General features: G+C 43.8%; 1 long non-coding RNA gene across 2 annotated transcripts; it reads right to left on the reverse strand.

The window, feature by feature from the left end:
- Positions 1-6,341: 6,341 nt before the first annotated feature.
- On the reverse strand, positions 6,342-44,203 carry LOC135981678 (uncharacterized). Of its 2 annotated transcripts, XR_010598816.1 has the most exons (4): positions 43,753-44,203; positions 43,448-43,584; positions 30,354-30,623; positions 6,342-7,206 (listed from the first exon to the last, which is right to left on the reverse strand). It is a non-coding gene; the product is annotated as an uncharacterized LOC135981678 (long non-coding RNA). The 2 variants fall into 2 exon arrangements; XR_010598817.1 differs by lacking the exon at positions 30,354-30,623.
- Between the last annotated feature and the right edge of the window lie 27,886 nt (positions 44,204-72,089).

The raw sequence follows: 72,089 nt of genomic DNA on the forward strand, positions 1-72,089 counted from the left end.
GTTATTGGAAAAAAATGTTCTTCAGTCGGTAAATCCCTAGAGTCTATTAAATTGTTATCTGAGACAGAAAATCTTGCAAGCTGCCTTATGTCCTGAAAAGTTAAATAGTGCAGAAGCCAGTTACACAGGAGATTGCTTAAAGTATGTTAACTATAGTAGTACACTGAGAGTAGAAATAATAACTTGGGACCAGATTCTGATTCCCGTACTCATGTTGAATATATCTAAGTCCAGATAAAGCCCTATTAAAGTCACTGAGACTACTTGTGAAGTAAGGTGGTACTCAAAGTGTGTGACAATTTCAGAATCTGGCCCTACATGAAAATTTGTATTATTTTATATCAGGGGTAGGCAACCTATGGCACGCGTGCCGAAGGCAGCACGCGAGCTGATTTTCAGTGGCACTCACACTGCCCGGGTCCTGGCCACCGGTCTGGGGGACTCTGTATTTTAATTTAATTTTAAATGAAGCTTCTTAAACATTTTAAAAACCTTATTTACTTTACATACAACAATAGTTTAGTTATATATTATAGACTTATGGAAAGAGACCTTCTAAAAACGTTAAAATGTATTTCTGGCACACAAAACTTTAAATTAAAGTGAATAAATGAAGACTTGGCACATCACTTCTGAAAGGTTGCCGACCCCTGTTTTATACAGTATACGTGTACAAGTTCTTATCTATTTATTTCCACAAGGGGGCATCAGTGAACTGTAAATATATGTGCTTTTGCCTGAGCATTTAACACAAAGATATTGATTTTCTCATCTGAGCAAACAAATGCAGAACTGCTGTAACTCCTGATTATTCAGTGAAATTAACAAAATTTGCTAAAAGAAGAGTGGCTGATCAGTAAAGTGTTGTATGTGCAAAGAAAAGATTTCCAGTCCTAATGAACTGAAAATGAAAATTTTTCAGTTTTAGTGTTAGGGACCCAGATGTGGTCAGAGCAGGAGTCCAGGTCAGGGAATAAGAGTCAACTAGCAGTTACGAAAGGCAGGGCTCGAGTCAGCATCAGAGTTATGAATCGAAGCTAAGGGTCGGAGCCAGAGTCAGATACAAAATGTCAGAGCTATGGATCAAGCCAGAATTGGAATCAGAGGTAGGGGGCCAGGGTCAGATCCAGGACTGGTAATCAGTGGTTGGAAGCAAGGTGTAAGGGCAGGAACAGGAGGAGAGGCAAGGATCCGGAGCACAGTGGGAACTAGTGGTGAAGTCAGTGGCAAGGCATGAGCCAGGAGCAGGTCAGGAGTGGAGCAAGAATCAAGAACAGGATTAGGTAAGGAATGCAGGGAGCAGGGTCCGATGCAGCAGCAACAGGGAATCACCTAGTTGCTCAGACAATTTCCTGTGCCTCCTTCTGACTTAAATAGCATGGCTGGATCTAATGGCAGAGCCAGGCAATCCTCCAGTCAGGGCTCCGGCGAGCCTCATCTTGACAAAGGCTGCAGTCCTGCTAGCTCCTTGGCCCCAGGGCCGGTGCAACCAGTAGGCGAACTAGGCAGTCGCCTAGGGTGGCAAGTGGTTGGGGGCACCCAGGGCTGTCCTCAGGCATAGGCAGCTGCATAGGGCACCTGAAAATTTGGGGCACCACTGGGTCTTAATGTCCACCCTACTGGTTTTCCTATCCCTGTTCTGACCCTTCCTGCAGGCTTTGAGTCTTCCTGGAAGGGGATCTAGTAGTTAAGAGAAAAAGTCTCCAGCCTGCCAGACCTATTAGCCCAACACTGAAACTGTTAAATGTCTTCATTACCCCTTGAATGGCTCTTTAACAGGCATTTGCCAACCCCCAGGTATCTACTGTCAGTTTCTGAATGTACTGACAAAAACAGTTGTGCATGACTGTAATATTTACTCAGAACATGTCAGTCTACAGGACCTTAGTTTAAAATTTGCTTTAAAAATATTTCATTAGTGAGTTGGTGAAGATTATAAAATCACATCTCCAAAAAAATTCTTGCATAGATTTTTAGATGCACAGTCATCTTTAGCCTTAAATGCTTGGATCTTCAGACATATGTTTTTTTAAATAAATTCTTCAAAAGACCACCCTTATCTAATATGCACATTTTAATTACTATAGTAAAAAAACTTACTTCCAAAGTCTTCCTGTCCTTTCTGTCCATCCATTTCTCCCTTACCCCTCCTCACCCCCTCCCCCCGCCCACTGAAGGAAGCAACAGCCCTTTGCTTCTAGATAGCGGGACAAAGAGTTTCCTTTTCTTTACTTCTGACTATCTGATGAACTAGTTTTAAGCAAAATCAGTACCTTAGTAAGATATAAAATCCTTTGTTATGCCTAAAATCTTTGGAAACATATTTTTTAAAGTTGGTGAAATTTCATAAACATGTGTATTGTTATGGAGATCACACACAGTCAATTAGTGTTCCCTTTTTCTAAAAGCAATGAGCGTTGTTATGAACACCTCTGTGACTGATTAATTTAAAATAATGTCTATTTCAGTGAGTTAAATAGGTAGTAATCTGGAATGATTACTTATGAAGGCTTAAGAGTACATTTAAAATATAAAAACAGCTTAGAAATACTGATTAAGAAAATGTAAAACAGAGAAGAGCTGCATCATGTATTCCATAATATTTAATGTTTTATTCAGCAAGACAGTTGACTCTCCTTTACTACAAAGTTTTTACAAATAAATGTCTGACAAACTTCAGGGCATATCAAAAAACCTGTGACTGACATTTTTTATTCCCAAGTTTAGTGTTTTTAATTAGGTACCTTCTGCATGTCCCTTCGGCGTGAGGGTGAGGGTACAGGGGTCTCCGCGGGGAACTGTGACTCTCCACCACCGTGAGGGGGGCCGGGCGTCTTGTTATTCTTTCTGCCTTGTCCCTCTGCCCCTGCCCCCGCCGGGCTGCAAGCTCAGGCTGCCGTCGGGCATAGGGGCACCAGTTTAATAATATTGCATAGGGCCCCATAAATCCTAAGGACGGCCCTGAGGGTGCCAAAAAGCGGTACCCTGGCTCGCCAGGGAGGAACCGCCTTCCGGAGGCACTGGAGAGCCAGAGCATCGGCGGCGAGCCCCAGCCATGGAGGAACCAGCACAGCGCAGGGGGGCAGGAGCCCTGCAAAGGCGGCGGCGCCGCTAACGAGGAGCAGCCACGCCCCACGCCCATCCTGCCCAGGCTGTGGCCTGGCGCCCCCCCCCCCTCCAGGGGCTCCTGCAGGCTGCAGCGGATGCATGCGGGCAGAGGCACCCAGTGTACCCCTCAGCTCCCCCCTTGCCACACTCAGGCTCTGCGGCTCCCAGGCATGTGAGCCGCCGCCGGGGCACGGGGCCCTGAGCCTGCTCCGGGACGTGGTGCAGCAGCGGCAGCAGCTCATACTCCCAGGAGCCGTAGAGCCCGGGCGCAGCGAGGGGGAAGCCGGGGAGGCGCACGGGGGCCTCTGCCCACATGCATCTGCTGCAGGAGTGCCCAGGAGCCCCCAGAAGGCAGCTCCTCCCTGCCGAGCTGCTGCAGCGGCCCACGCCTGGCAAAGCCAGTGAGTGGACTCGGGGCGGGGGCCGCCGGGGTGGGGTGGGGAGGTTCTCCTGGAGGGGCTGTGCACCCTCCAGGGGAGTTCAGGGGGCAGGGAAGGGGGAACCTGGTCTGGGGAGCAGCCCCTGGGCACAGCTGGCCCCTGGGGTCTATAAAGGCTTGTTGGGATTTGCCCCTCAATGAACCGATGTTACGGGGGGGGCGCAAGGTGGAAGTTTCGCCTAGGGTGCAAAATATCGGCCCACCACGTTTCAGCAGACATTGGGTGTTGGCCAGGATGCAAGGGCTTTCTGGGAACTCACAGACCTGGAATCAAGACCTGGGGACATCAATGTTTAGTGAAATTGGGCCAGAATCTGGCCCAAATTGACATTTCTCCATTGAGTTCTGTAGAACTAACCCAATTTATATTACTCGAGGATCTAGCCATCATTTTATTTTTCCTGTGTTAGTCCACAATGGGGTTTTGTAGTTTCATATTCTCCATGTGATTTTCATTTTAATATTTTCATTTATCAGTTATTTTTATTTGATTTGTGTTTACAGTCTCAGTTTCTACTCTTTGTATAATTGCCTGCCTCAAAATGGGTGAGAGGTTAACCATCCTTGTTTCTATATTCTAGATCTTATGGCTTTCTTGACACAATTGACTCTTACATTGCAACATGCGTCACAAATATAGCTGAGTGAAATTTTTTAGCTGAAACTTTTTTTTAGCAGAAAATACAGTCGAGTCAACTGAAACATTTTGTGAATGTGTCAATTTTGGCAAATTGATTTGGTAAAATACCCCGTAAAAAAAACAATTCCAAAAGAGTCAAAATATTTCATTTTGAAATGTTTCAAATTTTCAATTTCAAACAGCTTTTTATGTTGGAATTTCCTTCAGTTTTATCTTTGTAAAATGCAAAAACAGGTCAGGTGGGGGGAAAGTGCTCAAAATCAAAATGAAAGTTTAATTTCAGGTCAAAAACCTATTTCTTTCAACCTGAAATGAATTTGTTTTTACTTCTCAGTTCACGAAAAAAAAATTAAAAAAGTATCAAGTCAATCCAAAATGAATTTTTTATTTTATTTTTCAGAACTGCCAGTAAGCCGGAATAATCTGTTATTCACATAGCCCTAGTCACAAACACAGGGGAAGGAGACTACATAACTGCTTACAGTTAACTGCAATATTTATTCTCGTTATATGCAATGCCATTTTGATTTTTTATCCCTCTTAGTCTTATAAAGCTAAAATTCGAAGTCATTGTTTCCCCTTAGCAGCTATGTAATGAGAAGGGCATTTCAGTATCTCTTTTGTGCCACTGCCCTATAGCTCAACATTTCTGTGGAAAAGTGAGTGACCTAATAAAACAAATGACAGCACTCTCCCTTCCATTAGATCCAAAGACCTGTGTGTTTAGCAGGTGCCCATGTATCTCATTCATATCCTATAATGAGGGGTTCCACTCCTACTTTAAATTAGCAGATGAAAGGGTATGAATCAGCAAATGAATGCTTTATTGTTTACAACCTTCCTTTTCAGGCAAGAGTGGCCTCAAAACAGTGGAAAATTATCCGTAAAGTAGTTTTAGATATTCAGCTTTGGATTTTCAAAGCTGCCCAAGAATTTTAAACACCCAATTCCCTTAGGCAGATTTAAAAACCTCAGCTTCTGGACATGTGTCCATAGGATCTGCATTTTATGAATACATGAAGAGCGAGAGTCCTGTACCTCTGCACTGAAACCACACCGTCTAGACCAGGGGTTTCAAACTCAAATGACCACAAGGGCCACATGAGGGTTAGTTCATTGGCTCGAGGGCCGCATCACTGACACCCACCCTCGCTGCCCCCGGCCCTGCCCCCACTGCACCCCTTCCATGAGGCCCTGCCTCTTCCCACCCCTTCCCTGCCCCCATTCCAACCCCTTCCCTGAAGTCCCCACCCCAACTCTGCTCCCTCCCTGTCCCCAGAAGGTGCATGAGGGGTGTGGTGGGGGCTCAGGGCAGGGAGTGGAGGTGCAGCAGGGGGTTGGGGTGCAGGCAGGGGGCTCAGGGTGCAGAAGGGGTGTGGAATGCAGCAGGGGGCTCAGGGCCAGGGGATTGGGGTACAGGAGGGATGTGGGATGCAGCAGGGGCTCAGGGCAGGGGATTGGGGTACAGGAGGGGTGTGGGATGCAGCAGGGGCTCAGGGCAAGGGGCTCAGGGCAGGGGATTGGGGGGCAGAAGGGGTGTGGGATGCAGCAGGGGGCTCAGGGCAGGGGGTTGGGGTTCAGGCAGGGGGCTCAGGGCAGGGGATTGGGGTACAGGAGGGGTGTGGGATGCAGCAGGGGCTCAGGGCAGGGGATTGGGGTGCAGAAGGGGTGTGGGATGCAGCAGGGGGCTCAGGGCACGGGGTTGGTGTGTGAGGTGCAGCAGGGGGCTCAGGGCCAGGGGCAGCTCTAGCTTTTTTGCCGCCCCAAGCATGGCAGGCAGGCTGCCTTTGGCGGCATGCCTGCGGGAGGTCCCCAGTCCCGCGGATTCGGCGTACCCGCCACCAAATCCGCGGAACCGGCGGATCTCCCACAGGCATGCTGCCTTTGGCAGCCTGCCTGCCACCCTCGCAGGGACTGGCAGGGCGCCCCCCGCAGCTTGGCGCCCCAGGCTTGCGCTTGGAGCGCTGGTGCCTGGAGCCGCTGCTGCTCAGAGCAGGGAGTTGGGGGCGGGGTGCAGGAGGGCTTCAGGCTCCGGGGTGGCCGCGACACACACTGGGGCCAGGGCAGGCTGCCGGCCCCAGCCCCACTCTGCTCCGGCTCCAGGGTTTTTGCCGCCCCAAGCGGCACAAAAAAAAAAAAAAAAAAAAAAGCCGCGATCGCGATCTGCGGCGGTAATTTGGCGGGAGGTCCTTCGCTCCGAGCAGGAGTGAGGGAACATCCGCCAAATTGCCACCGAATAGCTGGACGTGCCGCCCCTCTCCGGAGTGGCCACCCCAAGCACCTGCTTGGCAAGCTGGTGCCTGGAGCCAGCCCTGCCTGGGGGAGGGGGAATGCAGGGTTCCGCACGCTGCTTGCCGCGCCTGCAGGTACCTCCCCCGAAGCTCCCATTGGCCGCGGTTCCCTGTTCCTGGCCAATGGGAGCTGCGGTGGGGCGGTGCCTGGAAACCAGGGCAACACACGGAGCCCTCTGCTCTCTCCCCCCCGGCCACAGGGACGTGATGCCAGCTGCTTCAGGGAGCAGCGCAGGGCTCGAGGGGGGCAATCCCGTGGGTGTAGTTTGCCCACCCCTGGCCTGTAGGTAGGCTGGGGGGGCACACAGGCCGCAGGAAATAGCCCCACGGGCCGTGTGTTTGAAACCCCTGGTCTAGACTGCCTGTATGTGTAAATGATTCATCGTAGTCTACCGTGCTTTCCCCATGTACCAGACTACCCAAGACTTCAATGAGTGTGTAACTGGAAAAGGACAAGGTACTTAAGGATACACCTTGTAATTAATTTATTACCAAGTTGTTGAGTTTGGTTCTCTGCTGTATGGATGATCTCACCAAATTGGCATAGGTGTGCTGCAACTGCTGCTTATTACATTCAGTCATAATCATTTTTTGTTACTTTGCGCTCCTCCATTTCTTTGCTGCATCCGCCAGCTATCTCTTGTCTTATAGACTGGAAAGTCTTCAGTGCAGGGACTGTCCTTTTGCGGTATATATGTGTATAAAGGAACTCCAATATCAAAACATGGCTACAAAATGCAATAATAATAATAATAGTTAATAATAGTTAATAAATAACTAATAATGTAAATAAGCTCAACCCAGTGTACACATTCAAGGTTTTAGTTTGCATCCATCTGCTAAAAGCCTTAGATACCCACCGAGCAACAGGTCACTGTTTGGTGGAAACTGTTAGTAGGAAAGAAAGAGTGTTGTAGCTTATGTAGCTTCATAGGTCTTAAGCCCAGAAGGAACCATTATGATACTGTAGTTTGACCTCCTGCATAACACAAATCATAGAATTTCATCAAATGATTCCTGCATCAAGCCCATAATTTCCGGCTGAACTAGATCATATCTTTAAAACGACACCCAATTTTGATTTAGAGACTCCACCAGAGCCCTAGGTAAGTTGTTCCATTGGTTAAGTACTTCACTGTTAAAAATGTATACCTTATTTCTAGTCTATATTTACCTAGCTTCAGCTTCCAATTTTCTACACCTCACATCATTCTTATAGCTCTTTTTTGAACCTTTTCATTTGTCAATGTCCTTTTAAAATATGGACAGAAGTGGACCTAGTATTCTAGTACTAGTCTCACTAATGCTGCACAGAGTAATATTGCCTCCCTACATCTCCTTGATATTCCCCCACTTATGGAACCGAGAATTGTGTTTGCTCCCTTAGCCGCTGCATTGCACTGCAAGCTTATGTTCAGTTGATACACTGTGATCCCAAGTCCCTTTCAGAGTCACTTTCCAGAACACTATCTGTCAGACTGTAAGTGTGACCTGCAATCTTTGTGCTTAGAAATATAACTTTGCATTTGGCTATATAAAAATGCTTGTTATGCAATTGAGCCCATCATGCCATGTGAGCCAGATCACTCTATAGAACTGAACTGTCCTTATCATTATTTACCACTTTACCAATTGATGTGTTAGCTGCAGACTTTACCATCAATAAGTATATATTTTCTTCCAGATTACTGATAAAAATATTGAATAACAATCACCAAAAACAGATTTCTGAGGGACCTCACTACACATATTTCCATTGGATGCTGATTCCCCATTTACAACTGACTTGAAATCTTTCAGCCAGTTTTTAAGTCATTTAATATGTGCTAACTTGACTTTGTGTGGTCCATTTTCTTGCACATTAGTGAAAAGACCATTAGGTGTGAAGGTATCCATTTGTTTGCTGTATGCTTTTTGGAAATATATCGATAGAGAGAAGAGGAAAAAAAATACTAAACCAAACTTATTCAAATGGTCCCAAAAAATTATCAAGGCTGAACCAACATATTAACCTCACTAGGTGGCTCTTTTAAAAAACAAATGTTTTTTTACATAGAATCTGTTAACAGTATTCAATTAAGAAGCACTGAAATATAGAATAAGAAAGTACAAATAGCTCGCAGTTTAGAAATGTTTACAAAGCACCAGAAAAGCCCACTCTGTGTGAGCAAAAGTAAAATCACATGAACAAAGATGAGCATTTGTTTTTGTGCATAGACTAGGGTTTATGAAAATGAAAATACTTAATGCTCTGTTGTAGCAGCAAAGAGAAGGAGATTAAGAAATTCCACTTAGGCAATCAATGAGTCATTATGGTTGAGTTTGAAATGCTCCTTTGGACTTTGGTTTTAGTTACCATACTTAAAGCCTTAGTATTATGCTGTACCCTACAAAGAAATCCCTGAAAATTCATCTTTGATCATGCTTCCACAATATAAAACCCTAATTAAAAATAGATCAAAAACAAGTTTAAAAGCTGACACCCTTTTTTCTTTCTCCCTTCCCTTTCACATCAAGCACATCACTTCATTGCATACAGAGCCTGTTCCTTTTGGACATTTTTCTTGATAATGAGAACTGGAGAATGATAATTTTCCATCCAAAAACCATTAGCAACTTTGGGCAGCCACCCCAGTCCAACTTTGTAGCCCTACTTTCTCAGGATGATTTTTTTGCCTGCAATTAGGATAACTGAGAGGAAGATTGTGATCCCAAAAGATCAAAAATGTAATGCTTGGTTGAGCAGAATAAGGAACAGGATTGCAAGAGCAATATTTTGTCATATATTGTTCCAGAATGTTTTAACCTTCGAACATGGGTGTACTAAAGTGAGACGGGTTTATAGAATATCAGTTGGACTGGCATTTTCATCCTTTTTTTTTAATCCATAGTAAGACCACCTTTGTACATTATCTGAGGCATATCTTATCATACCAGGAGTGTCATATCAACCTCGTCATCGGAAGGTCTATTACTGCCTACAATAAACTGTGCATAACTCTGGTCTGCTATTATGCAGTAGCAGAAGCAGTGGAAGAGGATGGATTTTATCCATAGCTGGATAACACTGTAGATGAGATTCCTTATCAGGATATAATTTTGATAATGGGAGACATGAATGCAAAGGTATGGTAAGCAAATGAATAGTACTAGACCACATGGCATTGGGATGGCAAACAGTAATGGGGAAAGGTTAAGAACTTGCTATGAGATACACAATCTGATTATCAGTGGTATTTGTTTTCCTCACAAAGAAATGCACTGGGTTACATGGAATTCACCAGATGGTCAAATCAATAACCAGATTGACCACATTATTACAGAAAAAGCCATAGAAGGTCATGGTTGGCACTTGGATGCTAAAGTCTATAGAAGTGTGGCAGTGATCACGAACTACTAATTGGCAGGATTAAGATTAATTTAAAGTCCAAGAAAAAGATGGGTGCAACTGGAGCCAAATTTTATCCTGATAAATTAAAGGATAACTCTGTGAGGGAAGCATAAAAGGTGACTCTTGGAGGGCATTTCAGGCTATTTATTTGCAATTATGAACAAATCTCACTATAGACTGTATGGCAAATATTCAAGGAAGCGATACAAAATGCAGAGAAGGAAGTTATTGGAAGGCATAAGCAAATAGGGAAAAGCTAGACAAGCAACAAAACAAGAACATTACTGGAAAAGTGTAAAGAAGCCAACACTGCTGGGAAAGTGGAAGCGGTAAAGACTTTGTGCAAAGCTGTGAAGAAATCACAAGGACTGGATGAGCAAAAGCTCTGGAAAGAAGAGGCTCAACAACTAAAGGGGAAGCATCACGAAACAATATATGAAAATGATATACAGAAAGGTTAAGTTGTATGGAAACACAATCAGGCCAACAATGCAAACAGTAAGAGATGCTATCAGTGAACTGACAATAAATGTCAAAGAGGTGTTGGAAGTATGGAAAGAGCAGTTCAAAGAGCAGGACCCTGTAGTTCATCCAGATGGAAGCATTCTAGATGAACAGGGCAGCTTGCAAGGTAGAATGGATATCAGCACTGGACTACCATCACAAGAAGAAATAGAGCAGTTCAAAAATAGGAAAGCTGCAGGAATAGACAAAATAGCAGCTCATCTGCTAAAAGGAGGGGGGACAAGTACTATCAAACCATTAAGAAAAATATATGAGATGGTATGTGAGCAAGAGGAGGTACCAGATGACAGGCCAAATCCTGAAGAAAGGAGATCCTGATGATCCAAATAATTACAGAGGAATGAGATTATTATTAGTACTGGGAAAAACTGTGGTGAAAGTAATTTTCAACAGATTAAAGCCAGTTTTAGAGGAAGTAATAGTCAAGGAACAGTGTGCCGTCAAACTAGGCAAAAGTTGCATTAATCAGATATTCACATTCTGACAGTTGATGGGAGAATAAGCTAAAATGGGAATTAAAGGTGTTTGCTGCTTTCATTGACTTCACAAAGGCATTTGATTCGGTTCGGAGGGAAAAATTATGTAAAGAAGCAAAATCATATGGAGTACCAGATAAGATCATTGTACGTAACTTTTATAATCACAAAGAGTCCAATAGTGCCATAAGAATTGGTGGAAAATTAAGCAACTGGTTCAAGTCAAAGTTTGGTGTAAGACAAGGGGGCATGGAATCACCATAGCTTTTCATTATGTTATTAAACAGAATATTAAGACTGTTAGATGAGTCAGAGGATGTGACACTGGGTGATCTAGAGTTAAGATGTTTAGGTTATGTAGACCTATTTGAATTAATGGTGACACTCTTCACTAATTTGGAAAATTGTTTTAGTTGACTTGGATTTACAGTAAATGCCAAGAAGATGAAGTGAATCATAGTGGTTGTATCTTGGAAAAGGGACAATAAATAAAATGTTGAAAGTGGCAGCAGTGAAGTTGTAGAACAAGTAAAATCTTATGTATAACCAGGAAGCTTGATTAGTACCAGTGGTTCCACCAAGGATGAGGTTGAAAGGAGATGTGCTTTAGTTACAAGCACTGCACAGAAGTTGATGAAATTATGGACTGATTAAAAACATTATCCTTGGAACCAAGCTGAAAATATATCAAACCAGTGTAGTAACAGCATTACTTTATTGTCTGGAATCAGCTCCATTAAATGAATCCAGAGGTCAGAAGGCTGGAGGCAGTAGAGGAGAGATTTTTTTTTTCAGAAGATGGCAAATGTAAAGTGGAATGACTTTAAGACAAATGATGAAGTTAGGAGAGTAGGATGTGAAGTCAGGGATTGGCTACCATCGAAAAGATTACAGTGGTGGAGACACTATAGAAGATGAACAGATGATAGGATGCCAAAGAAAATAATGCAAACACAACCGTCAGTCATACCTAGAAACTGACCAAGTAGATTGTGGGACATCATATGCAGGAACATGAGTAGGCTAGGCTTAATGGAGGAACAAATCATGGACAGGAATGGATGGCAATATACTGCTCTCATGTTTGTAAACATTATTTGGGATGAGAAGAATAATCTTATCTTATGACAAAAATATTTTGCTAAAAACATTAAAAGCATGGAGCTATTTTCTTCACTAATAAATGGTCAGGTCTTTTCCCGGTTCTGTTCAGACAGATAAAATGAAGTGAATTCTCCCATTTGATCCTAATTTCAGTAATTAATGAAAATACAGGAGTATTTAGCATTTTTCTGCTATGTTTTTTCAAAGTTAATTTAAATACAGCATCTTTTATAGTTTTTAGGCAAATCTGGCCTTCATTGAAGTGTCAGGATTAACAGCACCTGAAGTCATGCAGGCAGGTGATGTTTACGTTTCCCCATAAATATCTGACATGCACTTCAGTTCCAGCATTTCTCAGTTTAACCTTAGGCTTTCCTAAGCAAAACTGGCAACTGTCTTGAATTTTGGAATGTTAAAGATGTCCACCAAACTTGTTTTCATTTGGAACCAAATATTACATTTGAACCACTTCTTCACTTGTGAAAAACAACGGCATTATCCACTGATCCCATATAGGTTCCATAAATTATCTTCCATCTCCTTGGTTTAACTTTCTTTTACTTTCTTCCAGACATTGACCATAGAGTAGATGTATCAAATTTTAATTGAATTCCAACTTGGGTGAAGCCCCAGAAAGAGTGTGAGAGACGCACTGACAGGGAGCACCAGGAATGTACAACTAAAGAAAAGTCCATCTGAACCTTTTAAAGTTAATTTCAGGAGTCTAATTTTAGGATTTAAACTTTAAAACAGATTTTTTTAAAAAACTGTTAGCTAATTGTAATGGCTGTAACTGCAGGAAGAGTAGCTATTAAAACTAAACTCTTGAATGTAGTCTCTTTGGAAGGAAAAAACTAAACTCTTTGAACTATGTTTTTGAAAAATATAAAACTGTCTTTTGAACTTGTATCTGAGTTTCCAGTATCTCTTTCAATTCCAGACTGGGCTTCTCACTACCTAGCACTAGAAGTTTACCCCTGCTGCTCGCTCAAATGCAATCAATCATGTGGATTTACCCATGACTCATGCATTTCAAACAGAGTATAAGAGAGCACTGACACAGTGATAAGCACAGGGAAGTCTGGACTGAGTGGGAGTTTGGCACTGAGGGGGTGCAGGCTTTTAATTAGTTGTCAGTTGATTGATGTAAATAAAATTGTTCAAACTAAAAAAACTTTAACTTGTAACTTTAAAACAAAATGTAGTTCTACCTAGTACCCAGTCACAGAGGAAAAGCCCCCATTTGATTTATTCCTGTAGAAAACTGTCCACAATATACGTAGGCCTGCCTCAGAAGTGGCTGTCTGGTGTTCCAGTTGAGGAAACCAGTCTCATGATGAGAGAGAAGCAAGGAGGATTGGAGGGACATTCTCCCTAGAGGGGACCCAGGGGTGGAAGAAGCTGATCATTCCTCATGCACCAAAGAGGTCACTCCAGGATGAGGCTAGAGTTGTGAGATGTAGTCAGCCAGTGTTGATAGGACAATTCATTTGATTATGAGTAGTATTAGCTGGTGGCCATAAAAACTGTTCAGTGATTTGCTTGAGGCAAAAAAGAGGTAAAGATGACAAGTCTCATGAGATTTCTAAACAAATTTCTAGGGAGTGCTGGGGAGGAATGCCATCCTTTTGGTACATAGTGGTATTAATGACAAAAGGAGGTGCAGAAGAGCAGGATAGCTGCAAATATCCAATAAGCAGACCAACTGATGGCATCTCTCAGCAGGGTGTGCAGGATAGCTGATGCCACATAGGACCTATGATGATGACATCAAAGCATCAAATAAAGACTGCCTTGAAATAACTCATGTCAGAGCAGGTGGGGTTTGGTAGGCAGCTCACCTAAGAGAAGGGGAAAGGGGGGGTGGAAAGAAAATTAGAAGGACAGGATATGTCATAATTGTCAACTATTGGGTTTCTTGCATATTCCTCTGAAGCATCTGTACTGATCACCGTCAGAGTGAGGATATTGGACTAGATGGATCATCAGTGTGGTCTGGTATGATAATTCCTGTTTCCAATCATTACAAATTAGAGATAGGTCAGCTAATCCATCCTTGTGCCAGTGCAGGATAAGTGCTAATACTATCCTGATCTTAAATTCAAACTGGAGATACAGACATTTGTTATAGTATTGTAGGTTGTATATTTCTGCATTCCAGAACATTTTTCTGTGGTGTGGTTGAAGCTATGTAAAAAACATAGCACATGCAGTGATGAGTAGGCTAATAAAGATTCTAAATGTATATGGAAATATTGACAAAGTTTAATATGTGAATCTGTATTTCATTCACCCTAATCATGGTGTTTTAAAATTGATTATCAACCAGAATCCTAACAGACAATGATTTAATAACTTAATTATCCTAATCAAAAATATTATCATGTGGCTGCAATCTCATTTGATTTTGAATCAGTGTTTGCCAAAGAAGATATCGCTATTCTTTTTATTAACATTGAGACAACCAGTAATTGGATTGATAGTTACAGAACAATTCAAGAGACACTATTAATACGGGACCAGACTCAATGAAAAATCATAATAAACTGCTGGGCACATTGCAGACAGCTATATAACTTGGCATTTCTATAATGAAACACCACCACACAATTATTATAATTAAATGATTTGTCCAAATTAAGTTTATAGATTTTTTTTTCTAGGTAGGGCTAGAAGCACTCCTATTATTAAAGTTGCCTTACACTTCCCATTATAAGGCCCTGTTTTTAGTTGCTTATAACTATACCAAACTTTAACTCTTTGCAATTAAATTTCTCATGCTGGATATCTATTTCAGGCTAAATATGTTTCAAAAATATCATTCAAAACAGTCTGGCCATTTCTGAGAAAGAGGCTAAGAAAAAATATGTTGGTTTGCCCATGTAAAAAAATTCTTGTGACCGTTTCTTTGAAGTGCTCTAGCACCCATGCTTTAGAGAAGGGAGTTGAAATTTCATGGAGGATGACCTTTGTGTTGGGTTGTGTATTTGCCATCCCTATGAAAATCTGCCCAATTTGACCAAGTTATAAGCCTTTGAAAACTTGCAATTCACGTGCTCAGTAGAGACTTCGTAGATTTAAGCAGCTAAATTCCCAGAAGATTTCCTTCACACTTTGTGCACTCCAGCCCAGGGCTGAGCAGAACTTTCTCTGCAATTGCAGCTCTGGGCTTCTGTGGACTGTGCTATGTCCAGGTCCCTGAAATGAAAGCAGGGAGCCTGTCTCTCCTGTGACCTCAACGATCCCAGGCAGTATGGAGGTGGAAGCTGCCTCATCAAATGCAGAGAAGGCAAGAGTCAGACTGGAGGGTGGAGAGCTGGGGGAATTGGGACAAGGAGCGAAGGAGGGAGTGGAACCTGGGACTGGATTCTGGTAGGTGGGACAGGGAAACTTAGACTGGGAGTTGGGATGGAGCTCTGTGACAGGTTGGTCAAGGAGACTGGGCCTGCGGGCTGGGGGACTAAGACCAAATGTGGAGCCAGTGGAGGAGACTGGCTGGGCAAGGGGACCCGGACTGAGAACCAGTGGGGCAGGGGGAAGGAAATGAGTGGGGAGGGGAGTCAGATCTGATGAGGACCCATGATGCAAAGGAGAACTGGGATTTGTTGGGCAAAGAGACTGGGCCTAGGAGATGGGGCGGGGCAGGAGGGGAGCTAAGATTGGACAAGGAGCTCATAGAGTGAGATTGGGACTGGGAGCCAGTAAAGATGGGCAGTGTCGGCGTGGGTGGGAAGCGACTGGAGGCCCGAGTGGGGGAGTGAAATAGGATGAGGAGCTGGGAGGGGGAGAACTGGGACTGACTAGGCAAGAAGATTGGGGACAAGGAGCTGGGGATGTGGAGAATTTGGAATGACTGGGCTATTAGACTGGGAGTGTGCAGAAGAGACTGGGATGGAGAGTCCAGGTTTCCTAGATTAGGTCTCAGAACAGCAGATTCTCCCAAAAGATTGAGAAGTATGGTAGTGTGGACCATCTAAAGCTAGATGAAATATTCATTGTAAAACAAAGTTGTAATTGAAATTTGCCTTTTGTCTAGCTTATGAAACTTCTGTGAAATTCCATCTAATGTTTGTCAATGAAGTCACACATCGAAGGGTTTCACTATTAGGTTCCCTGAGAAAATTTCATTACAAATTTACTCTGAATTTACTTAGAAAATATTATATTTTCAAATTGGTTTTGTTGGTTGTTGTTGTTTATTGGCTCTAGAGGGTTAGCAGAAGTCATCTTGACTGTTTCTTTGAATGTAAGGATGGTTGTTGGCCCTGTCTTGCAAGCATTTAAACACAGGTGTAACTTCACCCATGTGCTTAGTTCTGTTGAAGCCAATGAGGCCTAGTTGGAAGTCCTCATGCACTATAAATAGTGGGAATTCATTCACAATCCTATTCTCTTGTGCTGCACTTGTATTGAAGTCAATAGGACTACTCGCGAGTACACTTATGCATGTGCTTAAGGGTTTGCGGAATCAGGGTCCTTGTCTACAGTGTTTGTAAAAATAAAACAGTGGATAATGTTATAACTTGTGAAACAGATCAGTTGTTTCTTCATTTCATTTGCATAATACACCTGCTGTGTGTCATCCTTCCTGGGCCATTATCATAGGCTTGCTTATTTTACTGAACAAAAAAATGTTATTTTGAGAGGCAGATGGATTATAGTAACTGTTGCTTTCATGCTTCAAAATTACAATACTTGCTGCCAATTTCCATTTTAGCCAGCAAAATATAGTTGTGTGATCTGTACCTAAGACCAATTCGTATTAATGGCAGCTGCACTTTCACTGAAGGGAAGACCTTGCATTTGGAAAGGCATTTCAAGAGAGGGACAGAATGAAAGAAGTGGAATGGAAATGGAAACTGCATGCTGTTCTGGTCACCCCATCACAAAAAAGATATATTAGAATTGGAAAAGGTACAGAGAAGAGCAACAAAAATTATTATTAACAAACAGCTTCCATATGAGGTGAGATTAAAAAGACGGGGACTCTTCAGCTTGGAAAGGAGATGAATAAGAGTGCATATGATAGAGGTCTATAAAATCATGACTCGTGTGGAGAAAGTGAATAGGAAGTGTTATTTACTCCTTCTTATAACACAAGAACTGGGGGTTATCCAATAAAATTAATAGGCAGCAGGTTTAAAAACAAAAGGAAGTATTTCTTCATACAACGCACAGTCAACCTGTGGAATTCATTGCCAGAGGATGTTGTGAAGGCCAAAACTATACAGGGTTCAAAAAAGATCTAGATAAATTCATGGTGTATGGGCCCATCAATGGTTATTAGCCAAGATGGTCAGGGATGTAACCCCCTTCCCCTGGTGTCCCTAGCCTTGGATTGTCAGAAGCTGGGAGTGGACGTCGGGGTGGATCACTTGATGATTGCCTGTTCTGTTCATTCCCTCTGAAGCACCTAGCATTGGCCATTGTCAGAAGACAGGATACTGGGCTAGCTAGACCATTGATCTGACCCAGTATGGCCATTCTTATTAATAACAGGGTATGTCTACAATACCTGCCAGATCGGTGGGCAGCAATCGATATAGCGGGGGTCGATTTATCGCATCTAATCTAGATGCGATAAATCGACCCCCGAGCACTCTCCCGTCTGTACTCTACCGCTGCAAGCAGCACAGGCGGAGTCAATGGTGGAGCGGCAGCAGTTGGCTCACCGCAGTGAAGACACCGCAGTGAGTAGGTCTAAGTACATTGACTTCAGCTACGTTATTCATGTAGCTAAAGTTGTGTAACTTAAATCGATGCCCCCTCCACCTCCCCCCAGTGTAGACCAGGCCACAGAAAGGGAACTTTGGTACATTTTTTGGATCTCTGAATATCTTTCATTTTTCTAAGGAAGAAATGTCTTCTTTCATCATGCCATACATCAAAGAACAAAGTATATACGTAGAAGTGTTGAAGAAGCCCAAGAGACCTGTATAGTACTCAAGAGGAAGTAGATACAAGGATTCTTCTACGTGCTGTATGTGCCAATATGGATTTTGTGTTGTCTGGTGTCAAAGGAACCATAGTAATTAGGAAACTTGATATAGTTGCTTTGGTCCTGCTGTTCATTACTGTCCAAAAATGGAGCACATAGATAATACACGTACTGAAACAGGCACTATTATAAGCACAACTGGTGGACATCACTTCATATCTGTACATGCAATTTATGACACACTCACTTCTGAGTTCTGCAACATACTTCCTCCTATACACTCATTAAGAGGATGAAATCTGTGTTTAATTTTGTTAGACAAAGGGAGCTTACTGCTTCAAAGATGTTGTCAAATTGGGAAAGAGTGGGGGCAAACCACAATTTCTGCAGCAAGGAAGTTGGTAGCAGGGAATGTGACCATAGGGAGAAAAAAAAGGAGACCCACAAAGAACTGAATTGCTTGCACTTCAATCTAGCCATCAAAAAGGACAAGTCACTGGCCAAACTCCCACCATGTGAGGACAGTTTTGAAGAGCATGTTGCAGGAGCATCTTGGCAAACAAAGATTTGGATGTCTTAACACATAGGTAAGCCATATATTAGATCCATCATTGCAACATGGATGGAAAGATGTGGATGATGAATTATTTCCTGTATTCTTCAAGGGCCCAATGGCATCTGAGATTCTACAATACCTTATTTGTGCCTGTACCAGTAGTTGTTGCTGCACAACCAACTGTCTGTAGTCAGAACAATCTTCCCTGAGACATGCCAAGGCAATGAAGACTGTAGTAACTCTGGACTGAGATCATAATGATGAACCAGATGATGATATGGATGTTGACTAGAAATGTCACCAGCATTATTACATTTCAATGATACCGGTACAAATGTATTATTAGAATTTGTTTCACCTTTTAGATTTTGTGATGCTTTGAGGTCACAAAGAAATCCAGTGTTATGTCTTGAAATAATACATAGTTATTAAACTAACAGAAATTAATGCAAATATTTCAAAGTGATCATTTTAACATGATGATGATGTTATTGTCTATTCCTGTTTCTATGTAAGAGCACCATTAGACAGCTCCACATCATATCTCAACTTGAAGTAGACCTAAGCTGTCACATGATGTGTGTGTGCATAGAGAGAGGGTATATTAAGTTGACCAGATCAGTGGTGTCTGCCATTTGCCCCTAGTTCCATCCCAAGCAGAAGAAGAAAACCTTGAAAGCCAACAGTTTTGCTTTAAAAGGCATCAAGACTCAGTGGTGCTTATCAGAATCAAACTTCTACACCTCCACATTTACCTGTTGCTACTCCAAACACAGAGACCCAGACTCTGCTCTTCTTTTCCCTCTTCTCTCCTCCAACCCACAGTGTATGTCAGGAGTAAATTCATTGAAATCAGTGTAAAAACTGATGTGAAAGCAAAATCAGCTCCAATGTGTCATTCCACTAACTCCAATGGAGTTACACCAGGGAAGAATTTGGGCCATACGGTACAATTCTAGATAAAATTTTCTCAATGCCAATCTATGATTGCAACATTCTTACTGTCTATAAACAGGCATCAGACAGAGGCTAATACAAACTATGCACATGCCTGCTAGGTAAAAAGACAAATACAGAGGGGAAAAAAGGGAACCATTGAGTCCGAACAATCTTTATGTGGTAACTTCTTAATTCTCCCTGTTGCTGGTATGTTACTACTCAAGATTTTATGTACATTACAGGTCTGTCTGTCTCTATTGGTTTTTTTTCCCTCCTGAGTGTTAAGTCCTCTGGAGGGTGTGTATTTGTCAATGGATTGCTGAAACCTTTCGTTTCTTTCTTTTCCCTATCTCCACTGTGTGATGTTGTTACAAGGAGGAGGGAGAAAAATTGTTCTTCTTAACCTCTGAGGATAGGACAAGAAGCAATGGGCTTAAATTGAAGCAAGGGAGGTTTAGGTTGGACATTAGGAAAAACTTCTTAACTGTCAGGGTGGTTAAGCACTGGAATAAATTGCCTAGGAAGGTTGTGGAATCTCCATCATTGGAGATTTTTAAGAGCAGGTTAGATAAGCACCTGTCAGGATAAGCACCTGTCAGGAATGGTCTAGATAATACTTAGTCCTGCCATGAGTGCAGGGGACTGGACTAGATGACCTCTGGAGGTCCCTTCCAGTCCTGTGATTCTATGTTTGATCAAATTTGATTGTGTTGTTTCGCCCTACTTCTGAGTCTTTATTACAGCTAATTGTACAGGAAAAGCTCATTTTAACTCCTACCTGTCTGTGAATATGAAGCAGGCACTGAGCTGCTCATCTGCCTCACATTCTCAGAACTTTCCACAACTGCTGCTACTCAGGAAATGTGTACTGGTTTTCCACATGTTGCATAATGTTGTTTTGCATGTAAATAGAGTGTGCACCTTTGGAAAGTTAGAAATTCCTATTTCCACAATCCAGAATGAATAACTGGAGTTTAATTGAGGGTGGGATTTAATCAGCCCCTTGCTTGGGTTTATGCTGCTACATAAAGCACACATTAAATGCCAGGATCTGTTTGGGTCTATGGAGGAGATACTTTTCCTGATGTTCCCATCCTACAACACACCAACAATTGACTATAAATGAACAAGAGAAAAAGGTAGACAGATCTGTGAAAAATGGTGGGCACATGCTCCAAATAGCCTTCTGTATTTTAGCCTTCTGAAATTAAGTCAAAAACTATAGGTCCAAACCTGCTCTCACTGAAATCTGTGGCCAAACTCACATTGATTTAAGTGAGATTAGAACTAAGGCCAGCACATCCCTTGGCCCGCACCGCTTCCCGCAGCTCCCATTGGCCTGGGACGGCAAGCCGCGGCCAGTGGGAGCTGCGATTGGCCAAACCTGCAGACGCGGCAGGTAAACCAACCGGCCCAGCCCACCAGGGGGCTTACCCTGGCGGGCCACGTGCCAAAGGTTGCCGATCCCTGGGCTAGAGTCATAAAGGGGATGTAGGTGTGAAATGCAGAGGAAAGGGATGAAGCTCAGGGCTCAGATACACAAAGGGACTTAGGCACTTGACTGAGCAGAGAGAGCCAACTATCTGTGCAAGATTCTCAGCCATGACCCCCCTCCTGGAGTTAGGCATCTAAGCCAAATTAGCCCTTTCTCATGAAAAACCTGTGCCCAATATAACCAATAGCACAGTGGTTAGACTACTCTCCTGAGACATGAGACACCTAGGTTCAGGTTCCTGCTCCACATCAGGCAGAGTAGGGATTCAAACCTGAGTCTCCCACATCCAGGAGAGTGCCCGAGCCACTGGGCTATTGGGATGTACACGTGCCAGCCTGGAAAATGTCAGTAACACCTAAATGTTGGACTCCTGACCTGCTCACCATAGCTGAGCATACCTACCAGATCAGGTATGATAGGTGGAGGGACTCCTAGCCTGAGAATCCTGCTGGGCCTAGGTGTGAGCTAGGGCGTCAAGCAACTCAGTGACATCAGGACTCAGGCAGTTTTTTTCATGGCAGAAATTATATCGGGGTGGACATACCTTTTGGCCCGAGGGCCACATCTGGGTATAGAAATTACATGGCGGTAATTTCCAGCGGGAGCTCAAGGGCCAGTTTAAAACATCTGGTGGCCGGATCTGGTCTGTAGGCTGTAGTTTACCCACCCCTGAATTATATGGTGGCAGGGTTAAGGTTAAGTGGTTTTGAAAATGTCAGTAACACCTAAATGTTGGACTTTGCCACCTAAAGAGGCAGTTTGGTACCTAAGTCCTTTTGTGGATCTAGCCCTAGGCATTTTGTGAGCAAAATCCAAAGAATTTAACCAAAAAAAAAATCAAATGACCAGCTTTTAAAGTTCTTGCCAGATCCTCAGTTGTGTATATGTATAGCTCCATTGACTGTAGTGCATCTTCACCAGTTTACACCAGTTAAGGATCCATCCTTTTTTATACTATTACATATCCTTTCTCAAGCTTCTGACCTTATTAGAACTGCTACCAATCTAGGTTGCCCTTAACAGAGGGAGTTAATATGTAGCTATACAAAAACAGTAGATGGCCTTGTGATGGGGCCTGGCTCAGCTACGGTTAACTGCACCCTGTGGGCTGAAGAGGCCATGCCCCCTTGCCCTTGCTGGAGAAAGAATATACAAGGAAGCAGCTCAGTTCAGTCTGAGCTGACTGAGGGGGAGAGCAGATGCATGTTGCAGGCTCCTACCAGGAAGTTGCTGTAGCCTCTGGCTACAGAGGCCAACTGCACTGAGGACCGTGCAAACACTCAGTCGACCAGAGAATGGCAGATAAGAGGCCACTGATGCTGGGAGACCACCAGCACTGAAAGTAAGGGTAGGAAGTGAGTCAGGGAACAGGAGCGTTGAAGTGAGAGAGACCAAGCCTGAACACAGGGTCTTGGGTCGGGACCCGGTGGAGTAGGGTGGGCATGGATCCCCCTACCCCACACTGCAGTCACCACTGGGTGCAGTCACTGCCCATTGAAGTGAAAGTCACCACTTAGGCCATGCTGCCCTGAGGGCGTGGGTGGCTCTATGCACTCAAGTCACTGACATGGGGATGGATTTCTGCCCCCCAAACCCTGCTTTCTTCCTTATACAGCCCCATGATGTTGTGTACCAACCCTGAGACAGGCCTCAAAAGTTCAGATTAATCTAAAGGATGGAAAGCAAAATTCCACTATATGTGCATAAAATTACTGATTTCTTGTAAGTGCTCATAATTTTAAAGTGATTTGATTTTCTTCAAAGTTGAATTTTAGTGTGATCTACACAACAAATCAAGCTTAAACTTTCTAGATTCAGCCATTTTTGAGTAATCCATGCAAACATTTTCTGAGCTGGAGCATATGGGGAAGTGTGCGTCTTTCCAGGCATAAATAACTTAAATTTTGCTTAGCCAATTTTTCAAAACATTCACCACTAGGTTGAGAAGAAGCAAGGAAAATTTCACTCCAAGAGGAATTTGAGAAATTCTTGAACAACTGAAAAATGGGTGGTTAGAATTGAAGATGGAACTCTCTGAAGTGTAGTGTGCGACACCCACAACTACTTTCATATCCCTGAGATCCATTACAGCACATGAATATATTAAAGCTATTAATATGTATGTGATGCCCCAATCTTTAATTATGGTAATTTTACTCAACGCTAGGTCACAAGATACTGTGTAAATGTTAAGTGTGCTTCCTTTTCAAGTGTGTGTAGCAGAGAGGAGGTGTCACATTTAGCAGACTTTTCCCATTCCCATTTGCTCAGATAATTGATGTATTTTAGGGACCTTTACCAGACATCTTGTTTCCTTGACATTACACGTTTAAGGGTGCCAAGAGTGAGATGCTAAGCAGAGAGAAAAGGGCCAGTGACGAAGCCTAGGCTGGGAATATATAGGAAGAGGCTGTGGCACAAAGAAAACAGGGCAGTTTTGGATTGTGAGCAGTCAGGCCAGTTATATAGGCTTGGGAGCCCACAATAGGGGGTAGGTCAGGATTATCCTTATACTGTGACATTCTGTGAAAGGAAACTACTACCCCCGGAAAGAAGTGGAAGAATGGACTGATTAAAGCCCAGGAGAAGGGTTAATGACAAAGTGAAAGGGAACAGACCTTCAGAAGCCATTTTTATCTGAAAAAGTTTCAGTGAATTTTTTTTCAATCAGTTCTAGTAAGAAACACCCATAAAAACTAAGGGGAAACTGGAGGGTGCTATTTTCTGTGCAATGAGGCTTAACTAAAAAAGCACCAAAAGAAACACAGTATAGAACTTGAATGTCATACCCCATACTAGCATGAATGTGTACCCCATACTAGCATGAAAGTAGTAGCTAGAGAGTTCAGTTAAGGTAACTGGCCACACCTGGTGGGTGGGCCAGCCCCAATTATTGAGGAATTTCCACTAGGAGAGGAGCTACTGAACGTTTGTAGCAGGTAGGAATTCTGCTGTCGTTCTGGGATCACTAAGTAGAAAGAGCCTAAGGTGTGTAGAAGGGTGTTCAAGCTTGTACTAATGTCCTGGGATTGATTTGGAATGTCAAGGTACAGACTCTGAACTCTGGGGTACAGATGTGGGGACCTGCATGAAAGACCCCCTAAGCTTATATTCTACCAGCTTAGGTTAAAATGCCTCCAAGGCACAAATTCCTTTCCTTGTCCTTGGATGGTATATTGCTGCCACCACCAAGTGATTTACACAAAAATTCAGGGAAGGTTCACTTGGAATCCCTATCCTCCTAATGTATCCCCCAAAGCCCCTTCACCCCCTTTCCTGGGGAGGCTTGAGACTAAAATACCAATCAGTTGTCTTAGCAATGTGTGCTCAACCAGACCCTTTGTCTTTAAGACACTGAAATCAATCAGGTTCTTAGAAGAACTTTTATTATAAAGAAAAAAATAAAAGAATCACACCTGCAAAATCAGGATGGAAGGTAACTTTATAGGGTAATAAAAAGATTTAAAACACAGAGGATTCCCCTCTGGGCTCAGCTTCACAGTTACAAAAACAGGAATGAAACTACCTCTGTAGCATAGGGAAATTCACAAGCCAAAACAAGAGATAACCTAACGCATTTCCTTGCCCTACTCACAGTTTCTATGGTTTTAGATGGATTATTCCAGGTATATGTTTTAGGAGATATTGTGCCTGCTTGGCTTCTCCCTCTGTCCGGAGAGGGAACAACACACAGAACAAACAAATCCTTCCCCCACAGATTTGAAAGTATCTTCTTTACTCATTGGTCCTTCTGGTCAGGTGCCAACTAGGTTATTTGAACTGCTTAACCCTTTACAGGTAAGGCAATCCAGTACAGCTTCCAATGAGGGATTTTATGGTACCCTTCCCCTTATATTCATGACAGGGGAATTCCAGGGGAGAGTCCTTAGCCCTGCAGGAAGGGTTAGCTTATAGAGGCCTGAGAGAGGCTGGGTAGGAAGAAGCCCAGAGAAGCACCAGCAAGGAGTTGGACTGAGCAGACCTGGGCTGTTGTTTATAGGGTCTCTGGGCTGGATCCTGGTGCAGTGGGAGTCCCCAGGCTCCCCTGCTAGCCCCTGGCAAAGTTGCATTAATCTAGAGAATGGGACAAGGATGACAGAGCCTTGAGAGAAGGGTTTGAGGACAACAGTGCCTGGAGTTAGAGCTGAAGACCTTGCTATAAGGGCATTGGACTATTTATTTGTGGGAATTTGATACCCTGGAAGGGAGAAACTTGGAAGTGATCTGGCCGAAGGCCAAGTGATGAGAAGGGAGACCCCCACAGGGCCACAGCAGCTGTCTGCACGGGGTGCTAGATGACAAACTAGCCATTTTGCCAAACCCAGGACAAGGGATGTGCCTGCAGTGAATGCGCTCTTCTACACTGGACAACTGATAGCAAAACTGTGCCAGAACTACAGGTGTTGGGAACAGACATACCTCTATTTAAGTCAATGAAATGACACTGATTTAAACCAGCTGATGATATACCATGTAGTTTTCCCTTCTCTGTTACTGACCAAAGCAGCCTGCAACAATTCATCTGAAAAATCCTAAAAATGCTGAGAATTTATGGCATATAAAAACAAAGTTAGCTCATTGATTGGATATAAATTATTTTTTTCTCCCACTCTGAATCTGAAAAATTCCAGCTCTTTGAACAGTTTGCAGCCTGTTACCCTGATGAGAAATTGGAATAAGCTTCTCACAGGAACCTGGAGCTACAGGATGTGATAGATAAAGACTGTGACAGTGTACCCCATAAGGGTTTATGGGGTGGGGGTGTGCTTATACATGTATGTATGACATAACTGGAATATGTTTTGTGCTGCCTGTGCCATGTAACATATCTCCGTAAAGGTTATGGTCCTCTATATCTATTCATCCTATTTGTACACCTATATCATTTTCTACTTGAGGTTAAGAATATGGGCTGTATACTTGCTTGGTTTCTAAGTAAGCTTTGTGAGGCATTTGGTCGGTTTCTTTAGGAAGGAATTCGCAAGGTTAAGTACCTGATCAGGAAGCACTTGGGGAACAATGCATCATGGAATGCTCCAATCCACATAAGAAGTCTTCCTGGAGACATACAAGATACCATGTGGACAATGGCTTTGGCCTGTAAAGACTGAGTCATGCAGGGACATGTGACTTGCCCAGGTGAGTCCAGAACTCCATCTTGGAGCTGGACTTGCATAGGAGAGAGGAGGGGGGTCTCCACCCACAAAAGAAAAGTCTATTTAAACCCAGGAGAGACCCCTCCATTTTGTCTTCAGCTGGCTAAAGAAGGAGCCTCTCCACCACCCCAGGATACTTGAAGGAAACTGGAACAAAGGACAGTAACTACAGGGGGTGTGAGTGATTGCTGGACCCAGGCTAAAAGGAGATTAGCCTGTAAAAGGGAGCATTCTGGAACTGGTGAGGATCTTATCTGTATTTAGTTTGATTAGACATAGATTTGCGCATTTTATTTTATTTTGCTTGGTGACTTACTTTGTTCTGTCTGTTGCTATTTGGGACCACTTAAATCCTACTTTCTGTATTTAATAAAATCACTTTCTACTTAGTAATTAACTCAGAATATGTATTAATACCTGGGGGAGCAAACAACTGTGCATATCTCTCTATCAGTGTTATAGAGGGCGAACAATCTATGAGTTTACCATGTATAAGCTTTATACAGGGTAAAACAGATTTATTTGGGTTTAGACCCCATTGGGAGTTGGGCATCTGAGTGCTAAAGACAAGCACACTTCTGTGAGCTGTTTTCAGGTAAACTTGCAGCTTTGGGGCAAGTGATTCAGACCCTGGGTCTGTGTTGGAGCAGACGGGACTGTCTGGCTCAGCAAGACAGGGTGCTGGAGTCCTGAGCTGGCAGAGAAAACAGGAGCAGAGGTAGTCTTGGTACATTAGGTGGCAGCTCCCAAGGGCGTTTCTGTGATCCAACCCGTCACAAAGACATCCATTTAAATTAAAGAAACCCAAGTCAACTCATAAGAGAAGGAAAAAGCCAAGCCTAAAGTCAGGGAAAAGAAAAAGCACGGAGCAGGAATAGTGAGCTAGCAGAATGAGGCAGAATAATTCTCTCAGCAGGCTTGGAGGTTCAGGTAGTCTATCCTCTTTCAGGTCAACATTAGACTGTGCTGGACTTTTTGATAGTAATAGGCGTTAGAGGCTAAGAATGTGAATAAACATAGGTGGTGGTCATCCAGGAAGGATGTGTCTGATCTAAGAGGTGAAGTGTTGCCGTCACTCATAATAAAACTGTGGGTCTCACTAGGCCTAGATGTGATGCTTCTTAGTCCCTTGCACTTTGCCTCACTCTGTTGTTATGACCGTGCCTTTCTCTGCTCCCTCCTCCTACCTGCACCACACCATTACATGATGTATCATCAGTTAATAGCTTTCAGTAATTAGTCTGAGTAACTGGTATCGATAGGACTCTTTTCATGCCATCAGCTGCATTCCTGCTGTGAGATTATCTTAAAGAAGTTGGCATTTCAGTGACAGGCACTTATGTTTTCCTTCTATAGATCATCCCTTCAGAATGTCTCCTGGCACAAAGATTAATTTCAGCCTGACTTTAAGAACTCTATTTTTCCAAGTCCCTAGATGGCTAGACAAGAATGTTATTATTTATGTCTTAAATGTTTATGGGTACGCTACAACAGATAAAATACACAAAATAAGGACATGGAATGAAATGAAGATCTTGCAGTTGAGAGGCAAATAGGTATAGTACAGATAACAGACAAGTAGTGGCATGTGATTATTGATCCTAGTAAGCAGCATGGAAGTGTGGGATGATTTTTAGAAGTGACTTTTATGGAGGAGTGTGAGATCACTTGGTGAGGATACATCTTTAGAGGATTGGCCTTAGAGATTGATTTCTTAGAGAAACTGTAAAGAACTGGCAGTATTTAGCAAGTGTACGTACACTCAGTGATACTGGAAAAAGATATATCCATAATATCCATTTAAGAGATGGGCACTGGCATCAGAAATGGGATGAGGAGATGAATGAAATACAAAAGTAATGAGTAAATATTCTCATCAGAACTGCAATCTCAAAATAAGTATTTACTGATCAGAGTTGGGCGAATAATAACTTGTTGGTTGGAAGATTTCAGTATTCAAATTTCCACTCAAAAATGTAATCTGCCTCAGAAAATCTAGATGAAAACAACTTATTTTCATTTTTGTCAGTTTTCCACAGGAAAAATAAACATTTTTACAACTATCTCTACCCAAAAGGGGAATACTGTAGGTCTGTTTTGGAGCTCTTAGCATCAATGATGTCTTACAGAAGCAAGTTTCACAGACTAAGCATTGTGTAAAATTTTTCTTCCTTTCTATTTGTTTTTAAACTTGTTACCTGTCAGTTATATTTGATATTGCCTTGTTTCTTATATTACGGCTGGGAAAATATGGTGGACTACATTACTTGCTTCATCTATACCATTTGTCCTTCAATAGACAGCAATCATGCTCCACGTTGTTTGCCCTTAAAGACTATAGTTAACGTAGAGCCAGCATTGTGTGTGAGCAGTGCAAACTATTCCTTACAACATGAATTACCTTGCACTTGTTAACATATTAATTCATCTGCCGCCATGCTGCCTAGCCTTATTAGTTCCCTCAGTCTTCTCTGGTCTTGACTAACCTAAATACTTCTATATCACTTAAGTCTTGCTAACTAACTGGTCATTTCTTTCCTGGATAGTTACTAAATGTTCAATATCAGCCCTAGTATGGATCCTTGGGGTACCACTTTGTTAACTCTTTGTCAGAATGAAACGGTCTTTGATTGCCACAGCTGTCAATTGGCTCAGTTCCCAGCACAAGCCAGAACATGCTCTCAGGGCTACGCTAATGGTTTGAAGGGGCAATTGTGCTGATTGGGGGAATCACCAGAGCGCAGCAGTAGTCTGGCTATACCCCTTCTCTGTGGGCACGCTTTGTACTCCAAATGCTGCCATAGAGCTAGTGGGAGTAGATTTATGCCACATGGGGTTCTTCTTTTCCACCTACTGTCTGTTTAGGACGGCTTCACAGCCACTCTGCACTGCTGGAGCATAGCCCCAAGATACGGCCCAATGTGTTTGGTGTCTTATTCTGATAATTGTGTCAATCAACTACCGCCTATAGATTGGTTAATTTTAAATAGCTGCAGTTCCTCTTTTCTGCCCCCAATAATATTAACAAGCCTGTAGGTTGAATCTGGCTGAGTATAGTACAGGGGTAGGCAACCTATGGAACGCGTGCCGAAGGCGGCACGTGAGCTGATTTTCAGTGGCACTCACGTTGCCTGGGTCCTGGCTACCGGTCCGGGGGGCTCTGCATTTTAATTTAATTTTAAATGAAGCTTCTTAAACATTTTAAAAACCTTATTTTCTTTACATACAACAATAGTTTAGTTATATATTATAGACTTTTATAGAAAGAGACCTTCTAAAAATGTTAAAATGTATTACTGGCACGTGAAACCTTAAATTAGAGTGAATAAATGAAGACTTGGCATACCACTTCTGAAAGGTTGCCAACCCCGGTATAGTATCTAGCGGTGAGGATGAGTTAATAAGGACCATAAACAAAACACACAAACAGTAAAAGTGTAGTTGCGTTCAGTGGTATTTTAATTTAATTATAGGGATTCAGGAAATGGATATAAGGGGCAAAATGAACAGAGCTAGTCAGAGCACTAAAGGCCTAATCCATAGCCCATTAAAGTCACTGGGAGTCTTTCTAATGACTTAAATTGATCTTTCAGATAAGGCTCTCAAGTTAGTGACAGAAGCTGCAAATATGCCATTACTGTCTTTACAAAATATTTGAGCCCAGTTTTGTGTATCCCAGGGTATAGAGCTCTGTTCACTTCTGAAGGTGTGACTGTTACCACTATTGAAATGATGGAAAGGAGTAGACCTCTTCATTTACCATAATTATTGCTACACTCCAGAAAAATGTAGAGTGATGGGGTAGAATAGCAGAGCCGATTGGGGGAAGTGTCTCTTCCAGCAACAATTTTTAAAACAATTTTTTTTTTCAGATTTGAGGCAAAAAATTTCTATTTTTGGCTGTCAGAGCCTACAATTGTTAGTCTTTAGACAAAACTCTGAAAATATTTGTTAAATAGACACTTCCTACAGGAACTTAGCTGCTTTTTAAAAAAAACAGAATTTTTGATTCAACCATTTTGAATGAAAAAACTTTAAGCAGCTCTAAACAAGTAGGAGGCAAACACCAGCTGTGAAGTGTCCAACTCACTTATCCTGCACTCTCTTATCAGTGTAGCCCTGGGATCATCACTACACAGGGTGTATTAAAAAATATTCTCTCCAGAGCTGAAGTAAGCCAGTTTGACAAAGCTACTGAAAGTCTCAACATAATTCTTTTCACTTATTTTTGCTTCAAAATACACATACACCTCTACCCCGATATAACGCTGTCCTCAGGAGCCAAAAAATCTTACCGCATTATAGGTGAAACTGCGTTATATCGAACTTGCTTTGATCCGCCTGAGTGCGCAGCCCCGCCCCACCGGAGCACTGCTTTACCGCTTTATATCCGAATTCGTGTTATATTGGGTCGCGTTATATCGGGGTAGAGGTGTACTTCAAATAAGAAAATTGGTCTTGTGTTTGGGAGCTCGAATTTCTTTCTCCACGTTGGGTATCATGTGGTTTCTCTCTTCAGTCATTTTTGATGCACAGCATGAATTGCAGAAACCCACTCAGCCGTTCTGAAATGGAGCGTGAGAAGTTGGTGAGTCAATGAGAATTTAAAAGAAATAGAGTGCCTGAGCATGGCAGGGAAGTAAACAACACAGTGAAGTGAGACATGAAAGTCTTGCTACATCTGATGTGAAGTACATCAGGTTTTTTCAGTCCATAGTATCGAAATTCACATTTGAAAAACCACCATAAAACCAAGCTTCAGAAAGAAACAGTAGCTATTGTTTTGTGTCAGGAATCAAGGCCTGCAACAGAGCCAGGCCTCAGGTGACCTAATGAGAACAGCAGGCCTGTAGTAGGCTCCCTGAATCAGCTACATCACCTGACTGGTTGGCAGAGTCAGCAGACCATCTCTGAAACCCAGCAGCAGTTCAGGAGTTCCTCAAAGCATTCACCCATGGCTATAATAATCCCCTGTCCCTGCCTTGTTCCTAGCCCTGCTCATCCATTGCCTCTACACCCAGTTCTGACCCATGGCTTTGATTTCTGACGGCTGGTTCCTGTTCTAACCACTAGGTCTGACTACCCATGTCCCAGTCACTGATACTCTGACACAAATTAAAACTATTTTGAGTTAAGGTTGCCAGGCATCCGGTTTTCGAACGGAACACCTAGTCAAAAAGGGATCCTGGCAGTTCTGGTCGGCACAGTTGACCAGGCCGTTAAAAGTCCAGTTGGTGGTGCAGCGGGGGCCCAGGGCTAAGGCAGGCTCCCTGCCTGCCCTAGCTCTGCATGGTTCCTGGAAGCGGCCGCCAGGTCCCTGCAGCCCCTAGACACATGGACGAACAGGGAGGCTCAACCAATGGAAGCTGCAGGGATGGTTTCTGCAGGCTTGAGGACAGCGCGGGGAGCCTCCCTGGCCGCCTATGCATCTAGGGGCTGTAGGGACCTGGTAGAGGCTTCCTGGGAGCTGCGGTAAGCACCACCAGGATCCTGCATCCCAACCCCTGCCCCATCCTGGAGTCCCCTCTCAAACCCAAACTACCTTCCAGAGCCCGCACCCCCCAACACCCTGCCCTAGCCCCCTCTTGCACCCAAACGCCTTATCCCGTCGGTCTGCAGGTTTCTCTGAGTAGTTCCTGCAACAGTTGAGGAAGCTCCTAAGAGGACGGTGATATGGAAGGTGAGCGATCAGCTGTTGTAACCTGCACAGGTTGTGCCATGTTTGTCTTTCTTCCGCAGGACAGAAGCGACTTTGTCTGTACAAAGTGCAAGCTGGTCTCCATATTGGAGGAGAAGGTTCGAGGGCTGGAGAAACAAGTATCGACTCTGCGTTGCATAAGGGAAAATGAAGATTTCCTGGACAGACGTCAGGAGATGCTTCTACGGCCACAATGTTCTGAAGATTCAGAGCAGGCGCAGCAGGGACAGAAGGATTGTGAGGAGGTTTGGCAGCATGTGACCTCCAGAAGAAGAAAGAGGAGCGTCCATGCACCAGCAATGGAGATACAGGTGAGCAATCGTTTCCATGTTCTCTCTACAGGCGCTAATGCGGAGAGTGGACTAGATGGCCCATCTGAGGGAAGGGAGCAGAAGGAGACTCCACCGATTGGAAGGCAAAAGATGCACTGTCCTAGGGATGGGGGTTCCACGACCACCACTCCCAAGAGGAGGAGGAGGGTGGTGGTGGTCGGGGACTCCCTCCTCAGGGGGACTGAGTCATCTATCTGCCGCCCTGACCGGGAAAACCGAGAGGTCTGCTGCTTGCCAGGAGCTAGGATACACGATGTGACGGAGAGACTGCCGAGACTCATCAAGCCCTCGGATTGCTACCCCTTCCTGCTTCTCCACGTGGGCACCAATGATACTGCCAAGAATGACCTTGAGCGGATCACTGCAGACTACGTGGCTCTGGGAAGAAGGATAAAGGAGTTTGAGGCGCAAGTGGTGTTCTCGTCCATCCTCCCTGTGCAAGGAAAAGGCCGGGCTAGAGACCGTCGAATCGTGGAAGTCAACGAATGGCTACGCAGGTGGTGTCGGAGAGAAGGCTTTGGATTCTTCGACCATGGGATGGTGTTCCAAGAAGAAGGAGTGCTAGGCAGAGACGGGCTCCACCTAACGAAGAGAGGGAAGAGCATCTTTGCCAGCAGGCTGGCTAACCTAGTGAGGAGGGCTTTAAACTAGGTTCACCGGGGGAAGGAGACCAAAGCCCTGAGGTAAGTGGGGAAATGGGATCCTGGGAGGAAGCACAAGCAGGAGAGCGCAAGAGGGGAGGACTCCTGTCTCATGCTGAGAAAGAGGGACGATCGATGAGTTATCTTAAGTGCCTATACACAAATGCAAGAAGCCTGGGAAACAAGCAGGGAGAACTGGAAGTCCTGGCACAGTCAGGGAACTATGATGTGATTGGAATAACAGAGACTTGGTGGGATAACTCACATGACTGGAGTACTGTCATGGATGGATATAAACTGTTCAGGAAGGACAGGCAGGGCAGAAAAGGTGGGGGAGTTGCGTTGTATGTAAGAGAGGAGTATGACTGCTCAGAGCTCCGGTATGATACTGCAGAAAAACCTGAGAGTCTCTGGATAAAGTTGAGAAGTGGGAGCAACAAGGGTGATGTCGTGGTTGGAGTCTGCCTTAGACCACCAGACCAGGGGGATGAGGTGGACGAGGCTTTCTTCTGGCAACTAGCAGAAGTTGCTAGATCGCAGGCCCTGGTTCTCATGGGAGACTTTAATCACCCTGATATCTGCTGGGAGAGCAATACAGCAGTGCACAGGCAATCCAGGAAATTTTTGGAAAGTGTAGGGGACAATTTCCTGGTGCAAGTGCTGGAGGAACCAACTAGGGGCAAAGCTTTTCTTGACCTGCTGCTCACAAACAGGGAAGAACTAGTAGGGGAAGCAAAAGTGGATGGGAACCTGGGAGGCAGTGACCATGAGATGGTCGAGTTCAGGATCCTGACACAAGGAAGAAAGGAGAGCAGCAGAATACGGACCCTGGACTTCAGAAAAGCAGACTTTGACTCCCTCAGGGAACAGATGGGCAGGATCCCCTGGGAGAATAACATGAAGGGCAAAGGGGTCCAGGAGAGCTGGCTGTATTTTAAAGAATCCTTATTGAGGTTGCAGGAACAAACCATCCCGATGTGTAGAAAGAATAGTAAATATGGCAGGCGACCAGCTTGGCTAAACAGTGAAATCCTTGCTGATCTTAAACGCAAAAAAGAGGCTTATAAGAAGTGGAAGATTGGACAAATGACCAGGGAGGAGTATAAAAGTATTGCTCAGGCGTGCAGGAGTGAAATCAGGAAGGCCAAATCACACTTGGAGTTGCAGTTAGCAAGAGATGTTAAGAGTAACAAGAAGGGTTTCTTCAGGTATGTTAGCAACAAGAAGAAAATCAAGGAAAGTGTGGGCCCCTTACTGAATGAGGGAGGCAACCTAGTGACCGAGGATGTGGAAAAAGCTAATGTACTCAATGATTTTTTTGCCTCTGTCTTCACGCACAAGGTCAGCTCCCAGATTGCTGCACTGGGCAGTACAGCATGGGGAGAAGGTGACCAACCCTCTGTGGAGAAAGAAGTGGTTCGGGACTATTTAGAAAAACTGGACGTGCACAAGTCCATGGGGCCGGATGCGCTGCATCCGAGGGTGCTAAAGGAGTTGGCGGGTGAGATTGCAGAGCCATTAGCCATTATTTTTGAAAACTCATGGCGATCGGGGGAGGTCCCAGATGATTGGAAAAAGGCTAATGTAGTGCCCATCTTTAAAAAAGGGAAGAAGGAGGATCCGGGGAACTACAGGCCAGTCAGCCTCACCTCAGTCCCTGGAAAAATCATGGAGCAGGTCCTCAAGGAATCAATTATGAAACGTTTAGAGGAGAGGAAAGTGATCAGGAACAGTCAGCATGGATTCACGAAGGGGAAGTCGTGCCTGACTAACCTAATTGCCTTCTATGATGAGATAACTGGCTCTGTGGATGAGGGGAAAGCAGTGGATGTGTTATTTCTTGACTTTAGCAAAGCTTTTGATACTGTCTCCCACAGTATTCTTGCCACCAAGTTAAAGAAGTATGGGCTGGATGAATGGACTGTAAGGTGGATAGAAAGCTGGCTAGATCGTCGGGCTCAACGGGTAGTGATCAATGGCTCCATGTCTAGTTGGCAGCCGGTTTCAAGTGGAGTGCCCCAAGGGTCGGTCCTGGGGCCGGTTTTGTTTAATATCTTTATTAATGATCTGGAGGATGGTGTGGACTGCACTCTCAGCAAGTTTGCAGATGACACTAAACTAGGAGGCGTGGTAGATACACTAGAGGGTAGGGATCGGATACAGAGGGACCTAGACAAATTAGAGGATTGGGCAGAAAAAAACCTGATGAGGTTCAACAAGAACAAGTGCAGAGTCCTGCACTTAGGACGGAAGAATCCCATGCACTGCTACAGACTAGGGACCGAATGGCTAGGTAGCAGTTCTGCTGAAAAGGACCTAGGGGTCACAGTGGACGAGAAGCTGGATATGAGTCAACAGTGTGCTCTTGTTGCCAAGAAGGCTAACGGCATTTTGGGCTGTATAAGTAGGGGCATTGCCAGCAGATCGAGGAACGTGATCGTTCCCCTTTATTCGATATTGGTGAGGCCTCATCTGGAATACTGTGTCAGTTTTGGGCCCCACACTACAAGAAGGATGTGGAAAAATTGGAAAGAGTCCAGCGGAGGGCAACAAAAATGATTAGGGGTCTGGAGCACATGACTTATGAGGAGAGGCTGAGAGAACTGGGATTGTTTAGTCTCCAGAAGAGAAGAATGAGGGGGGATTTGATAGCAGCCTTCAACTACCTGAAGGGGGGTTCCAAAGAGGATGGAGCTCGGCTGTTCTCAGTGGTGGCAGATGACAGAACAAGGAGCAATGGTCTCAAGTTGCAGTGGGGGAGGTCCAGGTTGGATATCAGGAAAAACTATTTCACTAGGAGGGTGGTGAAACACTGGAATGCGTTACCTAGGGAGGTGGTGGAGTCTCCTTCCTTGGAGGTTTTTAAGGCCCGGCTTGACAAAGCCCTGGCTGGGATGATTTAGCTGGGAATTGGTCCTGCTTTGAGCAGGGGGTTGGACTAGATGACCTCTTGAGGTCCCTTCCAACTCTGATATTCTATGATTCTATGATCCCCAGCCCCACCCCAGAGCCTGCACCATCTTCCACTCTCTGAACTCCTCAGCCCCAGCCTGGAGCCCCCTCCTGCACCCCAAACCCCTCATCCCCAGAGCCTGCACCCCCAGCTGGAGTCCTGACCACCCCTGCACCCCAACCCACTGTCCCAGTCTGGATCCCTCTCCCGCATCCTGAACCCCTCATTTCTGGCCCCACCGGGAGCCCGCACCCCCACCCCAGAGCCCATATCCCCCACTCTCCAACCCCCTGCCCCAGCCCAGAGCCCTCTCCTGCACCCCAAACTGCTCATCCCCAGCCCAGAGCCCACAACCCCAGTCAGCGCCTTCACCCGCCTCCCACACCCCAACCTCCTGCCCCAACCTGGTGAAAGTGAGTGAGGGTAGGGGAGAGCAAGTGACAGAGGGAGGAGGGGTGGAGCGAGCAAGGACAGGGCCTTGGAGCAGGGGCGGGGCAATGGTGTTTGCTTTTTTGTGCGATTAGAAAGTTGGCAACCCTATTGTGAGTGCATATAAAAAGTCCTATAAAACCCCCTCTTGTTAATTACACATTCTCCCAGGCTGTTAAACTCATGACAATGTAGCTTCAACACATAAGCTTAACTACTATACATTTTCAAAGCTGTCCATCACCTGACCCCCTAATTTTGTGCCTGCAATCATTTTTACCTACAAACAATAGATTCAGGAATGCAAATGACCCAGACTACACATACATGCACATGCAACACTGGTTTTGTTTGATTGGTTGGTTTTGGTTTTTTCAGGAGCATCAAAATTACAACCACCAATTCCAGGGCTGTTTTTTGAAAAGTTCCTCATAACATGCAAGTTATAGGCTTCTGGCAAAAAGGGTCACTATGATCATCTAGTCTTGCCTCCTGTCTAACAGGTTTAAAAAATGGTATCTTCAGCAGAAAGGAGAAGGTTTTAAAGATAAGTCTGATCTTTTTACATTGCTACATCTTGATTTTTATGAAGTGTCTCATCCTCCTTCCTCCAAGAAATGCAGTTCATTTGGTATACATTATAGTATCTGAATATATGGAATTGTCCTTTATTATAAAAGAAATGAAAGACAAAAAATGTAAACTATGATGAAAGCAACTAAAAGTCAGTGTTTGCCTAGTCACAGTACTTGACTCTGCTGTGGTATTACAGTATATTATATGTAATATACTATGCTTACAACAGATGTAAACAGTAAGTTCTTTGGAGCAGGGACCATCTCTTACTACATATTCTTACAGAGCCTAGCACAATGGCGCCCTGATCTCAGTTAAGGTCTCTGCGTATACCATAATACAAATCAATAGAATAGGATTGCAAACATCATGATAAAATCACTTCTAGCACTATGGGAAATGATTGTTTATATATAATTTTTAGTGGCAACCATGGTTTGGGCCCTGTTGTACTTCCACTGAAGTCAAAGGGAGAGCTCTTATTGATTTGTGATGTAGAACCTAGTCATGTTTCTGCTCAACTGCTGCTTGTATTTATTTTATAAGATCTTATTTTTCAGAATTTTCCATGAGTTATCAAGTTATTTAACAGCAGACTAGAGACTTAATATAAAATGTCTTTATAAGCCTCTTGTAGCAATTGTTTTAACAATTAAATTCTAATAATTATGGCTGGTAGGCAAGTCACTCAGAGTTGATGGCTCACATCATCCATCACCATGCACCCCCTCACACAAAAGGGATGCTCTAATACCAAAATGAAGGTGAGAGTGAAGGATATAATCAAAATAGAGATTGAAATACAATCTGGCATTCACAATTTGACCCATACATCCCTCAATCTCCCGTACATACATGATGAAAAAAGCAGAAGCTAGTGGTGACAAATCATACTTGGTAGCAAAGAGATATATGTATGAAACACTATTAAAATGTTCTGTGGGGCACACTTTCAATCCTCAATAAGTCAGGAAGAAAAGATGGTAGGCTGGCTTCTCTGCAGGGAAAGATTCGAGCTAGTGTGTCATGTTTGAGGAGTACAACCTTAACTCTGAATGTCCTAGGTTTGTAGCATTTGACGGATGTGTTTTCAATTCTAACATTCTCAGAAAGGTACTATGCACTCAATCCACTGATGTGCTTGAAACAGTAACTTCACCATAACAAAGAGTTTTGTGTGAGGAATATATATCATGGTCCTCTGTGGGATAGAGTATGTTGGAGCTGCTTAATTATTTATCTCACTGTAATTAAGTATCTTACTAGCTAGTAGTTGGACAAAATGAGGATATAAGCCTTATCACTAGCTGAAAGAGGTGTCATTTAAGTCAAGTGGTATGAGTTAGTGCACCTGGAATAGAAAATCCCGTTTCATTTCCAGATCCAGGGTATCTCATACCTGGTATGTGATCATAACAATTCATTGGATACAAGACCCAAATGACATATACAGAAATGTCTATTGGGAAGAAAGAAGAAAAATGGAAAATAATTTAAAAAACACCAAGGTCAGAAAGAAAAGCATCCGAGCCACTTTCAGAAAAATAAGCACAATGTGACTTCCTAAAAATCATCATTCAGGATATAAACAATTATTTAATTACAATGGCAGATGTTTCATTGCATCTATACTTTTAAATAGCTCCCTTAAAATTCGTCTAGCGAGCAACTTTTAAAGATCATTTCCTCCCTCTTGATTATAAATGGTATTCATGACTATTATATCTGTACTTCTTGAGCCAAGCCACTTGAAAAAGCAAAGATGCAGTTTTGAAAACAAAATAAAAGAATGAATGGACTAGGAAATGAATGGAAAAGGACATAAATAGAAGAGAAAAATAAATCTGAGTGAAATGTATGCTGTGGCATACATGACACACATTGTGTGCCACCCCTGCTAAAAAAAGCTTGCAGTTAGAAGGGCTGATACCTATCAATGAATCTAAGGAGAATTTCTCTTACCTTACATTCTTGTATGTGATTTAGGCAGCAGACCATAATGAGCCAATTTGTGTAACGCAAGCACAACTTGGCCCTGTAGTTGGATTACACACACACCAAAGAGAGATACATGGGTTTGATTGAGTTTGTACCTTTAAGTGGTCAATTGTGAATCTGAATGATTTTGTGTGTGTGAACTAGAATGTAAGATTCTGGGGAAAAGAACTCTCATATTGTATATCTGTAAAACACAAATTATTGTCTACTTTCAATATATAAACATAGACTAAGCCTGGGGTCGGCAACGTTTGGCACGCGGCTCGCCAGGGTAAGCACCCGAGTGGGCCAGGCCAGTTTATTTACCTGCTGACGCAGCAGGTTCGACCGATCGCGGCCCCCACTGGCCGCGGTTCACCATCCCAGGCCAATGGGGGCGGCGGGAAGCTGCGGCCAGCACACCCCTCAGCCCGCGCCACTTCCTCCCGCCCCCATTGGCCCGGGACGGCGAACTGCGGTGAGTGGGGGCCGCGATCAACCGAACCTGCCGCATCAGCAGATAAATAAACTGGCGCGGCCCGCTAGGGTGCTTACCCTGGCGAGCCGTGTGCCGAACATTGCTGACCCCTGGAATAAGCCTTTAGAACAATTGATATTAGACTAAGGAAATTAGGTCACAGTTTTGGAAAGAATTTAAGCACATACATAAAATTAAGCACATGATAACGTCCTAAAGACATTTCTGACTTCATTCATTCAATGGCACTTTAGCACATGCTTAAGAGCTTTGCCTTAAAGGTGGATTGCTGTTTCAGGGCCTCAATGCCTAACCTCTAAAGCTGAAAGGAAGACAGACTTTGTAATATAGTGAAGATCCAATATTTTTGACTATCTTTAAACTATTGGTGGTGACCTACTTACAAATTATTGAATTGTAAGGGCCAGATTTTTAGTCAGGTCTCTATCCAACCTCCTTTTGTGTTTGGTCATCTAGTCCAACCCCCTGCTCAAAGTAGGACCAATCCCCAAACAGATTTTTGCCCTAGATCCCTAAATGGCCCTCTCAAGGATTGAACTCATAACCGTGGGTTTAGCAGGCCAATGTGCAAACCACTGAGCTATCTCCTCTTCTCCCCACTCCCACTCCCACTCCCACTCCCACTCCCTTTCCATGTGTCTGCTTTTCCTCCCCAAGTTCAGGTTGTCCATCGGTTATAATCACCACAAAGATCAGCCTAATAACCAGGCTACATCCACAGCATTTCAATGTAATTCCTGTCATTCTAAAGCCAGCAAAAGATAATATGCTTACGCTTCAAATCTGTGTTTTGCTTCATCTTTGGCCAGCAGTCCTGAGAGGGAAGCAGCACATCAATGATACTAAATCTCCTCTAAGGCTATTTTTCAAATTGGAACCATGGTCAGAAACCTGATGGTTTACAGAGGCCTTTCTGATTGATGTAGTGTTGGCCTATCAATAATTCAGTCCCTGTTCCTAAGGTCAGGCTAACAGAAAAATAAAGGCCTGTCACTGCTTTCACCTAAGACTCTTTCTGGCTTTCACTGACTTGATTAGAAATGCAAGTTGTGGGCAATAAGGACAGACAGGGAATATCGCCCAGCACAGTAGACTATAGCAATCACAGGACAATAAACATTTTGACCAGGTCTGTGGCAAGATTTTTCTTTTTTTCAAATGATTGCTGCATTAGAGGGCAAAAATTTTGTCCTTGAAAAACTGAACACACAGATCCACGTTTTGTCTCAGTTAGTATTCATTCTGCTATCCACACATATTTACAATATAAAAATGAATTAATCACCCAGAATATGCTCTAATTTCTTTCACTTGGTAGAAAACTGCAATTATTGGAAAAAAGCTAATTTGTATCATAGTAACAACTTCAGATTGACAGATCTGGGGGATGTTCCATCTCTGTAGCTGTCTCTTGCTAAAGGCAATGGCCCTGTGTTTCTTTGAATAGAATGGGGTGGTATGACAGTAGTCCATTACTAGGAATCAAGTGGCCTAGGGCATTGATAGGTTAAGGCTGAATGGATAATTGGTATTCACTTCCTTTAAATGAAGGCAGAGGGAAGGTAGAAACTAACAGCAGTGTTTGCTGTACAGGGTCAGCTTTCCCTTTCCTCAGAGCTAATAAATCTTGGGGGAATTATACTGATGGTTGAGCCTTCCTGAATTTGAGGAAAAGTTCAGAGCTGCAGTGTTTTCTGCTAGATGAGAGGATACATTTTGAGTCAGATGGCTATTGATTGGTCAGACTACTAGAGGTGGGGTTAAATTCATATAAAGCCTACTCCAGATTTAACAGTGTCAATCTAGCCTGGAAGACTGGCACAGGCTTAAAAGATTTTCTGCAGCTCTGAAGACTTTGACCTGAAATGTCATGAGACTCCATGGGAATATTGGTAACTTTAAATTACTTCAGTTACTATGGGACTTAACATTAAAAAAATTTCCCTATATTTTAAGACCCTTAAATGCAGCTGGGTAAAAATGTTCAAACAACTTTTTTCTGTAAAAAATACAGCTTTAATTTCAGTGACAGTTTACAAATTTGTGGTAATTTCACTGAATTATCTTGGTTGAACAAAACATTCAGAAAATAATGAAACCCTTTTTAAAAAAGTTGAAATAAAATGTTTTGATATTTCAGTTCAATATAACTGTTCCAAAATTTCCTTTAACTTTATTTTTAAATCCAAAAACACTAAAATGCTCATTTATCCCAAAATGATTTTTGTCCCCTTAGGAATTGCCAGTAAACTAGAAAAAATTATTATTCACACAGTTCTACTCCTGAATCTTTTTCTGCTTCTTTTCCATTCACAGTGTTTAGGTCTACAGCCCACACTTTACAGGCATTAGATTGCTGTGACACATAATCCATCTCTCCCCCCCTCAAACTACAGCTGGATATCTTGTGTCTGTAGTTACTGTGGTACTTCAATCTAAGGGATCACCACAAGCACAGGGAAGCACGCAGATCTGCTTTAGGAAACTGCAGCATAGGATTATCCTCAAATGTGTGGTGCTAATAGTATGTACTCAAATAAAATCTAAAAGGAGGAAATGATTGCAGTATGGGAAAGTCAAGACAGGATACAGCCAGGAAAAAACAATACCGAGTATTGCTCCTATAAAATTTACCTTCCTAAAAGTCCCAAAGCCTCAAACTCTTAGGACCCTTCTCACAAATTTTGTAAATAGGTTAGAAATTAAGGCCTCAGTCCACCAAAGTGGTGATGCGTGGGCAGACTCCTGACCCAATGAGCTCAATGTAATTCTGCAAAGATGCAGAAGCCGCCCCGCTCTGCCCCTTGCTCATCCAATTGCAGGATGGGGACCTTCGCACTCGAAATAAGGGGCCTGGAACACCAAATACAATTTGTCTGACTAGACATAATGGTGCCATATATAAATAACTGCTTGTAAGGCAGTGTTGAAAGTGATTGTCAAAGTTGTTGCTAGCCTGAGGCAAAATAAACTAATGAGCAAAATGAGGGCTTGTCAGCCTTTCAGTCCTGATTCTTCACCTGACCTTACTGGGATTTAGGTGGTGTTGGCTTCATTTAAAGACAGCAGAACTCACTCCAAGGATGAAGGGAGGATAACCAAAAATGATTCTTGGAGTCCTAAATGCTGTACATAACTCCACACAGATGGTGAACTCAGTAGATAGAGTTTTAAGAATTTCCATTTGATTAGGATCATCCTTGAAAGGAAATACCCCGTTTTATTTCTTCTAATGTCTTGGCTCTTCTGGAAATACTTTGGGTGCTATTCAATATAGTAGAAGAACATAGGAAGAAATCTTGGCACAGATATTTTCAGATACTATGGTGATGGGGTCATTTAAGTATCTAGACAGATAACCAATGTGAAAAGACTGGAGAATATCTGCAGTAGGTCATACCAGGGAAAACAGCACCTATGGATATATGGGCCCTCAGAAGCCTGATACTGCCCTCCCCAGAATAACCTCACTGTCCTGTGGAAGTAAGGGTCATGGTAAGCAATTATCTAGGACACTTTATTGTTTCAAGGCAGAATGGGACATGAGGTTGAAGTGCTACCGGAAGATTTGAGACCAATTATATTGAACCAATGAGTTTATCTATTCTGATAATTAAGGTTGTGGCCCGCTCTAAAAGAATTTCCAGGGAAAGCTGCAGGTAGCTAACTTCCCCTTGAAAGCCCTCTGATCAAGAATGGACAGTCAAGCAGTAAATCTTCAAAAACAAAAAGTAATATTTATTTAGAAGTGATGGTTACAATAAAAGAGTAGAGATAGATCATAGAATATTAGGGTTGGAAGAGACCTCAGGAGGTCATCTAGTCCAATCCCCTGCTCAAAGCAGGACCAACACCAACTAAATCATCCCAGCCAAGGCTTTGTCAAGCCAGACCTTAAATACTTCTAAGGATGGAGATTCCACCACTTTCCTAGGTAACCCATTCCAGTGTTTCACTACCCTCTTAGTGAAATAAAATAGATAAAATAGGGTTACAGATAAAAAGGAAATGAAATGATGCAGCAAATAAAAACGCAACACTACAATAACAATTTCAATTACTCTATGGCATATAACAATATAACAGTAGAATCTTAATACTCTATAACTTATGACAATAACAATATATTAAACACTCAATATTAAATACTTAAAACTAAGCATCTAGTAAGTGCTGGCCTGGTGGTTACTAAATGGGTAGGAGAAGATCTCACTCAGACCTCAGGCATTCAGCTTTCGAAACACATATGCTATTGGATGTGAAATAGACGAAAATTGAACTTACAGAAGCTTCTTAAAAATCCCTCTGAACTGTCATACAAAGTCCTTCTGCTCTGTCTCAATTACGGATCATTGGTAAATTTAGGGAGTGCAGGTTCTCTGGTGAGTTCACTGCAAGCAGCTGCTGAGGTAAATGCTGCTCTGTGGTGACAGAGACAGAAACCCATTAGTGGCTGCTGTGGTGGCTGCTGCAGTGACCTCCTGCTGGCTGGGTAGCAGAAGCGGCTATTGCCCGGGGCAACCTTGGAACCCTGGGTGGGCTGCTGCTACTGTTGCTATAGTAAAAGTGCTGTTAACTGGGCTACTCACAAGAGTCGTTGCAGTGGAGACCATAGAATTCTGTGGTGCTGCTGCTGTAGCTGCTTGGGAAAGATGCTAGCGAGCGTGGCTTCCGGTGCTGTTGTAGCTGCTTTACTAGGATGGAACGGCCGTTAGCTACTTACGGAAGCCATTGCTATGGCTTGTGGTCCTGCTGCCATAGTAGCTGCTTTGTGAGCGATGGCCGCTAGTGAGTGTTGTCTGATGCTAGTAGGCGTTGTTTCAGAACTCCGTAGCCGTTGCCTTTGCTGCAATGCAATAGCTATTAGTTAAGCAGTTTCTCACCTACCGAGGTTCTGCTGGTGTTATGGCCATAGCTCCTTGAGCACCTTCCTCCTTCCAGGTGTCCTGCAGCACTCTATTCTCCTTCAGGTCCCTGTTCCCTACAAGGTTTTAACCTGCTGGCTGTCGCCTTTATATATGATTTGCAGCTTGTTAGCTACAATTTATTATCGTTATTCAGCCAATCAGCTTTTATGGATTTGCGTATGATAATTTACATCACATGTTCCGACATGTGAGACCCATGTTCAGCCAATCAGTGTCCAGGAATTAGCATATGTTAATTATATGCTAATTGTGCCACATGTACAGGAAGTGATGTAATCCTATCTCCTGATTGTATCATCCCTATCTCCTATGTATTCCTATGGGATCTCTCAGATGACCTTTGGATGAACCCTAGCTATGTCCTGTTTGAAAGTCCCATGTAATCCTATGGGCTACAATGTATCACTATGGAATTTTGCTGAGTCATTCCCCACAGGAAGTGGAATTTACCATTGTGTCACAGGAAGTGAAGTTATTACATCATATGCAATGGACCTCTCTATGCCCTAGAAATGGGATTTCCCACTACATTCCATCACCCTGTAGCCGCCATTACTAGATTTTCTAATTTAAAATCTCCTTAATTTTTATTTAATTAAAGATTTATTCTTAAAACTAAGTACTATTCTAAGCATTCCAAAGGGTCCACTCATTTTATGTCTGATTAAGCCAATTATAATTTTTCTGAATTTTAAACCCTTTCCTGAGGTTTTTCTGCAAATCTCCAATTTAAAGTGTTGTAAGGCATTTTGGGCAACTGAGGCAAAATGTCTGGTCTCAACAGGAAAAATAAAGTGTGGCCTTGATGTCCCTTCTTTTACACTATGAGAGTGCAGACTTGTCAGCTACCTTTCTTCTGCATCTCTCAGAACACTGTCCCTTATTCTCTGTAGCAAACTCACAAGTCACTCTTGGAGCATTTCACTTCTCTGCAGCTAGGGATGCCTTTAGGACCTAATATACTTTTTTGACCCCCTTTTAGGAATGGCCCCTTTGGTAGCTGCTGCCTATTGCTCAGTTTAGTAAGTGCACTACAAAACCTACACAGCCAATGCAACCTGCTGAGGCCTTTTAACGCAATTTATGTTATAAATCATTGAAGACATCGTTTTGAGAGAACGACTTGTTGTCCCAGATTGCAATTTAATTACTACCTCACATTCAGAGGTAATGAGGTATACAGTAAGATCAAAATGAGCAGTTTATTGATGACAGGAAAAGCCCAAAATGGAATTTAAAGTTTAACTATTCACTCAGAGACATGAATTGTATTATCACAATTATCCATATAATTAGAGAGCACTTATTCCATTTCAGCATAACCTGCATGGCCAGGCTGGAGAAAGGTTACAGTAGATATAGCATGACAAAGCTAGAGAAAAGGTCTGAGGAAAAGGAAAGTGTGAAATTCAAGAGCTGAGGGGTGCTCAGCAGTGATCTTTAGGTATGGGAAAATGTGTTACTGTGCATGTAAGTTTTGAGAACAGAAAAGTAGCAAATAAGAGGCATAGGGGAGGGTAATGTTGCAAACTTTTTTTTTCAGAATTCTTTTCCCCTTTTTTTCCTCAAAATTAACTTCAGTGGGGCTCTGTGCAGTTCTTCTGCATGCAACAAACATCCTTGCCCTGCCCGTTCTCCAAGGTCCTGTCCCTGCTCACTCCAGCCTCCCTCCACCACTCGCTCTTCCCCACCCTCACTCACTTTCACCAGGCTAGTACTGGGGGTTGGGATGTGGGAGGGGTTTAGGTAGGGCTCCAGCTGGGGGTGCAGGCTCTGGGGTGTGGGCCCCGGGGTGGGGCCAGAAATGAGGAGTTCAGGGTGTGGGAGGGGGCTCTGGACTGAGGCCGGGGGTTGGGGTATGGGAAGGGGTGAGGGCTCTGGCTGGGGGTGTGGGCTGTGAGGTGGGCTAGGGATGAGGGGTTTGGAGTGCAGGAGGGGGCTCAGGGCTGGTGCAGGTGGTTGAGATATGGGAGAGAGTTTGGGTGCAGGAGGGGGTTCTGACCTGGGGCAGGGGGGTTGGCTCTGGCCGGGCGGCACTTACCTCAGATGGTTCCTGGAAGCGGCCAGGCAGAGGTGCAGCAGGGGGCTTTGCGTGCTGCCCATGCCCACAGGCACCACCTCTGCAGCTCCCATTGGCCATGGTTCCTGGTCAATGGGAGCTGTGGAACTGGCACTTGGGATGGGGGCAGCCGGCCGCTGCCGAGAGGAGCGAGGGTAGGCAGGGAGCCTGCCTTAGCCCCTCTGTGCCATTGACCTGATCTTGTCAAATCTTTTTTTTAAACTGTCCCTTTATTTATTTAGTAGTTTACATTTAACAGAATAGTGTTGTTTTGTTTTGTGTCTGCTGCTGCCTGATTGCATACTTCCGGTTTCAAATGAGGCATGTGGTTGACCAGTCAGTTCGTAGCTCTGGTATTCATAATTCTGAGGTTCTACTGTAGTTGCTTTTCTGTTGAAATCCTCTTTGGCTTCTTTATTAGCAATATAGTCAGACTTCTCTGGCTGTGTGATAAGCACCTCAACTTAAGTAACATTTCCACATTTTCCAAAAAAGCTACTGAATACAAAAGACCATGAATAAATATGTCAACTGATTCATTACCTTCACTGGTATCACTTTCTTTCTTCAAAAGACTGTAATATTAGAATAGTTTCCTTCATCAGCCAATTGGAACCATCAATTTATTTTCCACCCAAGTCTTACAAGTGGAGCATTCATGCCGAGGTACTTTCTATAGCTTATAATTGTAAAGCATGGGACAATTAGATGCTCCAAATCTAGCTATACATTATACCTGCTGGACAGTTACGCTAGGATTATAAGTAATTCATTTAAATAAGAATATTGTAAGTTTTTGAAAAGATGCTTAAGGTTTGATACACAGTTGGTATAATTTCTATATATTTAAAGCACTAGAATTTGAGGGAATGCACTTTCTGTAGAACTGGTAATACTAAATAGACAGATTGTGCTTAAAACAATGTGGCTTTCTTATTTGTTGTTTTCCAAAAGAAAATCGCCTTTTTTTTTTGTCCTTGTAAATATTTTCTTTAGGAAAAAGAACAAAGTGTATTTAAACCTTTTCTCTTCTACAGCCACAAATTCAAAAACTTTACTTAGCAAGTGTAGAATGTAAATTCTTGATTTACTTTAAAACAAAACCCTAAGTCAAAAGTCTTCTGATTTCTGGTGTTCATCTGTGCATGTACGGCAACATTATATTCAGTAATCTGAGACTTCTAATTCTTTACAGGCCTGATCTAACATTACTTGAAATCAGTGGAAAGGTTCTCATTGACTTAGTGGGTATTGGATGAGGCCCTGTATTTATTTTAATACTTCAACAGCCTTATTATGTGGGGTCCTTTTGTTAGATAGCTCACAGGCACCAATGATTTCTCTTCCATGAAAGCCTTCCTAATGAGGCTCTCATTATTATTTCTTCTACAAGAATACAAGCAGATGTGGTCAAAAGTCTTGATCGCTGCACTGGAGGGCCATCACACCTGTAATTCTCTCCTGATTACTTCCATTGACTGATATTGGGCGCATCACACAACCCCTTTGCTTCAGTTTTTCCATCAGTAGTGTGGGGATAAAAATGAATTATACATGTTGCTTTTCATCAATAGCTCTCAAAGCACTTTAAGTTTATTTTAAAATATTTGAAATACTGTTCATTTTGAATATTTCCTGTTCTGAAGCTGTAAGGCTGAATTCTGTCCTCAGCTTGTTGCACCTGTCCAGAAAGAGACTTTGTCCTTTAATTCTCTTAGTTGCCTTTTTTTTTTAATATTTTCAGGTAGGCTGTTAATCTGCCATCATGACAATGTGGGTATTTTTTCCCCCTCTGATTTCTTAGCCACATTTTCACTGGAGACTGACTGAAGGTTCAAAACAGCAGATTCTTTTAATCTATCAGGTGCCATCGCATAACAGGTGGTGAAAGCAACTAAAATACACTCATTAACATGAAAAACAGTACATGGCAAGTGACCTGAATTCAATAATCAATTATTTGGGAATGTAACCAATAAGTCAGTCACAGGAGACTGCTGTAAATTCTGGGTCTAATTTTGATCAGCTACTCCAGTTTAAGCTAGAAGTACTGCTGACTTTTCAAGGTAGTTCAGATTTACTCCAGTATAAGAAAATAGAATGTCTCCATGCACATAAGCTGTAGCTACCTCCAGAAAAAGTCAACTTTTCTTATCCTTTCTCCTTTTTTAGATTTTTTTTTTATTCTCCAGTGCGCCAGTCCTCATCTTGTCCCATAGAAGCATTGCAGAACAACTTAAAACTGGCCAAAGATTGGGTTGCAAAATTCCCCCTATGTAAAAGATATCCCAGCTCTGGTGGAGCATCCAAACAACAGAGTCTAACCTAAACCTGATCTTGTCAGGATATTTGGTCTATCTTTATTTAAAACATATTTCTACCTTTATTTAAAACACCTTTCCATTATGTGTGTAAAGCCAAGCATAAACAGTATGTAATCATTTATTATTCATTTAACATTACTACGGTAGCTATATTTTCCAAGAGGTGCTCCTTTTGAAAAATTTACCTAATAGAAAATAAGCATTATTGGCTGGCCACTACTTTGGGATTAAATCCCACCACAACTAAAGAAAAAGACATTGTATCCTCATATCCTGGCCAAAATTTCTTCAATCATAAACCAAGCTCTAATCTCCTAGTTCCTATGTGCATTGGGGTCAGGGCCAGACCTTGATCAAAAGGCACCATGGGAAAGCCAGCATTTGCCTACTTTTCTACTTAAGCAAAAACTTGCATCATTCTAATAGTACACATCAGTTTTTAGAGTCCTGAGCATCTGCTTAAGATCAGCCCTATTTATTGCTGTGTGAATAATGTCTGTGGTATTTCCCTACAAAATCATTGCACTACCCAAAAGCTAAATTGAGATCTGTGGGATCCTTAGAACCTGAAAAACACATTAAAATTCTCAATTTGATTTCATTACATAGTTCATTCATGACAAATAAATTGCAGATGTTCACTAAAAATTATAGTAAATTTAACCTAGTGAATTTGCAAATTCAGTCAGCGATTTACTAGAGGGGATTACAGTAATAAATTTGCTTCAGGAAAATGTTGACAATTACTCTACAATATAAAGATGTAACTCTCTGAAGCTAGATATGGGTGTCACACAAATTCAGCCTTTCAGACCTAAATATCCCAAAGAGCATAGTCCTGAAATAAAACCAGTGGGGTAAATCATAATTCTAACAGCACCCAGAGCATAGTCCTCAGCAGCTCCATGACAGGACTGAGCTCCATCAGTGTGGACACTCACATAGATTCTGTACTGCATAAAACTTAGTGTAGACACCCATCCTAATTGCCAGTCTGTGACTTCACCGAGCTTTAGGACTGTGAAATATGGCAATTGGTGTTATGCAATGCCTGGTGTTGTCTGAATATAGGAGGAGGGCTGCAGAGTATTCTCTGGCTTCCTAAGACCTGAAGAGACTGAATGGATTTATGCATCCCAAAACAGTTTGACATTGTCCTGGCTGACTACTCTAAAATGGAGCCAGCAGCCAAGGAGCACAGCCAGGCATGATTTGTCCTGATATGGGGTGTAGTTGTCCCCTCCTCTTTCCAATGATCAACAAGTAATAAAAGAGCCTTCTAACAGTTAAGATAAGGCCCCACCCCAAGCTTTACCTTTCCCACAGTGGGAGCTGTGAAGGGCTATTTCAGACTGCTCCTGTAATCTCCCAGTGGGAGACAAGAGGGGGGAGAAGATTTTGCAAGTGTTGCTCAGAGCGGGCAACCCCCATCCTCCATTCCACAAGCTACACCGCACCAGCTCCATATCATCAGAGTAGGTGTGTCTCCATTTCTCCTTCCCTGTTTTCTGGATCTGATTTTGTCCTTTGTATCAGTTGACCAAGGATGCAGTTTGCACATGTGGCCATACCAAAATAGCATGCCCTGTATGTAAACTAGGGCCAGGATCTAGTTCAACTGAAACACTTATTTTTTTCCCCCGTTTGTACATTTTTGTTACTGGTTTGGGTTTGTTTTTTATATATGCTGCAAACCTCATTTTAGCACCTTGTTTGAATGCAAATCGTTACACAAATAATTTGTAATGAAGCAGCGTCTCTGTCAGTATAATGCATAAATTTGACAGTAAGAGGGCTTTTTGACAGACACAGGTTAAAAGTAGAGCAATCATTGCATTTTAACAACACCTTTTCTATGGCAAAAATCATCATGATGCTATTTCAGTTTTACTGTGAATGTGATCTCTTGGATTTGTGTACAGGATGTTCACATTACCAACCATCTGGATAGGTTCATGGAGGATAGGTCCATCAATGGCTATTAGCCAAGATGGGCAGGATGCAACCCCATGCTCTGGGTGTCCTTAAGTCTCTGACTACCAGACTCTGGCACTGGATGACAGAGGCTGGATCACTTGATAATTGCCCTCTTCTGTTCATTCCTTTGAAGCATCTGGCACTGGCCACCGTTGAAAGATAGGATACTGGGCTAGATGGACCATTGGTCTGACTCCGTATGGCCGTTCTTATGTTCAGCCAACAATTTCTTTCATCTGTGCATCAAAGAGCTATAAGCCAGTTCTATGCAGAAGGCCCTTGGTGAGCTCATGCTGAGAAAATGTCCATCAGAACCTCAAAATAAAAGTTTGCCATTGATGAGACATAATCTCTGTAAATATAGGGTTATTCCAGAGATGACAAAAATGGCTATTTATATTAGTTTCACTCAATATTTTTCCTATGGAACATAGTGCCAATTTCAAATGTTTTGTATTTAACCTATTTGCACCAAATTAAGAACTTGTCCCACACATGTCTTCTGGAACTCAAATATTCTGGATACACCCTATTTATGAAAAATGGAGTGGTGGCAGCACGCTACATTTGATATCATTACCTGTTTTAGAGTTACAGACAATTCAGAAGGACCTGACCGAGAATGGATTTAATGCACTAATTGATAAATCACAGAACGGTGTGATGATGACATATACTCATGCTGCCACTAGGAACACATCTTTGGAGTTTCTAAAAATTATAATTAACTTTCTACCACAAAAAGTACTGCAACCCACTTATAGTACTGACGGATAAAGATGAATTGATGACTGAACTAAAAACTGATAGTTGCCCCGTTTCTAGTCATCGCAACCAAATTTCATTTTCTATGTGCAGACCCAACAGGTAATATAGATCCTTGGTGCTTTTAAAAAGTAATTTTCCTGACACTGAAAATAATTATGAACAAAACTGAGTGGGAAGAAATATGTAAATGTGAGTAAGTGATTCCCTGTTACTAGATACCCCCAAACCCTCACAATTCTGCAATCACTAAAAAGGTTTGTATGTTTGTATGTATTCTGGTTAAGAGGAGAGATGGAAGAAGTAATGTGGATAAATTTGATATCAATAGATATAATTGGTTGTTAGGAAATGCAGATAGCTGATAATGTAACAGTACATCTATGACCAGTAGAGTTAAGGACACAGAGGAATTCTTTATCTATATAGGAAACAAGCAAAAATTTAGCAATATGTAGGTCAGATACTAGACAAGAATGGTAAGCAGTGATGGAGAAAAGGCAAAAATATTAAATTAATATTTCTATTCTATATTTGGAAATAAGCAGGACAATGTATTTAAATCTGACAGTAATAATGAAATGCTTTCTCTTCTATCAGTATCTAGGTGCAGAGCACCCACTAATTTTTTCTCGTGGGTGCTCCAGCCTCGGAGCACCCACAGAGTCGGCCTATGGACTAGGTATGTAAAAAGAGATACTATAGCTCAAGTAGAAATTATGGGTTTAAAATCTATGAAAGAAGAACTGAGATTTTCTTTACTTCTCATTAAACTCCAAATCCAAGAAAAAGGGTTTGATTTGCTTTGAATCTAGCATGTTAGCCATATTTTCTTAGGTTCTTAACTGGTTTGTTTTATGGGTTCCCCATCTTGTTTCCTGAGGGAAACATTCACATTATCGTTACTTGGACATAATGGCAGTCATTGAAGATATGTTCACACCTCTTCGTTCAAACACAAGCTCTTTTCCATGAGTAATTGGTGTCCTTGGAAGGATAGAATATTTCTAATTAAGACTTCTATAGAGTACCTGGAGGGATAATGATAGACATGAATGGGTCCCTCTGATCCAGAATGAGAGGACTTGACAAGAAAGGACTAATTCCAGAATTTTCCTGAGATGTTGCTGATGAAAAGTGGGGTTGAGGGGAGGGGGAGAGGAAATAAGCTATATACCAATGGTTCTCAACCTTTCCAGATTACTGTATCCCTTTCAGGAGGCTGGTTTGTCTTCAATACCAAGTTTCACTTCACTTAAAAACTACTAGCTCACAAACTCAGAAATAAAAATACAAAAAAGTGTCACAGCACACTATTACTGCAAAACTGCTTTCCTTTCTCACTTTTACCACCATATAATTATAAAATAAATCTCAACCCACCCCGGCTGAGAAACACTGATATAGTATATAGAGCTGTATAAACAAATGCTTGTCTGTATGAAATTTTAGCTTGTACTGACTTCGCTAGTACCTTTCATGTAGCCTGTTGTAAAACGAAGCAAATATCTAGATGAGTTGATGTACCCCCTGGAAGACCCCTACATGCCCCTAGAGGTACATGTACCTCTGGTTGAGATCCACTGCTATATATTTATTTTCCTGAAGTTTTGCCTCAACAGAAACAGAAATGGTCTCCTCACAATGCGAACAAATAATTTCAGTCCAAATTATTATCATGCAACATTTCCACAATGTAATGCAGTGACCCCCCCTAGCCCAGGGATCAGCAACCTCTGGAAAGCAGCCCATCAGGGAAATCTGCTGATAGGCCAGGCCGGTTTGTTTACCTGTAGCGTCCACAGGTTCTGCCAATCGCAGCTCCCACTGACTGCGGTTCGCCGTTCCAGGCCAATGGGGCCTGCGGGAAGTGGTGTGAGCCAAAGGATGTGCTGGCTGCCGCTTCCCACAGCCCCCATTGGCCTGGAACAGCGAACCGCAGCCAGTGGGAGCAGCAATCGGCCAAACCTGTGGACACTGAGTTCAACAGAGGTTGAACGGAGGTTAAAACTATTTTTTATGACTATGATATTGGTCCCAGCTAAGCCCTTCCAAACCATATTACCTCTATTTTGTTTTTTCACATGCACAAGTGTGCAAAGGACTCAGACATACCAAATCCCAAAGTACAGGAGAATTCAAAATGTGGTGGCATCAGGGTCTAGAACAGGAGTAGGCAACCTATGGCATTCATGCCAGAGGCAGCACGCGAGCTGATTTTCAGTGGCACTCACACTACCCAGGTCCTGGCCACCACTCCAGGGGACTCTGCATTTTAATTTAATTTTAAATGAAGCTTCTTAAACATTTTAAAAACCTTATTTACTTTACATACAACAATAGTTTAGTTGTATATTATAGACTTATAGAAAGAGACCTTCTAAAAACATTAAAATGTATTACTGGCACGTGAAACCTTAAATCAGAGTGAATAAATGAAGACTCGGCACACCACTTCTGAAAGGGTGCCGACCCCTGTTCTAGAAGTACAGACTAAGTGTAGCCTATAGGACTAACCTGCTTGAATATAGATATAGATAGATATATATATATATATATATATATATATATATATATATATATATATATATATATATATATATATATCTTTTCTTATAGTTTAAGTAATTGGTTTATTGTAATAGGTTTATAGATTTATATTAAAGTAAGTTTGGCTGTAATGGAAGAGGACCTACAGGCCATATCCTGTATGTTAAGCTAAGGCAAAGTTAGCATATCTATGTTAAGACCTTTTACTCAGAATGTAAAGTTGACCTATACCTTGTTACCTAAATAGATAAGTACCCTCGCCTATGTCTATGACCTTTTATCTAGACCAATAGCCAATGGACCCCCGACTTCCTCCTCGCCTCCCACTCGCCCGTGGTGCTGCTGTTTGGCAGCCCCGGAGGAGCCCGCCCTGCCATGTGTCTGTGTGGTGCAGTGGGGAAGCAGGAGCCCGGCCTGAGGCATCCCCTTGGCGGCAGCAGCAGCAGCCCCAAGAGAAACCGGGGAAGCAGCTTCATCAAGTCCAGCTGCAGAAGCTGCAGCACTCAGGTCTCCACCGTGGACAACAGCAGCAGGAGCTAGGACTCCCTGACTGTCTGGCCCCATTGGCCTGGCTGGAGCTGCCTCCACCCCCTCACCCCCCTGCAAAATATAGCAGTCAAACTACGTCTATGCTTACAGTCCGATAGGCAGAAACCAAAAAGATGGAATTAGTGGGAGGCCAAATGGGAAAAAAAATAAATTAGGACGAGGGTTTTGGTTTTGTTGCCCTTCTAAAATTAGTTTTGTTTGTTTTCCCTTTTGAGTAATGAGGAACCTGAATGCAAGGAGAATGGTACTTCATGAACTAGCTTGAGGAAGGGACCTTATTAACAGTGTACAACAAAGTGGTACAGGTTTCTTGGCAGCCAGTATTCCAGCCCTTCTTTGTTTGAAGAATGTATTTTCAATAGCAGAACCCAAGGGGGAGAGCATTAGCAATCATTTTATTTAAAAAAGCTTCTTTTCAATGGCATTTCTAATTGTACGTGTATTTTCATATATTTTCTATTCCTGGGTGACATTTGTATATTACATGGCATCTTGCTTTCACTGGTTATTTGTTCAGTTTGCCTTCACATTGGTTTTGTGTGTGTCTCCTACTTTTAGCGCTATAGTCAGCACGGTTTCTTTATTCTGTAGATAGCTCATTACTGAACTTGTTTTTATGGCCATTCATTAGGAAACTGCTAATAATTTGCCCTTTGCAACAACTCCTAGCTGGGTGAATTTTTTGGCTTTTGATTGAGTAGCACACCTTCAAAGCCTCAGCTGATGGTTTTAATTTTCATGAAGGCTGCTACAATTAATACTTCAGGAAGGACATAATGGTTCATTGTCAAACTGGCCCACATTTTAGGGGACTGTGAAGAATGTGGGAAACTTCTGTATTTTATGAAAATTTATCCACTCACTTTTGTATTGCTACCTACTCAGTGTGAAAGGATTAACTTTCCAGAGACATTCCTTGGTAGCAGGGGAAATAAGCAATGAATAGACTATTAGTGGAATTGGTATGAATGAGCTATCAAATCAACTCCTGGATAGAGCTACAATGGAGACTAATGACCAGAACATTAACTTTTAATGACTGCCAATCAAGGGGACTTGGAGTATGGATGGGTAATTACCTGTCTGACCACAACTCCTCCCCTACCTGAACTTGGATAGGGAGCAGTGCACATGAAAACAGCATGACTAGGATTTGAGACAAAGGATTTAGGTGTTCTCCCAGCATAAAATGGCTAATCTAATCTGGGTTGTTTGGGCTGCAGGCAGGGGTAGGGAGATTTGCTCCAGGCATGCAGTTGGTTTTCCAGGCCCCTGCCCAGTGCAGAGAAGAACCCTCCTAACCAAGCCAGGGGAAACTGATAGGTTAGGGGAGAGCTCTACATTTAGGTTTGGCTTTACCATTGTAATATAATATCCCTGAACAGTGTACTCACATGAACTAACAAATAAATGTTTTATTTTGAAAATGCTGTCCTGCCTCACTGCAAACAGCTGTTAGTTGTGTAGCTTCCAAGAAGGTAAGTCTTCAATCATGGTCCAACTTCGTTTAGACCTGCCACGATAAGAAACAGAGGTGCTGGAGCCAGGAATCCAGTATCAGAATAGCAGAGACAGAGGGCATACCACTGAGCAAGTGGAGACCCGGGGACTTTTTTCCAGCCTAGTTAGTGTACATTGAAATGAAACGTCATTTAACTGACCGATGGAGTTTCTCATTTTTCAAATGTCAAAACGACAAAACATTTCAACAATTTCAAAACTTTTTCCCCCCTCTACCTTCTTTTTGAGTTGGAAAATTCATCAAGCCATTTCATGAAGAGTTTTGATTCTGAGAAACTGGCTTTTTTTTTTTAATTGAAAGAACAATTCATCCAATAAATAAATAAATAAAATTACTCCTTATTCTTATACCTTCACCTCCACTTTCACTATTGCTGCATGAATACAGCTGCCAGAAGGTTGGCCATGGCCTATTTTTATAATACACGCCCCTTCCTGTCTGTACAACCTTGACTACACTTTTTATTGCCTGTTCATTGTGGATGTTCAGAAGGGTGATTCTTGCCATCCAAATACAAACTTCTTACAGGTATAAAAAGACCAACTTCTACATAAAAACTTGTTCCTATTACTTTTGTGGAAATAATTAACAAGATTTATGAGCAAAGAAATAACGGTGCCTGCAGTTTTAAATGTCATGCTTTTCTTCCCTAATCCTTTGATCAGGTTATCTTTGATGTCTAAGAATGCAGTTAGCAGCTTTAAAAAAAAATACATCAAAATCTGTAAGAGAAAAGGTTTCATATTAAACAAATAGAATTCAAATTTTGGGGTTAAAAAAAGTGGAATTGGACAATACAAAAAATGTACAAAACTCTTAGTAACAAATAAATCAGAAAGGTGATTCTTTATGAAAAAGAGGGTATCTACAGTCTAAAGGAACTGAGGTGGGATTTTGAGGGAAGAGAATGAGCAAGGTATTTGTGGCCTCTCCTTTCCCTTCCCAGAATCTCTGAATGGCTCTAGCACTTCCCTTGTGGCAGGAAGTGGGGAAAGAAGCGCGTTACAGTTACAATGCATAGAGATGAGGACTGTCCTTTCATCCCCAGGGTGGGATTCACAAGGACATCTTAGGTACCTAAGTCCAACATTTAAGCACCAGTGACATTCACAAAACCTTAGGTCAGTTGCTGCCTAATCCTGCAGATGCCTACCATCCCTTCTTTCCACCAGAAAAGTCCCCAAGGCACCTACATTTTTGACAGCTGGGCATGCACATAGCCACCTAACTTTTGACACCACCCAGGTGCTTGGTGTCTAACGCCTGCCCAAGCCCCAGGAGGGTTCACAAACTAGGCGTTCTGCTGGCTAGTTTGCCTTTGGGGCCCAATCTACTAGGGGGAGGAGGGGATGGCGGCAGTTCTTATAAACTTCTATCTAGTGGTTAGTATGCTCCCCCAGGATGTGAAAGACCCAGGTTCAGTCCTCCCTCTGTGTAATGTGGAGCAGGGACTTGAACTGGGATCTTCCACCGCCCAGGACAGTGTCCTAATCACTGGGCTATGAAGTATTCTAGGGCAGGTATATCTCAATCTTTCCTGCATTAGCCATCGCCACCCTGGTCTCCCACATCCTGCATGAGTGCTCCAACCATTGGGCTAAAGTTTATAAGGAGGGCAGCAGCAGCACCACTGTGACACACTGTACCTCAAAATAACACTTTGTACCCCCATATTCGCCAGTTGTATATGGTTATGATATATTTTGTAGAAAGTATTCCTTGTGAGTTACAGAGCCGGCTCCAGGCACCAGCCTGGCAAGCAGGTGCTTGGGGCGGCCGCTCCGGAGAGGGGCGGCACGTCCAGGTATTTGGTGGCAATTCAGCGGACGGTCCCTCACTCCCACTGGGAGCAAAGGACCTCCCGCCGAATTGCCGCCACAGATCGCGATCGCAGCTTTTTTTTTTTTTTTTTTGGCTGCTTGGGGCGGCCAAAACCCTGGAGCCGGCCCTGGTGAGTTATCACTAGAAAAGTCAGAATCTGTTGAACATTACTGTCCTGTTGAAATGTATGTATCATCATTGTATATGAAGATATGAGATTTTGCTATATGTTTGTTACTGAAATGTGTTGTGAGTCTGGGAAACACCCACAGACCAATTCCTTAGAAATAAAAAAGGAACTGTAAACACAAGCATTACATGTCAAGCCTCATGTACACAGAAGATGCAAGCAAGAATTTGCAATTCATAAGAAGGTCTGAGTGCGGACCACATAGGCAATGGGGGCTGACTAACTCCATGACACAGCAAGGATTTTTCTAGTGCCTGGAGGAGAGTATAAAATAAGGGACAGTGACATCATCAGGCCACCTCTACTCCCCCATCTATACTGAAAGCAACAAGATCATTTGAAAGAGAGAAACATCATAGAACTGGGCCTGGGTGGCGGGTATAAGAGGCCAGGGGAGGCTAAGGCTGCCCAAATAGGATGCTGAGCGTCTCCCTCTGGAGGTGTGCTGGCCCGCCACCTTTGGAACGCAGCCACTGAAAGGGCTTCCAGGCCATAACCCCACCTGTGCTCCGCACGGAGGCTCCCCTCCCATTCGTCCTCTTCCCCCATGGCCCCACCTGCACTGCTCCTCTTCCCGGCCCTGCTCCGCCTCTTCCCCCTGAGAGCCACCCCACCCACTCCTCAGGACAGAGAGGTGCAAGCAGCAGGTGGGCAAAGCCTCAGGGGAGCAGGCCAGGCTTGGGACGGAGTGTGGTCTGGGCCTCAGGGGAAGGAGGCTGAGTGCAGGGGCAGGCTTGGGATGGAGCAGGAAGCTGGCCACTGTCTGGGCACCAATGGCCCCCCACACACACTTCTAGGGAGCTTCTGGCACTCATGCCCAGCCTTCCCAAATGCAGGAGTCATGCACTGCCAATGGAACTGGGGGGAAGGGTCCTAACTGGAAAACCCTTCCAGTTAGCACAGACTGCTGTAGGCTTTTAGGTAAGAGAATCCTTATTGCTTCAAATTTGATTTAGCCTGGTAAAGTTTAGGAAAGAGCTTACAGCTTTTATTTCTTTTTGTACCCAATTCTGATCTTCTGTGTCTATACCACTTATAATTAAGGCTACGTTTTAGTCATGGGTATTTTTAGTAAAAGTCACGGACAGGTCATGGGCAGTAAACAAAAATTCACAGCCCCTGACCTGCCCATGACTTTTACTAAAAATACCCATGACTAAAAATTGGGGGGTGGAGAACTTCCCGGGTGCTGGGGCGGGCACACAGGTGGGGGTACATGGCCCAGGACCCCCACTGGTGCTGGGGGAGGGGGTTGGTGGGGCCATCAGGCTCACCAGGAACATCCCCCTCACTCACCTGCTAGGTGGAGTCATGGCCAGGCAGCTCTGCATGCTGCCTCCACCCAGAGTGCTGGCTTCGCAGCTCTCATTGGCTGGGAACTGCGGCCAATGGGAGCTGTGGGGGTGGTGCCTATAGGCGGAGGCTGTGCACAGAGCTGCCTGACCATACCTCCGTCTAGCAGCTGAGCGAGGGGGATGTCTCCGGTTCCGGGAAGCCCCCAGTTAAGCACTGCCCAGAGCCAGCCTCACCCCATCCCGTGCCTCAACCGCCTGCTTCCTCCCACACCCAAACTCTGCTGCTGGGAGTGGGGAGAAGAGGGCACGGTGGCCAGAGACTGCCCCAGCAGTGGCTGGTGCACCTGGCACAGAAGCTGCCTGAGCTTTCCCTGAGCCAAGCGCACCGGCCATCTCAGAAATCACAGAGGTCACGGAAAGTCATGGAATCCATGACCTCTGTGACAAACTCACAGCCTTACTTATGATCACTTAAAATGTATCTTTCTGTAGTTATTAAAACTTATTGTAATGTTTTATCTAAGCCAGAGTGTTTTTGATTGGCATTTGCAGAATCTACTCAGGTTACAAAGGCTGGTGCATATTCATGCCCTTTGATGAATGATGAATTAATTAATGAGCCTGCTCTGATCAAGGGGGTCTTGAACAGTGTAAGATGCACAATTCTGGGGTGCCTGGCTGGGGCTAGGGATATGCAGGTATCACCCTATATGTAATTCAAGAGTGGCTGGGCTTGGCACTCTAGTATTTGGTCTGGGGAGTGACTTGCATGCTAGAGGCTGGGGTGTGTGGGCAGAGTGGCAGCTCACACAGCAAAGCAGGACATAGTGCATACCAAATTGGGGAGTTAAGGGGGGGCGCAATGATCCAACAGTTCAGATTGTACCCTGAGCCATGTCACAACCACCACCTATGAGCTGGCATAGGTGCCTAACTCCAGGAAAGGGTTCAACGTGGAGCAATGCAGGGTCTAAGTCTCCCTTGTGAATCCCTCCCAAAAATGTGAAGATCAAAAGCAAGAATTAAGGAATTATAATTAATTAAGGAAGGTAGATGCATACTGAGACAACCAGAAATTATAAATTAAAATGCACATAAACCAAGAAAGGAAAAAAGGTAAGACATTTATGGTACCATGGATAATTAAAGCTGAGCTACACCAAAAAACAAAACTAAACTAAAAACTAAAAACAGTGCATTGCAGAATAATGTACAGGTATCAGGCTCCTCACAGAAGAGGACAATATTCATTTGTATATATCCATTCCTGGTGTACCCTCGCACCTCCCACATATGAGGCAAAGTTTATAGCTGTTGCATTTGGTTCCTGGCTACCATGGCAATTGATTGTCTAGATTAGATAGGTACTCCGTGCAAGATGAACTACGGAGGATCAATTGAGGTGGTGTAGGTGTGTCATATGCAACTCAGGAAGTTGCTCCCACAACCAACATCAAAAGACCTGGATATACAGTGCATCCATATTGTGTTTGCTGGGATAGAGTTAAGATAGGCTTTGTATGACTTCCTGCTTTGAGCAGGGGGTTGGACTAGATGACTTCCTGAAGTCCCTTCCAACCCTGATATTCTATGATTCTATGACTGTATAGCTAGCCCTGTCACATCATGAAAATCCTATCTGACTTCCTCATCATGGTGACTTTGACATCTACTTTAACTATGAATTTTCTGAATCAGCTCAGGATTTCCTGATCAGCAGGGAACTATTCCAGGTACAGTAAGATTGCTGAGGAAATTAAGTTATGCACTCACTGACCTAATTGTTAACCTTTTGTATAGAATGGTAATTGGGGAAACCTTTGTAATGTGCCATGTTCCATAACTTGTTAGCTCATTTTTCACAACACTGCTGTTCATGGAAATGAACAGAACAAAAATCAAACAGGTTCCCTAGTGCACATCCAAAAGTGATATGAATGATGCAGTGTTCTTCAACAATTGCACAGTAACTCCCCAATTCCTCGTTCATGTCATTGTATGTGTGAAAGGTAGAAGAGGCCAATGATACATATAGTCTTGTACCTTTCAGTAGTGTAGAGACAGGTCAAACAAGATCTTGCAATACTCCCTCAGTGCCAGCTGGTAAAGGGTTCACTGTTCTGTAACAGGAATTCCTGAGAGGCCTGACAAACTCACTGTATCCACCACATTGCTTTCATAATATTTATCCCAAAAATGTCAAGTGAGGTAACTAAAAAAGCTTATGTCATATTGATTTTCATAAATCATTGTGAGATATATTTACAGGTGATATTTAAGGATTGTGCACATGTATTGAAAATGTGTTTTAAAATCTGTGTCCAGACCAAGGCAGAGCTGATCACAGGTTTTGGGTCAGACAAAGGATGTTGATTCCCATATCTCTCTGTCCTCCATTTAGATTAAGAATTGTAGGCCAACCTAATGAAATCTCTATTTACATATCAGTCAACAGGGGGATGGGAAGTCAATAAGAGACAAGACACTGGAGAATAAACCCTGGGAGATCATCTTGACTCTGGGCACAACACACTGAACATTGGGGGTGTACAAGTGGAAAAAAAGACCACCCACCACTCTATCAGTCTTGAGGAAGCAAAAATAACAGCACTGTCATGAAAGGGGGAGCCCAGCCATCTTGGCTGGAAATGCTGAGCGATTGCTTTAGGTAAGATGAGCTGCTTTAGACAACTTAAAACCTGATAAAATTAAGCTAGATTCTCAGAAGTGTATTATACATTTTGTTTTATATGTAACCATTTCTGAATTTGGAGTATATACAGGCATCAATAGTGAGAAGCACAAACACATTGAAAAATGAATGCATCAAACCCTGGCCACAACTGTTCCCAGCAGAAACCCCATTCCAACCTGCATTCATATTCTAGGTATCCTGTAGTGGTGAGTTTCATACAGGAATGCAATGGGACAAGCACAAGCAAATTAACAGCTTCAGCCAGTTCAAAGCAGATGACAACAAAAACCAGAAGAAGCACTTTTGCCCAATACAACTGTTGAAATGTACCATCAAGTACAATTAAAGCAGCTTTACAAAAAGGCTGTAAAGGTGTTCTCTTCCCCTCTCCTCTCCCCAAGCAGCAACACAAGCCAAATAGCATCCTATTTCCCTGTGCTGCCGGGATGTGTGCACATCTGGCATCCCTAATTTTCCTTGCCAGCCTGGACTCCGCAGCAGTATGCATGTGTTTAGGGGCCAACTGTCTGTACATGGTTTGCAAACCAGAAGTGTCCTGAGCCCACTCTGGGCAGAAATACTCAGCTCTACCCTCACAAATATTGTGCAGTGCACAGCAGGCCACAATCATACAAATGGCATTAGCCACACTGGCATCTAGACAGGTTTGTAGGCAGTGCCAAGAAGCCTTGAGCCTACCAAATTTTCGCTACCATCTTGCTGCTTCTGAGCTTGAAATTGAATTCCTTTTTTCCCCTATGGCCCCTGACATCAGGGTATGGTTTAATGAGCCATGGCAGTAGCAGATCTATGAGGGGGGAGGGTCCCCCAAAATAACTGTTGGTGCACATACATGGTATATAACAATATTGTTCAGGGGGGAGGGAGTCTCTGTCTCCCCTCAAGTACAAGCTAGAACTTCTCAGTACTCTTCCATCATGAGCTTTTCCATCTGAACTTCCCAATGCCAGCGTTCCACCAACCCTTGTATAACAATGGAATAGTATCCTTTGCAGTTCAAATACTCACTTGCCCATTGGGGTGGGTAAACTATTGGCACATAGAATAATAGAAGAATTATAGAAGATTAGGGTTGGACGAGACCTCAGGAGGTCATCTAGTCCAACCCCCTGCTCAAAGCAGGACCAATCATCCCAGCCAGGGCTTTGTCAAGCCAGGCCTTAAAAACCTCTAAAGATGGCAATTCCACCACCTCCCTAGGTAACCTATTCCAGTGCTTCACCACCCTCCTAGTGAAACAGTGTTTCCTAATATCCAACCTAAACTCCCACTCCCCCCCCCCACAACTTGAGACCAGTACTGCATCCAGTTTTGGGACCCCCCACTACAGAAAGGATGTGGACAAATTGGAGAGACTCCAGTGGAGGGCAACAAAAATGATTAGGGGGATGGGGCACATGACTTATGAGGAGAGGCTGAGGGAACTGGGCTTATTTAGTCTTCAGAAGAGAAGAGTGAGGGGGGATTTGAAAGCAGCCTTCAACTACTTGAAGGGGGGTTCCAAAGAGGATGGAGCTCGGCTGTTCTCAGTGGCGGCAGATGACAGAACAAGAAGCAATGGTCTCAAGTTGTGGGGGGGGGAGTGGGAGTTTAGGTTGGATATTAGGAAACACTGTTTCACTAGGAGGGTGGTACTCCAGTTGTGGCCTCACCAGTGCCAAATAGAGGGGACTAATCACTTCCCTCCATCTGCTGGCAATGCTCCTACTAATACAGCCCAATATGCCATTAGCCTTCTTGGTCAGTCAACATCTGTTCCAGGGTGTGTCCTTTTAAGATTCCTGAGACTTTTAGCATGGAGAAAGACCTAAGGAAGGACAGAGGAAGATGTTGGAGGATAGTTAATGGTTGGGGGAAATCCAGGCTGCTGCGTCCCTTTAGGGACCTGGGATCAAAAGCCTGTAGAGTGTGCAGAGCAGGGCTCCCCTCTCTCCCAACCAGTCAGGAAAAGCAGAGAAAGAAGGCTGTATAAATTCTGCCTCCTCCTGCAGAACATGAGAGACAGGAGCAGGATAAAGATTGCTACCCAACTCTGGGAAGTGACTGAGCTATAAAGGGAGGTCAGCTGGGGAGAAGCTGGTTCTCAGGCTGCAGCTGGACTGAATTAATACAGACATCCAAGAAGGAGGGCTATGGAACTCCTGACTAAAAAAGGGTGGTGTCTGAGGTCTGAAGAGCAAGTGTTTGTGGAAATAAGATTAAAGAAATAACACACACACCCCAAAACACAAAGGGGGAATCTTGTTTAAGTACCCTGGCTTGAGACTAAGTTATTCCTGTGATGGGTTCCCCCTGGGGTACCACATGGAACTAGGGTACCACTGAGACCTCCAACTAACCAGCCTGGGTTCCCCCTCACACTGTACTGCTGTGACAAGCTGTAGACTGCTCCCAGTGCTACATTTCCACCAGCATTCACACAGGCTGGGAAACACCCAGCTGCAGTTGCATGCAGGCTTTGGCCAGCCACTGCATGAACCAACAATAAAGAGGCTACAGCCAAGATAACCCCCAGTTTCCCAGCCTAGGACCCCAGTTCTGTAGCATCCTGCCCTGATCAAAACCCCAACCAGTATAAATTTATTACCCAGTTAGTCTCTCCCTCAATGTGGAGCGGAATATGCAACAAACATGTGTTAGCCAAGCTGAGATTTTTCCCCAGACACTTCACTTAAAGGCCCACTGGTTTAGACTAAAACACAAAACAAGTTTATTAACTACAAAAGATAGATTGTAAGTGATTATAAGTGATAGCAAACAGATAAAGGAAATACCCAGTAAATAAATAAAACCTCAAACTAAGCCTAAAATACTAGAAAGATTGGATATGAGTTAGCAATTTCTCACCCTGACTGATGATACCAGCAAGCTTGCAGATTCTCAATGCACTTGCTTTGCAGCTTGGGATCCCCACCCCTGTTCCAAGTCCTTTTCTTTCAGCGCTTCTCCCAGTTGTTGTGTTGGGGCAGGGAGAGAGTGAAGAAAACAGATTATGTCACTTCCTGCCTTATATAGCTTTTTCATAGGGTGAGAACCCTTTGTTTCAAAGCCAATTCCCAGGCCAGTTTGTGGCAAAATACAGGTAACCAAAATGGAGATCAGAGTCATGTGGTCTGGTCATACCTTGCTGAGTATGGCAGCCATTACTTACAGTCTGTCTGGAGCGTTCTCAGGAAGGCTCACCAGGTGGGGGATAAGCTTCTCCTAAGGCCTATTGTTTTTCGTAATGGCCCATTACCCTGAATAGGCCCTTCCCAACCAGCTGTCTAGGCTGCAAGCATTTTGCCTAGTGGGTGTCACCAGCTTTGAAATACAGATACATAGTCAATATTTATAACTTCAGATATAAAAATGATATCTACATGCAAATAGAATAATCATATTCAGCAAATCATAACTTTTCCAATGATACATTACATGACCCATCTTGTACAAAAGGCAACATAATTATGCCATAATCATATCATAATAACATTACTATGACAAATATTACTATGGCTTGTAGTGTTACAATTACCAAGGGGGGAAATGGGGCAGGGTCATTGTATCGCTTTTCTAGGTCACAAGGAGTTGTTCTGGGATGGCACCAGTTTACCATACCCAAATACTCCTCAATGATTAACTCATTAAAATAGAGTGACACCTTCTAAAGATAGCATGTGAGTATCTTCTACCAGCAAATAATAATAACTGGGACACATTGCAGTGTAGGGTAAAAGTGAAGGAGCTGTGGAACGCCTACCACAAGGCGCAGGAGAAAAACTGTCTTTCCGGTGCTGCGCCCATGAGCTGTCAGTTCTACAAAGAGCTGGACGTGATACTAGGTGGCGACCCCACCTCCACAGCAAAGGCCCCTGCGGATACTTTGTTGGCTCGCGTGCCAGTCAAGAGTGGACCGAGCGAGGAGGAGGAAATCTTGGACAAAGAGGGGGAGGGGGACGCAGAGGCAGAGGATGACTTGGAGGCCAGAGATGCACGCAGTCAAGAGCTCCTCTCTACCCCGGAGGAGCCTAGCCAGTCACAGCAGTCGGGTCTTGGCAAAGCGCAAACAGGAGGGGAGGCCCCTGGCAAGTGGATCTGATTTTGGGAATTGCTGAAGTGAGTTGTTGGGGGCAGGAGGGTTGCAGAGACAGGCTTGTCTCCTACCGCATGCCTAGTCTGAGCGTCCAAACAGGCTGTTGATTGACTCCCTCACTTCACAGGAATCTCCCTCAGAGATCTCCCAGAAACTCTCATGGAGATACTGGGCAATCCACAGCCATAGGTTCCTCGGCAGAGCTGCTTTGTTTCTTGCCCCATTAACGGTAAGTTTCCTGTGCCACTTTGCCATTGGGGTGGGGGGAAGGTGGAGGGGTGACCATTGCTGCACACAGGCGAGCTGCATAGGGGCTGGGGCGGAAGCCGCAGGCTTGGAGAAGACCCTCCCTTGATTCCCTGCTCACCCTTAGTAGCAAGATATCTTCCATAATGATCACCTACTGTGGAAAGTGTGGGGACAGGAATGATTATCAGGCCCGCCCCCTACAGTGCTGGCTCTCCCCAAGAGCCACGTGCCCAGTGTATATCAGGGTCTCGGAAGAGAGATTTACCCTTCCCCTGCAGCTACTCACGATTTTGGGGGTCTGGTGGCTCGTGTGCTTGCCTGGGGTCAGTCAGTTAGTGACAGGCGTGTGAGTACTGGTTGTGTTTTAAAGCACTGAATCAGTGTTGTCTGTGTTACAAACAATACTGCTTCTGTAAAAAGTTGCATTTAAACTTCACAGAGATGACCTTGGGAGCCCAGCCAACCTTGTTCACAGAATGGCTGCGAAGAATTAGAAAGTGGCCAAGAAGGACTAAGGAGGACTTTCTGCAGGAGGTTATGATGCACTCCGCCACCAAGAAACAGGAATTGAAAGAGTGGTGGGACAGCCAGAAGAGGGACCAAAAGGAGAATGCGACATGCCTGAAAGAAGCCACGGAGTGGCTCTTAAATGTTATGGAGCGCCAAGTGGACATGCTCCAGGGGATACTAGCTCTTCAAACCGAGCAGCTCCGCGCCCGTCCTCTCCTGCAGCCGATGTTGCAAAACTCTTTCACATGCAGCCCCCAGACACCACCAACACAGTGTTATCAACCTCCTGGTTCCACTCTCTACCCACAGCATTCCACTCTTCCCTCCTCACAGTCCAACACTGTGAATTCTCACTACTCACTGCACTCAACGCCTATCCCTCTGCAGTTTGGCCCTGCTGATGTACAGCACCCACTGCATTGTATTCCAAAGGAAACGATTGTGTATGATCCCTGGACATAACCAAATCTGTAGCCATCCCAGGACCCCTCCTCCTTTTGAGATCTTCCTTTCCCCCATCCCCCTCCCTGCTGATGATTTTTTTTGTTTGACTCTGTCCTCCGGTTGTGGGCTTTTAATAAAAGAATTGTATTTGTTTGAAAGCAATCTTTATTCTATTAAGTGAAAGCAAAAAGAGCCCTGCAAAGCAACATACAATTATGCTAAGGCCCCTTCTTGCATCGTGTACACCAATCACCTCCTAGCATTACAAGCACTGCAATCCCGAGCATAGCAACAAATATTAGTGGCTTTCAGCTTCGGGGGAGGGATAGCTCAGTGGTTTGAGCATTGGCCTGCTAAACCCAGGGTTGTGAGTTCAATCCTTGAGGGGGCCACTTAGGGATCTGGGGCAAAAATCAGTACTTGGTCCTGCTAGTGAAGGCAGGGGGCTGGACTCGATGACCTTTCAGGGTCCCTTCGAGTTCTAGGAGATCGGATATCTCATATATTATGGGGGGAGGGATAGCTCAGTGGTTTGAGCATTGGCCTGCTAAACCCAGGGTTGAGAGTTCAATCCTTGAGGGGGCCACTTGGGGATCTGGGGCAAAATCAGTACTTGGTCCTGCTAGTGAAGGCAGGGGGCTGGACTTGATGACCTTTCAAGGTCCCTTCCAGTTCTAGGAGATGGGATATCTCCATTATTCTTATTCTTATTCTTATTCTTCTTCAGATTGCTGCTTCAAGGCATCCCTGATCCTTATGGCCCTCTGCTGTGACCTCTAATAGTCCTGGTCTTGGCTGTTCAAACTCAGCCTCCAGGCACTGAGCCTCAGCAGTCCAGCCCTGAGTGAAGCTTTCACCCTTCCCTTCACAAATATTATGGAACATACAGCATGTGGCTATAAGCATAGGAAAATTGTCATCTGCCATGTCCAGCTTCCCATACAGGCATCGCCAGTGGGCTTTTAAATGGCCAAATACACACTCAACAGTCATTCCGTACTTGCTCAGCCTGTTGTTGAACCACTCCTTGCTGCTGTCAAGTTGCCCCATGTATGGCTTCATAAGCCACGGCATTAAGGGGTAGGCGGGGTCTCCCAGGGTCACAATGGGCATTTCAGCTTCCCCTACGGTGATCTTCTGGTCCGGGAAGAAAGTCCTGGCTTGCAGCTTCTTAAACAGGCCAGTGTTCCGAAAAATGCATGAGTCATGGATCTTTCTAGACCAGCCTGCGTTAATGTCTGTGAAATGCCCAGGGTGATCCAAAAGTACCTGGAGAACCATTGAGAAATACCCCTTGCGATTAATGTACTCAGTGGCTAGGTGATCTGGTGCCAGAATTGGAATATGCATGCCATCTATAGCCCCTCCACAGTTAGGGAAGCCCATTTGTGCAAAGCCATCCACAATGTCATGCATGTTGCCCAGAGTCACTTTCTTTCGGAGCAGGATGTGATTAATGGCCTGTCAGGGTTCCCTCCCCACTCTGAACTTTAGGGTACAGATGTGGGGACCCACATGAAAGACCCAGTAAGCTTATTTTTACCATCTTAGGTTAAAAACTTCCCAAGGCACAAATTCTTCCTTGTGCCATGGATTAGGTAACGATGCCACCACCCAGTGATTTAAATAAACATTTAGGGAGGGCTACTTGGAGCCCTACCTTCCCCAAATATCCCCCCAATCCCCAACACCCCTTGTAGCAGTCTGGAGTAGCCAGCTTCCACAGTGCAATCGCCACATGCTTCTCCAACAGCAGGGCAGCTCTCATTCTCGTGTCCTTGTGCCGCAGGGCTGGGGCCAGCTCATCACACCAGTCCCATGATTTGGCTTTCCTCATGCGAAAGTTCTGCAGCCACTGCTTGTCATCCCAGATGTGTATGACGATGCAATCCCACCACTCAGTGCTTGTTTCCCGAGCCCAAAAGCGGCGTTCCACTGTGGTCAGCACAAGCAATCTCGTGTCATAGCTACTACACATCACTGTCGCACTTCTCTTTACTTTGTAGTTTGAGGAATAACTCCACTGCCACTCGTGACATGTTGGTCAGCGTGAGCAGCTTACTGGTCAGCAGTTTGGGATGCCTTCCTGCAGCCCAAAAGAGGCAGGGCGCGCAGTACACAAACCATTGAAAGATGGCGTCAAATGCGGACGGAAGCACGGGGACTGGTAGGATGCGAAGCAACGCATAACGGCGTATTGGGACTGGACTCAGGATGCCCTGCAACCCCCTCCGCCTTCCCACAAGTCTTAGCGGAAAAAGAGAAAGAGGTGTTCTGTGGGATAGCTGCCCAGAGTGCACCACTCCAAATAGCGCTGCAAGTGCCGCAAGTGTGAACACGCTATTGCGCAGGCAGCTGTCAGTGTGAACAGACAACAGCAGTTTTCTTTCTGTGCTCTCTGACTCTGTAACTGGTTGTAACTTTGCCAGTGTAGATGTGCCCTAACTGATAATGAATAGATATCCCCATGATTATACAGCTGTGACCCAAAGTTTATCTTCCCTGTTTTACCTCACCCACCTCACTAAGTTATATATTCATGAGCAAGGGTTAGGACATAAAGAAAAATATATGCTGGCTCCTGGTAATAATAGACACGTTATGCAGCTATCTATGATATAGCTGTATAGATTCTGCGTAAGCCTACAGTTTGAAGACCAAACTACTGTTAGACCCCCAAACTTTGCATGTGTGGTTTAAAAAAATATCTGTACTTCCATTAAGAGTGTGGGCTTTGTGTCTTCAGGGCTGTATCTCTAGGCTGTGGTCCACTTACACACATCAGGACTGAATGGCTGGAAGCCGTCTTGAGGTCTAATTAGTTCATGAGCAGTGAAGCTGCTGTTTTGGGCATGGGGAAGGGAGTGCAGCTATTTTGGGTGTGGGGAAGGGAGATTGTTCTCTTGCCGTTTCACAGGAACTGTCAGTAAATTACTGTGTAATCAATACTTTAATCCAGCTGCATAATTAGTGAAATAAATAAAGTCATTCTCCACACAAGGGAGGAAAGTGTCTGTGTTACTGCATAGCTTGTTAGACCTTTGTATGTGCGACACAGATTACTATGAGGAAAAAACTGAAATGGATGTGACATTGCTGGCCTTAAACAAAAGACAGTGAATGCATTTGGATTCTCTCCCTCTGGAAATAATATACATTTAATGGAGTCTCTCCTGAAAGCAGACTGTCCTTTGCCCTTGTGCAGCTGGGTTAAGGAAGGTGCAAGGAGTGCCATGCAAAAGGGCCATTGACAAAAGCAGTCCCTGTGCTCAGAGTAAAACATGTACTGCTCCTTCTGGGCACCCCTAGGCACACACTGCTTACAAAATAGGCAAGGGCAGACCCATGGCTTCATCTCCTTTCTTCAGTAGCCCACAGAGAACGCCAGACACGGAGGGGGAGCAAGCTGTATATGCTCTCCTGTGCACAGGGGAGTTCAGAGTGGGTTTACTCTTGTTGCCTCCTCAAAGGCTTCATTTGCTGAAAGCCATTTGTATACTGAAGGCTTGTCTACAAGCTGGGTTAGTGCACTCCATGGGGGTCTGATTTCAAACGCACACTAACGTGATGCGCATTTATTGGTCTGTGTAGATCCTGCTGGGGCACTTTAAGCTAGCGCTGTTTGAAACAGTATTGTATTAAATTGTAAACCAGATCCACAGCATGGAAACTGGAAGATACCTCTAAAGACACAGGTAATCCAAGAGAATGGAGAGTTGTACAGTACATACCTATTGATGGCAGCGTGGCCCAACATATAAGAAAAGCCACTGTGCCCACAAAGAGTTCTCCAACTGTCCAAGGAAGACAAACGACCCTTACTGGGGATTCAATACTCAGAAGAATCTAAAGAACATTCTGCAAGGGACAAGCATACAACAGGATGGTGTGCTGCTTCCCAGAGGCAAGACACGAGTCATAGCTCTAAAATTGAATGGGCTTCTGAAGTTGACGGGCAAAGATCCATTGGTAATGGTTCGTATCAACACTAATGACACCGCATGGATATCTCACTTCAGGGAACTCGGAAGCATGCTGAAGAACAATGTCCAAGCAATTTTCTCTGAGAGCCTTCCTGTCTCATGCAGTGAATGAAGGAAGGCAGAAAATTCTGGAAATGAACCACTGGCTAGGTTATTGGTATAGAGTGAAGGGTTTTGGTTTTGTGGAACATTGGTCCACCTTCTATAGGGAGAGGGGGTTGTATAGTTTTGATGGCCTCCACCTCAGTAGAAGGAGGACCAATCTCCTCAGGGACAGTCTGCCTAGAATAGTCAGGAGGAAGTTAAACTAATAACAAAAAGGGAAGGGTAAAAAGTGGGAAGATATGCCCTCCTCTGGTGTGACCCTCCCCTCCCTCAGCAGGGGTGTGCGCAGGAATTTAAATTTGAATAATTTTGGAGGGGTACGTTAAACACACAAATGAAAGGTTTGCATAACACCCCCACCCCAGAATTTGTCAGGACACCTGTGGCAGGGATGCCCAGCAGCGAACAGGCAGCAGCTCCCCCTGGCAGCGGCACTCTCCATGTCCCTGCAACCCAGGCACGGAGGAAGGCTGACTGCCAGCTGATCTCCTCCTCCCCTTACCACTACAGCTGCAGCCTGCTGCTTCTCCTTCCCTGCTGCTGGAGTCCCAGGGCTGCTGCCTGCTTTGCAGACACCCACTGAGGTGAGTCAGGGGCTGGAGGCAGAGGCCATGCGTGGGACTCCAACAGCAGGGAAGGAGAAGCAGCAAGCTGCAGCTGTAGGGGGGTGGAAGTCAGCTGCCCTGCTTCTTCCTCCCTCTCCAGGCTTCAGGAACACACAGAGATTTGGGGGTGCCCCTGCTTGCCCCCCCCCATGCATGCCTCTGCCTCGAGCATGTTTCTGTATAAAATGGCATCCCCCATGTGGCATGACCTCGCACGTACAGTGTGTGTGAGGTCAAAAGTGCTCAGAAGTGCAGGAAC

This window comes from Chrysemys picta, chromosome 2 (assembly GCF_011386835.1).
Source record: "Chrysemys picta bellii isolate R12L10 chromosome 2, ASM1138683v2, whole genome shotgun sequence".
NCBI classification, from domain to species: Eukaryota; Metazoa; Chordata; order Testudines; family Emydidae; genus Chrysemys; species Chrysemys picta.